The sequence below is a fragment of the Loxodonta africana genome, chromosome 1, assembly GCF_030014295.1.
Source record: "Loxodonta africana isolate mLoxAfr1 chromosome 1, mLoxAfr1.hap2, whole genome shotgun sequence".
In the NCBI taxonomy this organism is placed as follows: Eukaryota; Metazoa; Chordata; class Mammalia; order Proboscidea; family Elephantidae; genus Loxodonta; species Loxodonta africana.
In genome coordinates this window covers 73,703,322-73,775,410 of record NC_087342.1, presented here as the reverse complement: position 1 = coordinate 73,775,410, position 72,089 = coordinate 73,703,322, and the positions used below count along the sequence as shown (strand labels likewise).

At 41.2% G+C, this 72,089-nt stretch overlaps 5 non-coding genes across 5 annotated transcripts; 1 reads left to right on the top strand and 4 right to left on the bottom strand.

The window, feature by feature from the left end:
• Nucleotides 1–33,064: 33,064 nt before the first annotated feature.
• On the bottom strand, nt 33,065–33,137 carry TRNAM-CAU (transfer RNA methionine (anticodon CAU)). Its single transcript has one exon. It is a non-coding gene; the product is annotated as a tRNA-Met (tRNA).
• Nucleotides 33,138–36,380: 3,243 nt separating this feature from the next.
• TRNAM-CAU (transfer RNA methionine (anticodon CAU)) lies at nt 36,381–36,452 on the bottom strand. Its single transcript has one exon. It is a non-coding gene; the product is annotated as a tRNA-Met (tRNA).
• A 16,521-nt stretch (nt 36,453–52,973) lies between these two features.
• On the top strand, nt 52,974–53,046 carry TRNAA-UGC (transfer RNA alanine (anticodon UGC)). Its single transcript has one exon. It is a non-coding gene; the product is annotated as a tRNA-Ala (tRNA).
• A 7,561-nt stretch (nt 53,047–60,607) lies between these two features.
• TRNAM-CAU (transfer RNA methionine (anticodon CAU)) lies at nt 60,608–60,691 on the bottom strand. The gene has a single exon. It is a non-coding gene; the product is annotated as a tRNA-Met (tRNA).
• A 3,091-nt stretch (nt 60,692–63,782) lies between these two features.
• TRNAM-CAU (transfer RNA methionine (anticodon CAU)) lies at nt 63,783–63,854 on the bottom strand. The gene has a single exon. It is a non-coding gene; the product is annotated as a tRNA-Met (tRNA).
• Nucleotides 63,855–72,089: the final 8,235 nt, after the last annotated feature.

The following is a 72,089-nucleotide window of genomic DNA, read 5'->3' as shown; positions in this document are numbered from 1 at the left end:
CCAGAGATGCTTCATGGATGAAGCTCATGCCAAGGACCCCCTGGCATGACCTTCACTGGTTTCTGTGTTTTTGGGTCTTCAATTCACTAATGAAGACTAACGTTCTCTACTCCATCAAAACCATCAGCAACATAACCACATCTAGATTTAGACATTATGCTAACTATTGCTCAATTCCACCATCCACAGAGGTGATGAGGTAGATTTGTCTCGTTCTCATGATATTGCAAGATGTATTCTTTATGGGCTTCATGACCTGGGCCAGCAGTCACATGGCACTTCTCCTTCATGAACACCACAAACATGTTCTGTGTCTTAAAAACTCTACATGTAGCCACAAAACCGCTCCTGAGACCAAAGCCATTCAAAGTATTCTTCTGCTGATGTTTTGTTTTCTTTCCTTTCCTTTTATTGGACAGATTGTATTTTGTCCTTCTATGTAGCTTCTTTATCAGGAAGATATTCTATAGCAATAAATATTGAAATATTACTAACACTTGGATATGCCATTGTCAGTCCTTTCATATTAATTATCAGGAACAGCTGCCTAACTAAATGCTGGCAATATGCTTGATACTTGCATGAAATACCTATGGGCATAGATCTCTTCAGGAACTAATACTATAGCCTTTCAGGATTGTGTAGGTATACATTTAACAGTTGCCCAACCAAGTAAAGGCTTATTTATTCATTAAAAAAAAAGTCTCTAGCTGTACGCTTGCACAGACACCAACATTTATAAAATGACTGAGATTCCTTCTAGCTTCCATCTTTGTGGTATATATATTGTCTTCGTCTTATACAATGACTGATCCACTGTTAATCTACAGTCAGCAATCCTGCCAAAAGTGAGAAAGAAGCAACAAGGAAAAAGGAGTAACATCTGTATCAGGGTAAGAAAACTTTTCCAGCATCTCTATCAGATTTAATCATATTCTATCTCATTGGCAAATTCTATATGACATGAACACTCTTCTACAAAGGAACTTGGGAAATGCAGGGTTTTTTTCTTTTTACTCATGGCAATCACCTACAATATCAGGGTTCTTTTAGTAAGGTAAAAACAGGAGAATACATATTTGGTAGATAACTTACCACAAAGTAAATATTAAAATATTTCTCCTGAATTCAAAATCGTATATGAGAAGTCAATTCAGAGTGAAGAAACATTTGTGAAAATACTTACTTAAAGCAGAAAAGGAGGAAAATATAATTTATTTTATATTTTACCTCCCCATCACTACTCTTCAAAACTGCATATTTGAATTATATCTCTGGTATCTCAAACCTTATCAAAATAAAAATCATGATTTTCATCTAGGGAAAAATTACTTCAGGTTAGTAAGGCTATGTTGCGCCATCTCCTCTCATGTATTGCCAACTTATATTTTCTGTGATAACCTTGATAATATCTATCAAAATTAAAAAATCACATTCCCTTGGATCCAGCAATTTAATTTCTGTAGAAATTTAGCCTACATATATTTTTGTATATATATGTTTATAACCCACTGCTGTCAAGTTGATTCTGACTCATAGAGACCCTATAAGACAGAGTAGAACTGCTCCATAGTTTCCAAGGAGCTCCTGGCGGTTTGGAACTGCCGACCTCTTTGTTAGCAGTCATAGCACTTAACCATCATGCCGTCAGGGTTTCCTATATGTGTATACGTGTATATGTGTATAAGTGTATGTTAAATATGTATACAATATAATCAATTGCACTATATCTGATTGTATTTATTTCCTAGGGATTCAGTAATAAATTATCACAAACTGGGTTGTATAAAACAACAGAAATTTATTCTCTCACAGTTTCAGAGTCTCCAAGAATAAAATCAAGGTTTTGGTAGGACCAAGTTCTCTCTAAAGACTCTAGAGGAAGTTCTTTGCACAAAGCAGATATTTTCTGGTAGCTTCTGGTAGTTCCAGAGATTCCTGGGCTTGTGGCAATATAACTCCAATATCTGCCTCCATCTTCAAATAGCCGTTTTCCGTCCATATCTGTATGTATCACTGTTCCTTGTCTTTTTATAAGGACACCAATCAAATTGGATTAGGACCCATCCTACTCCAGTATGACTCCATGTTAACTAATTATGTCTGCAAAGACTCTGTTTTCAAATATGGCAATATTCAGTTAGGACTTGAACGTATCTTTTGGGGGGACACAAATCAACCCCTAGCACTGGGATTAGCAAAATATGGGAATGATCTAGATGCTTATTATTAGAAAGGAGCTGATTAAATAAATATGGTATTTTCTCTGTAATGGAATGTTCTTCTACTCTTCACCATCTTTAAGAAGAATGAAGCATTCTGTATATTGATATGTAAAGATCTCTTTGATTACATTTGTTATAAGCTTATGTACAATTAAACATCATGGGATTTGGTTTATTGGTATAGAAGTTTAGCATCATGGTTTTATGGGAATCCCAGTTAATTGGCCCACTATTGTGCTTAGTGCTTCTGTTCTGCCTTCTACCTTGTTGTGTAGTTCCTGGGGCCTTAAAAGCTTGTAAATGGCCATCCAGGTATAAAAATTGCTCTCCATTTATCTGGAGCAACAGAAGAAGAAGGTGAGTCAGAAATAGGAGGAGGAAATGGAATGTGTGGCTAATTGAACCAGGAGCAACTGACTCTTTTGCTAGGACAAAAGGACTGGATGGTACCAATTACTGAATTGGTGTATGCTCTGCTATGTATATTCTCAACAACAACAAAAAGTAATTAAATAAATAAAATGTAATGTGAAGAATAGTCCATACAATATGTGGCTCTTTTTACAGAATTACTTATCTTGTAAGAATGGTGGCATGTGTTGGAGGCCAAAGATGGTGGGAACTGAAAAAAAGTGGCCAAGGGGCTACTGAAAGACTTTTACCATAAAGTATTACCATGCAAACAAATGCAAAAGTCCAGGCAGCATATTAAACCTAGATCAACACCCACAGAAAAGCTTAAAGAACTACAGAGATTACAACTTGGCAACCAGGCCAAAATAATGCCAAAATACCAAGGACTCTAAAGAACAATGGCAAATATAGCCAAATAAACAGGTCATGGGTACACTAAAGACACAACACAACTGTAATAAAAAATAACCTCCAGAAATTCACCCAGGACATCAAAATCCCAGACATGTCTGGAAGAGTGGGCATCATCAAAAATGATCTACATCATTCAGAAGCTGTAAGTATGCTAAGTTGGTGAACAAAAGCCATATCCCCACTGACTGCTTATGGTTTTTTTTGGGTTTATTCACCTGAGTGAGGCCCTGGTGGTGAACCAGTTAAGAACTCAGCTGCTAACCAAAAGGTTGGCATTTTGAATCCACCAGGTACTCTTTAGAAATCATATGGGCAGTTCTAACCTATACGGCTGCTATGAGTCCAAATCTATTCCATGGCTATATGTTTGATTTTGGCTTTGTACTCATTTGACTGAGGCAGATCTATGTAAATAGATTATTAGAAAATGTCTGGGATGTATAACTAAGAAAGGAATATGCATAATGGTATGTATTATGATACTATGTATTTTTAAAGGAAAAAGTGTGTATTAAAATCTTTATATGCTAGGAGGCGGGGCCAAAATGGCAGAATAGAGAGACGCTTCTGGCAAGCCCTCTTACAACAAAGATGCAAAAAAACAAGTGAAAGGAGTACATTTATGACAAGCTAGGAGCCCTGAACATGAAAGGCAAAGTTAGAAAACAAACAGAGTGGCAGGGGGAAGAAGAGACAGTTCAGAAGCAGAGAGGAGTTACCACACCTGAAGTGCTGGGAGCCTTCAGGCACCACTCCTGGGAGCGGCTGTGGGGGGCTGGTACTAGCCTTTGGCCTCAGTTTCCTCAGGGAGAAGCAGCCAGCCACACAGCCTACTCACACCACCGGAACCAGAGAGGAGCGCACTCTCAGCAAAAGCTAAGTACTTGCGTATATTTTACCACACCACACCACCCCCCCTCCGCCCCCAAGCCGGCTTCAGTGGCTGTTGATTTCCCTGGGCTTGAGATAGGTCCTCCTGAGTGCCTAGAGCCATTCTCCTGGCCTTAGAGAAGGCATAAATTCACAACTGGGGGAAAAGAAAATTGGCCAGCTCCACTAACCTGGGGAACTCAGGACAGAAGCAGCTCCTGTCCAGGCATAAAGGTTCCATGGACTTTGAGTACTTTCCCCCTGCATGGACCTGTGTGAGCCTATTTCAGGAGACGAGGCCCTTTTTGGCACACTACAACTGTTTCAGCTACATGGTAGAGAGGTGGGTGTTTGATGTTTGACACCACTTTTCCTAGTAAACAGGGTCCTGACCTACCCCACTTCAGGAGGCTAAGGACTGGTGGCTCCACTCAGGTCGCCAAGCCACCTGTGACATGGACCCAAGTATAATTGGTACCTCCCAGTCCTTGCAACCAAAAGGATTGGGTACCCACAGTCCATCTGCAGAACCTACCCACCTGTACATTCTAGGGAAGAGGGACTTGCTTCCCTCAGAGACCCTAGGGGGACAATTCTCAGCCCCCTGCCTTGTTCAGTGCATGACCCCTGCTGCAGGCAGATACTGGTACCTACACCAATTACCCCTGCACCTCTAAGACTGTAGGACAGAGCCTGTACCACATGCTTAATGATCAGTTACCTGGATACCTGAGCTGAATTCATACAAGAAAAGTGAATGGGCCTCTAGACTGATATACCTGATAACAGCTCTAGCCATCTGGGGACAGGATGTCAGAGCTCCAAAGGTGAAAATAATCAAGCTGGCTCACTCAAGCAACCCATTTGGGCATATCAAAATTTTAAAAAAGCAAGAAGCTAGGATACAGTAAGCAAACATAAAATAAACTAATACAACATCTTATAGATGGCTTGGAGACAACAGTCAATATCAAATCACATAAAGAAACAGACCATGATTGCTTCGACAAGCTCTCAAAACAAAGAATCAAGAGACCTTCTAGATAAAAGTGCCTTCCTGGAATTACCAGAGGCAGAATATAAAAGATTAATACACAGAACCCTTCAAGACATCAGGAAGGAAATCAGGCAATATGCAGAAATAGCCAAGGAAAAACACACAGATAAAGCAGTTGAAGAAATTAAAAAGGTTATTCAGAAATATAATGAAAAATTTAATAAGCTGGAAGAATCCATAGATAGACAGCAATCAGAAATTCAGAAGATTAACAATAAAATTACAGAACTAGACAACTGAATAGAAAGCCAGAGGAGCAGAATCGAGCAACTGGAAGGCAGAATTGGTGAAGCTGAAAATAAAGCACTTGGGACCAATACATTTGAAGAAAAATCAGACAAAAGAATTAAAAAAAATGAAGAAACCTTAAGGTTCATGTGGGACTCTACCAAGAGAAATAAATTACGAGTGATTGGAGTACCAGAACAGGGAGGGATAACAGAAAATACAGAGAGAATTGTTAAAGATTTGTTGGCAGAAAACTTCCCTGATATCATGAAAGATGAGAAGATATCTATCCAAGATACTCTTCGAACTCCACATAAGGTAGATTTTAAAAGAAAGTTATCAAGGCATATTATAATCAAACTCGCCAAAACCAAAGATAAAAAGAGAATTCTTAGCTAAGGTGAAACAAAAAGTTACCTACAAAGGACAGTGGATAAGAATAAGCTCGGAATACTCAGCAGAAACCATGAAGGCAAGAAGGTGATGGGATGACTTATATAAAGCATTGAAGGAAAAAAAAATTGCCAACCAAGAATCATATATCCAGCAAAGCTGTCTCTTAAATATGAAGGTGAAATTAGGACATTTCCAGATAAACACAAGTTCAGGGAATTTGTAAAAACCAAACCAAAACTACAAGAAATACTAAAGAGACTTCTTTGGTTAGAAAATCAATAATATCAGGTATCAACCCAAGACTAGAACACTCAACAGAGCAATCAGATGTCAACCCAGACAGGGAAATCACAAAAATGAATAAAGATAAAAAAATACTCAGAACAGAGAAACAGGAATGTTATTATGTAAAAGAAGACAATATTAAAACAATAAACAGGGACTAAGAAATGTAGTCATAGATCTTTCATATGGAGAGGAAGACAAGACGATAGAAAGAAATAAATGTTAGGTTTAAATTTAGAAAAATAAGGGTAAATATTAAGGTAATCACAAAGGAGACAAACTATCTTACACATCAAAATAAAATACAAGAAAAAGATACAGGTTAGCAGAAACAAAATAAACAACAAATAAGAGGAAAAGACAATACATAGAGATAACTACTCAGCACAAAAAATTAAGTGGGAAAAAGAAACTGTCAACAACACACAAAGAAAGACATCAAAATGATAGCGCTACATTCATACCTATCCATAATTACTCTGAATGTAAATGGACTAAATGCACCAACAAAGAGACAGAGAGTGGTAGAATGGATTAAAAAACATGATCCATCTATGTGCTGCCTAAAGAGACACACCTTAGACTTAGAGACACAAACAAACTAAAACTCAAAGGATGGGAAAAAATATATCAAGCAAACAACAATCAAAAAAGAGGAGGAATGGCAATAGTAATTTTTGACAAAATAGACTTTAAAGTTAAATCCACCACAAAGGATAAGGAAGGACACTATATAATGATGAAAGGGACAACATACAATGAAGATATAACTATATTAAAAATTTATGCACCCAATGACAGGGCTGCAAGATACATAAAACAAACTCTAACATCACTGAAAATTGAGATAGATAGCTCCACAATTATAGCAGCAGACTTCAACACACCACTTTCGGTGAAGGACAGGACATCCAGAAAGAAGCTCAGTAAAGACATGGAAGACCTCAATGCCACAATCAACCAACTTGACCTTATAGACATATACAGAACACTCCACCCCACAGCAGTCAAGTATACCTTCTTTTCCAGTGCACATGGAACATTCTCTAGAATAGACCACATATTAGGTCATAAAGCAAGCCTTAGCAGAATACAAAACACTGAAATATTACAAAGCATCTTCTCTGACCAGAAGGCCATAAAAGTAGAAATTAATAAGAGAAACAGCAGGGAAAAGAAATCAAATGCTTGGAAACTGAACAATACCCTCCTCAAAAAAGAATGGATTACATAAGACATAAAGAATGGAATAACGGAATTCCTAGACTCTCATGAGAATGAAAACACTTCCGATCAGAACCTTTGGGACACAGTGAAAGCAGTGCTCAGAGCTCAATTTGTATCAATAAGCGCACACATACAAAAAGAAGAAAGGGCCAAAATCAAAAAAAATTATCCCTACTACTTGTACGAATAGAAAGAGAGCAACAAAAGAAACCCTCAGGCACCAGAAGAAAACAAATAATGAAAATTAGAGCAGAATTAAATGAAATAGAAAAAAAATTGAAAGAGTTAACAAGACCAAAAGCTGGTTCTTTGAAAAAAATCAACAAAATTGATAAACCATTGGTGAAAATAACAAAAGAAAAACAGGAGAGGAAGCAAATAACCCAAATAAGAAATAAGATGGGTGTTATTACAACAGACCCAACTGAAATTAAAAGAATCATACCAGATTACTATGAAAAATTGTACTCAAACAAATTTGAAAACCTAGAAGAAATGCATGAATTTCTAGAAACACATTACCTACCTAAACTAACACACACACAAAAAAACAGAGGTAGAAAAACTAAATAGACCCATAACAAGAGATTGAAAAGGTAACCAAAAAACTCCTAACAACAACAACAACACAAGCCCTTGCCCGGACGGCTTCACTGCAGAGTTCTACCAAACTTTCAGACAAGAGTTAACACTACTACTACTAAAGGGATTTCAGAGCATAGAAAAGGACGGAATACTACCAAATTAATTCTATGAAGCCACCATATCCTTGATATTGAAACCAGCTAAAAAAAAAGACACCACAAAAAAAAGAAAAGAAAAGAAAATTACAGACCTATATCCTTCATGAACTTAGATGCAAAAATCCTCAACAAAATTCCAGCCAATAGGATTCAACAACATATCAAAAAAATAATTCACCATGACCAAGTGGGATTCATACCAGGTGTGCAGGGATGGTTCAACATTAGAAAAACAATTAATGTAATCCATCATTTAAATAAAACAAAAGACAAGAACCACATGATTTTTATCAATTGATACAGAAAAGACATTTGACAAAGTTCAACACCCATTCATGATAAAAACTGTCAGCAAAATAGGAATAGAAGGAAAATTCCTCAGCATAATAAATGGTATTTATACAAAGCCAATAGCCAGCATCATCCTAAACGGAGTGAGTCTAAAAGCATTCCCCCTTGAGATCGGGAACCAGACAAGGATGCTCTTTGTCACCACTCTTAGTCAACATTGTCCTGGAGGTCCTAGCCAGAGCAAGTAGGCTAGATAAAGAAATAAAGCGCATCCAGGTTGGTAAGGAAGAAATAAAAGTATCTCTATTTGCAGATGGCATGGTCTTATACACAGAAAACCCTAAGGAATCCTCAAGAAAACTACTGAAACTAATAGAAGAGTTCAGCAAAGTATCAGGATACAAGGTAAATATATGAAAATCAGTTGGATTTCTCTATACCAACAAAAAGAGCAGTGAAAAGGAAATCACCAAATCAACACCGTTTATAGTAGCCCCCAAGAAGATAAAATACATAGGAATAAATCTTACCAGAGATGTAAACGATTTATACAAGAAAACACTACTGTGAGAAACCAAGAGAGACCTACATAAGTGGAAAAACATACCTTGTTCATGGATAGAAGACTTAGCATTGTAAAAATGTCTATTCTACCAAAAGTGATCTATAGATACAATGCAATTCCATTCCAAATTCCAATGACTTTTTTAATGAGATGGAGAAAGAAATCACCAACTTCATATGGAAAGGAAAGAGGTCCCGGATAAGTAAAGCATTACTGAAAAAGAAGAACAAAGAGGGAGGCCTCATTCTACCTGATTTTAGAACCAATTATACTGCCACAGTAGTCAAAACAGCCTGGTACTGGTACAACAACAGATACATGGACCAATGGAACACAATTGAGAATCCTGACATAAATCCATCCACATATGAGCAGCTGATATTTAACAAAGGCCCAAAGTCAGTTAAATGGGGAAAAGACAATCTTTTTAACAAACAAGGCTGGCATAACTGGTTATCCATCTGCAAAAAAATGAAACAAGACCCGTAGCTCACACCGTGCACAAAAACGAACTCAGAATTGACCAAAGACCTAAATACGAAATCTAGAAAAATAAAAACCCACTGCCGTCGAGTATCATGGAATTAAAAATAGGGACAATGTTAGGAGCTCTAATACATGGCATAAACAAACAAAACATTACTAACAATGCAGAAGAGAAACCAGATAACTGGAAGCTCCTAAAATTCAAACACCTATGCTCATCCAAAGACTTCACCAAAAGAGTAAAAAAGATTTCTTACAGTTTGGGAAAAAGTTTTTAGCTATGACATTTCCTATCAGCGCTTGATCTCTAAAATCTACATGATACTGCAAAAACTCAACTACAAAAAGACAAATAACCCAATTAAAAAGTGGGCAAAAGATATGAACAGGCACTTCACTAAAGAAGACATTCAGGTAGCTAACAAGATACATGAGGAAATGCTCACCATCATTAGCTATTAAAGAAATGCAAATCAAAACTACAATGAAATTTCATCTCACTCCAACAAGGCTGGCATTAACCCAAAAAACACAAAATAATTAATTTTGGAGAGGTTGTGGAGAGACTGGAACGCTTATACACTGCTGGTGGGAATGCAAAATGGTGCAACCACTTTGGAAATCTATTTGGTGCTTCCTTAAAAGCTAGAAATAGAACTACCATACGATCTAGCAATCCCACTCCTTGGAACATATCCTAGAGAAATAAGAGCCATTACACTAACAGATACATGCACACCCATGTTCATTGCAGCAGTGTTTACAATAGCAAAAAGATGGAAGCAACCAAGGTGCCCATCAATGGATGAATGGATAAATAAATTATGGTCTATTCACACAGTGGAATATTACACATCAACAAAGAACAGTGATGAATCTGTAAAACATTTCATAACATGGAGGAATCTGGAAGGCATTATGCTGAGTGAAATTAGTCAGTTGCAAAAGGAAAAATATTGTGTAAGTCCACTATTACAAGAAATCGAGAAATAGTTTAAACGGAGAAGAAAATATTCTCTGATAGTTATGAGAATGGGGAGGGAGGAAGGGAGGGAGACAGGTATTCACTAGTTAGATAGTAGATAAGAACTATTTTAGGTGAAGGGAAAGACAACAGGCAGTCCAGGGAAGGTCATCACAACTGGACTAAACCAGAAGCAAAGAAGTTTCCTGAATAAACTGAATGCTTCGAAGGCCAGCATAGGTGTGGCAGGGGTTTGGGGACCATGGTTTCAGGGGACATCTAAGTCAATTGACATAATAAAATCTATTAAGAAAACATTCTGCATTCCACTTGGGAGAGTGGCATCTGGGGTCTTAAACACTAGCAAGCGGCCATCTAAGATGCATCAATGGGTCTCAACCCACCTGGAGCAAAGGAGAATGAAGAACACCAAGGACACAAGGTAATTATGAGCCCAAGAGACAGAAAGGGCCACATAAACCAGAGACTACATCAGCCTGAGACCAGAAGAGCTAGACGGTGCCCAGCTACAACAGATGACTACCCTGACAGGGAACACAACAGAGAACTCTGGAGTGAGTAGGGGAGCAGTGGGATGGAGACCCCAAATTCTCCCCAAAAGACCAGACTTAATGGTCTGACTGAGACTAAAAGCACCCCAGTGGTCATGGTCCCCAGACCTTCGGTTAGCTGAAGACTGGAGGAACTATTCCCAAAGCCAACTCTTCAGACAAGGATTGGACTGGACAATGGGATAGAAAATGATACTGGTGAAGAATGAGCTTCTTGGATCAAGTAGACACATGAGACTATGTTGGCATCTCCTGTCTCGAGGGGACTTGAGAGGGCAGAGAGGGTCAGAAGCTGACCGAATGGACACGAAACGAGAGGGTGGAGTGGAGGAGTGTGTTGTCTCATTATGGGGAGAGCAATTAGGAGTATATAGCAAGGTGTATATAAATTTTTGTATGAGAGACTGACTTGATTAAATAAAAAAATACATACAAAAATAATTGTAAAATGCAATTGGAACTTTTTTTTTTTACCCTTTGAAATATGACCATTATTCCTCCCCCCACCCCTAACTTCCATTAGAATCCTCTGTTTCCTGGATTTTATGCAACACCAAGTAGTTTGGGAGCACTAGTGGTACAGTGGTTAAGACCTTGACTGCTAATCAAAAAGTCAGCACTTGCAATCCACCACCGGCTTCTAGGAAACCCTATGGGGCAGTCCTATTCTGCCCTATAAGTTTCTATGAGTCAGAATATACTCATGGCAATGGGTTTGATTTTTGTTTAGTTTTGTTTCTTAAATTCTTGAACTGGTCATTCTCCACTTTTTCTGTACCTTTTTCTTAAGAACAAGTGTTCTCTGAGATTCTATCCTTAACCCCCTTCTCATCTTAAGCTAACTTTGGAGTATCTGTAGCCATACAGATATTGTATGTAAATATTTCTGTACATATGACCCCTTCCCTGCAAGGATGTTCTGAACTATTACCTTATCCCAGAGCTATCTGTTATGCAACACACACAATTTTAAATGTTCTAGTAGACACACTAAAAAAGGAAAACAGCAACAAATGAAATTAATTTTACTATATTTTATTAAATTATCATTTCAACAAGTGATCAATATGAAATTATTAAAGAAGTATTTTTAAATTTTTTTCTCGTACTAAGTTTTGAAATACAGTATGTATTTTACATTTACAGCATCAAATACTCTGTAGCAACATGTCACTAGTTGTTAGCCACATTAAGCAGTGCCTCCCTACAGAGTTTATTTCTCCTGCCTTCAAGGACAACCACTGTCTGTATCCTGGAGGGCCACATCCACTGAGTTCTGCCCTTCATCCCTGACTCCCTCACTGATATCTCCACTTACACACCCGATGAGTATTTCAGGACTAATAGGACATGAAGAAAACTGAATAGTTTCTCTCTTCAAACTGCTTTAAAGAAGTTCCAGTCTTAGAGAAAAGCACCATCATCCATGAAATTGCCGAAGACAGAGACCAAGCACTTTCATATCCTTTATCAGCATGGGCATTTTGTGTTTCACTAAATCCTCTCCATTGAACTTCCCTGCCTGAATTAGAAACACTAGCTTCTTTTTATTTTCCTTTTCAGACAAAATTTCCTCTTCTCTCAGACTGTGAAGTAAAGGCAAAAAATAACAATTAAAAAAAAAATTTAGCCTTCTGCTCCCAGATATTCGTGCAATTCCTAGTCTCAACTAACCCATTTTTCGAAAGTGGGGTATTTAGATTCTCCTGAAATTTACACTAACTTCTGATTGCAACTCCAAACCCACTATCTGTAAAAAGAGACTGTGAATGTATATTTTTCTTAATGTCTCTGTAGGCTCGGCTTTATTTTCTTTTTAAAACAGTAAGTCTACTGATAATTTCTACAAAAAAAAAAAAAAAAAAAACCTCACCTTAAATCTTCACCTTAGCATCTTCAGATTGAGAGACAACCCCTCTGGCTCCTCCACTGATCTCCCTGCCAGACAAAGTTGTTAAATTTAGCCCCAACAGTAAGGCCCAATTCCTCCTGTGTTCTGTGCTGCTTGAAAAAAATGATTTTTCTCCATGTACAGAAGGAGCAGTTCCTTGAGACTTCCCACATAATTCAACATGAGATCATCTTTTGTAAGTGCCTCACACCCACGGCCTTGGGGGTAACACTATGTAGTGACCACTCACCAGCTGAAGGCCCAAGAAGGCACTCAGTGCCCAGGGCCTAGGTGCATATAGTATGCCCCCAAATGAGGATTTGTCAAATGAATGAAGGAGTTCATCTCCACTGTCCTGCTCCATTAAAGATGTTCAGCATCTCTGCCTGAATTATTATGGTAATAATTTTATTCTACACGTGTCCTATGCACTCAGCTCTCAACTCTTCCCCCTGTCTCAATCATCTGGAAATCCAATTTAGTTATAGTCCAACCTAAAATAACTTAAGAATAAACTTTTGCTTATGGAGACTACCATACAATTTATCATGACCTCCACAGTCCTTCATGAGAACAGCTAGCTTCTCTTTCAGCTTCATTCCTGGGAATTATCCCATGCACCCTCTGGATAAACGAAGCCATTCCTAATTAACCTTCATTACTTATTGTTTCATTTTTCTTAAGACCTTGCAGGCTCCTGACAAACCCTTCAGTACGGCACCTGAATGTCTCCTCATCCTTAAAATGTAATTGTGGGCATTGTCTTGAGTGAAGGTGGAAAAAGAAGGGGGAAGGAGAGTGAGGGACAAAAGACTGGTGAAACTCATACCTCCTTTCATCTTGTCTGGATTGACAGTCAGTGTCCAGAAAAAGGAACAGAAGAAGGTTTTCTTTATACCTCTTCTGAATAGAGCAAGGCCTCCCATTAAACCTTAGAATCAGTGCCCAAGTGGGGTGGGCTGGGGAGGGATGGGAGAACAGAAATTTCTAGAGTGACATGCAACACAGAGTAATAAACACTATACAATTATGTAATGCCACTGTAAGTAGTTGATTATTTCTCCTTCTTATGTATTCATTATGACAAATGCCTTTTTATTAAACCAGTAAGAGCTCAAAACACCTACCTCCTGACTTCCAAGCTGAGAATGAACTTCACAATAATTCCATGAGTGGATTTATCTTGTTTCCAGCTGTGGCAAATTATCTTGTCCATTGCAGAGGGCCTCGCAGCTTGCCACCTCTCCTCACCATAATAATTATTTCTTCTCAAATTTACTCCATGAAGGCACACAACACAGAGGAAAGTGTTTCCCCTCCATGTCACCCATCTGTACAGGCAGTAGGCACGAAGACCATCATTCTAACCATAAAAAAAAAAAATAACCACTGGGAATAAACTGGGAGGATCTAGACTATGAACCTTTTAAGAAACCTTTACTGTAGGGGAAAAATGATAATTTAATATACGCTCCCATACAAGATTTTATAAACTTGTTGGAGAGAGAGAGAGCGGGGAGGGCATTGATTTAGCTGGTGAGGTCAGGGGATGGCCCTCTGAGAAAGTGATGCTTGAGTTGTATTCTGAGAGATGAGAGAGTCAACTATGCCAAGTACGGAGCAAAAGTAGAAGAATTTGGAGGCTGACATCTGGTGCCATAGCCTCTGCTGGCAGGCAGACAAGGAGTCAGTGGAAGAGCCCAGCTTCACAGCATACCCTAATAGAAGAATGTTGTTTTTGTCAGTCTTTGAAACTGTACATCACAGTCCTAACAGGTTTTGAGTTCCTAAGAGTCTATCTCATTTCCATAAGACCCTTGTTGTTAGAGCCTCATCACGTAGAACACCTTGTTTTCAGCTGGCTGGTTAGCTCAGTTGGTTAGAGCATGGTGCTAACGACATCTAGGTTGTGGTTTGATTCCTATAGGGGCCACATTCTTTTTGGAGCCAAGGTTGCGGCCTATTCCCATCTGGCTAGTTTCTCTTTGAAGCCTTGATGTCACAGTGGTTGAGGGCTGGGCTGTTAAAAAAGTTGGCCTTTCCAATCCACCAAGCACTCCTTAGAAACTGTATTAGGCAGTTCTTCTCTGTTTTATGGGGTTGCTATGAGTCAGAATCAATCTGATGGCAGTGGATTTTGGATTTGTTTTTGTTTTGGTAGTGGCACAACATTTCAGTACTGAGCTGTTAAAAGAGAGTTTGACAGTTTTAACTAGCAAAAAAATACATGGCGATCTGCTCGCATAAACACTACAGCATAGGAGACCATACGGGGCAGCTCTACTCTGTCATATAGAGTTGCTAGGAGTCCGAATCAACTCCCTGACAAACAACAACAACAACGTGGAGGATTTTGCTCTGGACTCTCATTACTGTAAGAAGACACAGACTGCAATGGCGAGATCTGAGTGGAGTTTTACAGCCACAGTTAACTGCCTACTGTTCCCACTCTGCCTGCTAGAATTTTCTATACCAATTTCATTTTGTGCCAAATCTTACTTTCACTGACTCTGGCTTTCTAAAATCTTTTTTCAAGTGCTGTCCTGTGCATTCTTTGGTGCATCTGGACTCTTTAGCTGCCAGGATTTGGTCTTTCTTATTTGCCAGACTAATCGCCACGTAAATCTCAGTCACAATTAGCAGAGATCCCTTCTCATCACCATAGAAATCGGCTTTTCTCGGTACAGAGAATAGGGGTGATGTCCAGGCGCCAACCTTCTGAGATGTACCATTCATCCTGCATGCAAAATGCCCAGCACAGTCTGGTGACTTTCTCCCTCTCTGAGGACCCCAGCTCGAGATTCCTTCCTCACTTGCTTCTCCATGGTTTCCACCACCCTTTTACAGTCCTTGACTTGGAGCGTTGGTTAAGTCATTCTTAGTCCCATTCTGTACGTGCCCATAAAGAAAAAGAAAAAAACAAAAAGACCTAATGCCAATTGTTACCAAGATTTGAACCTACTGTCACAGATGAGAAGCTCTGTGGCTGTCAACAGGAAAGCAGAGATCTCTACTACAAGTAAGGGAAAGGAAGGTGAGAAGCCCTGTGTGTCAGCCACCTAGAGCTGCTATAACAGAAGTACCGCAAGGGGATGGCTTTAACAAACAGAGATTTTTTTTCTCACAGCTTTTGAGGCTAGAAGTCTGAATTCAGAGCTCCAGCTCTGGGGTAAGTTGTTCTCTCTCTGTTGTTCTAAAGAAAGAACCTCATCTCTCCTGAGCTTCTGCTACTGGGCAATCTTCACGTAGCTTGACACCTCTCCTCCCCTGTTTCTGCTTTTTTCACTTGTTTGTTTAATCTCTTTTATATCTCAGAAGAGATTGATTTAAGACTCTCTTTACACAACCCAATAGGACAGAGTAGAACCTGTCCCATAGGGTTTTCCAAGAAGCAGCTGGTGGATTCGAACTGCCCACCTTTTGGTTAGTAGCCACAGCTCTCTGTAGCTCTTAACCACTGGGCCACCAGGTCTATAATTCTGTCTTATTAACTAACAAAGTCAACGCATTCCCAAGTAGGATTATGAGCACAAGCATAGAGGTTCTAGGATTATAATACATATTTTGTGGAGACACACTTCAATTTATAATAGCTGGCCTACATGCTCCCACTCTCTCAGGCAAAATGCACGCACTACCATTACACTGAAGTACTTCCTGCCGGTCCATTTTTAAATTCAAAGTCCTACATGCCACAGCCCTTCTTAACGTTCCAGGCCATCCAGTCCTGCCAGGAACATTCCAAGCCTCAAATACTTTTTCACCACCATGTGCTCAAAGGAGTTAAATCATTTTCTTCAGGTCACATGACTGTAAGGAGCAAAACTAGAAATGGAAATCTCATTTTTTTTTTTTTTAATTTAAAAAGCTTGGATCCAGCAATTGCACTCCTAGGTATATACATACATAAGCTGAAAAAATATGTCCACACAAAAACATGTCCATGAATGTTTTACAGAACAGTTAGTTATTCATAATTTCCCAAAATTGGAAGTAACTAAGATGCCCTTCAATAAGTGAGTGGATAAAGAACTGTGGTACATCCATACAATGGAATATTATTCAGAGATACAAAGAAATGAGCTATTAAGTCATGAAAAGTCATGAGCCAGACTTAAATGCATATTACAAAATGAATTAAGGCAGTGTGAAAAAAAGTACTTAATGTAGGCATCCAACTACATAACATTATGAAAAAGACAAAACTACAGAGACATTTTTAAAAAATCTTGTGGTTGCCAGGGGTTCAGGGGAAGGGAGGGAGTGATGAAAAGGTGTATCCCAGGGAATTTTTAGGGCAATTAACCTATTCTGTATAATACTGTAATAGAAGACATAGGACATTATGTCTTTATCAAAACCCATAGAACTTCACAACACAGAGTGAACCCTAATGTAAACTATGGACCTTAGTTGATAATAATGTCTCAATATTGGTTCATCAGTTGTAACAAATGTACCACACTAGTGCAAAATGTAAATAATAGGAGAAACTGGGGGTGGACACTGAGTATATGGAAAGCCTCTGTAAGGTTCTAGTTATTTTTCTGTAAACTTAAAACTCCTCTCAAAATAAGATCTATTAAATTTAAAAAATAAACAAATGTGTTTTCCTTTAACCTAGTACACAGTCTTGGCATCCATTTTTCTGTACATCAGCTCATTCATGTATGTTTTCATTTAACAATTATAAATGTGTAGGTTTAGTCTTTAATTCATCAACATGAATTCAGAGTCTGTTCTGTGTCCACCATCCCTGTGCAACACCGTTCAGTACTCTTAACTCCTTCTTCTCCTTCAAATCTCTTCACCCAGTATCTTGACAAATACTGTAGAGCCTCCTCGTACAACCTCTCTAGAGTCTTGCTATTGCTTCTCATTTGTCTATCCTTTCATTCATTTTACAATGTGTGGAGGATGCATTCTGGGACAGGCAGTGCAGTGGGTGCTGAAGATGCAGAAGGACTCATGCTTCTATGGGACAACAAAGGATAGACCTCATGTCATGGATTGAATTATACCCCCCCCCCCCGCAAAATGTGTGTATAGGCTTGGTTGGGCCATGACTTCCAGTACTGTGTAGTTGTCCTCCATTGTGAGATTGTAATTTTATCTTAAAGAGGATTAGGGTGGGATTATAACACCCTTCACCAGGTCACATTTCTGATCCAATGTAAAGGGAGTTTCCCTGGGGTGTGGCCTGCACCGCATTTTATCTCTCAAGAGATGAAAACAAAAGGGAAGCAAGCAGAGAGTTGGGGACCTCATACCACCAAGAAAGCAGTGCTGAGAGCAGAGCACATCCTTTGGACCTGAGGTTCCTGTGCCGAGATGCTCCCAGACCAAGAAAAGACTGATGACAAAGACTTTCATCCAGAGCTTACAGAGAGAGAAAAAGCCTTCCCCTGAAAGTTGAGGCCCTGAATTTGGACTTGTCGTCTACTTGACTGTGAGAGAATAAATTTTGCTTTGTAAAAGCATCCACTTGTGTTATTTCTATAATAGTAGCACTAGACGACTAAAAGAACTCAATCCTTAGATACTTTGATAACTTCTTTCCTTTTCTCCCAATTTCAGTTTCACTATTTCAAACCTCATTAACATTTAGACCTAAAACCCTTTTCCTAAAAGTTACCTTGAATTCTTCAAAGATTGTTAGGCCTCGGTAGTATTCTCACAACATAACTCCAAGTGTCCAGGCTTTTCAATCACTGCCTCCCTCTATGAGTATTTTACACACACACACACACACACACACACACACACACACACACACGAACAGGTATTCTCCTCACAAAGGAATGTTTTCTCAGGCCTGTGTTCCCTCCTCATCTGCATTCCTCAAGGTCCACTCTTGATACCTTCAGTCTAGTATGATCTTCCCTCATGACCCCCATGGCTCCTTTCTGTAATACTGTGGTGATTTTTGCTGTTCTCTCATATGATGGGGATATATGATTTCTACAGGACACACCTTAATGGGAATTGAACCCAAATCTCTCAGAAATTAGAAAAAGAAAACTCACAAATTCACGATTTTCCTGATTATAGTCGTTACTACCCTTGCCTAAGGAGTATAAGGTTTTTGGTTAGAAAACGAGTAGTAATACTTGGTGCTGTTTGCCTTCCAGAATCTGGGAGAGGCCGCCAGGCTTACCTCCTCATGGGTGGCCACAGCTGTCAGGAGCAATGAAAATCATCTCTTTCAAAGGGTCAGATGGTCATCCTAGGAGAGCTTTGTCATGCAGCTAGACCCTTCTCTGTCGGTACTCTCTAGTTGGGACGTCCTCTCTTCTCTTCTTGAAAATCAGAAACAGAAAATGTTGGCGGCACCTGAACTTTGCAACCGCGACCTTTTCTTGGTTTACCTTTGCTTCTCCCTCTCGGCACAGCTAAGTGAGCAGTAGAGGCAGTCTTGCCCCAGGTCATCTCTGAGATGAGTCCTGGTTCCGCATTAGTTCTACAAAAAAAAAGCAAACCCGTCACTGGATAGTCGATTCTGACTCTTGGAGACCCTATAGTACAAGGTAGAACTGTCCCACAGGATTTCCAAGGATGTACATCTTTGCGTAAGCAGGCTGCCACATCTTTCTCCTGCGATCCGCTGGTGGGTTCAAACCTTTCGGTGCAGTGGTTAAGCCAAGCGCTTAACCACTGCACCACGAGGGATCCATAATGACCTGGAAAATCCTGGTATTCCGGACTGCTCAAGATAGTGGACACTGGGGTGTGGACCGGCATTTTCATTCCGGAATAAATATAACGCACTCAAAGCGCGTGGGGTATTAGCTCAAGTGGTAGAGCGCTTGTTTAGCATGTGAGAGGTAGTGGGATCTATGCCCACATTTTTCAGATTTGGTACTTTGGACTTTGACCTGTGAAAAAAGTGAAAATACTTAGCTCTTTGAAGTTACCTGTCCAAGTGCATGTTTCTTCGGTTTTATTACCAAGGGACGCTGAAAATATATAGCCCTGGAGTTTTTATAACTTGTTTTCTGTTTCTTCAGAGGGGCTGTGATTCCAAAAGTGTGTTGCATGTCCAATTCCTATTTTTCCCCCTTTTCTTACAGCAGCTTGGCCCTAAATGCAGTCACAGACCTGAGCCCAGGAAATAAAGCCTCAGCCTCTTGGCTAGGGGACTGAAAAAGGGAGCCCCAAGCACCAAGAAATTACCTCTGAGGTTGTAGGGGAGGAGGAGTTCAGGAAGGCTAATCCATAAAGTTGTCTGAACTCCAGGATGCACCTCAGAGCTGTGAACGTGTGCCTCTGATCCTAAATAACGCTCCATGGACTTTGAGACTGAACAAAGTGATAAACCACTGCCCAGTTCCATACTGGACACTCTCCAACCTCTCTTTAATGGTAAGTGCACATTATGATGCATAGTTGTGTTACCAAAATTCAGCTGGACTAAATGAAATAATTACTAGTCTCTTAGTTGAATCAATGACACATAATCCTGGAAAAAAAAGGAAGATATTAGCATAAGTTCAGTTGGGGATGTTAAAAAGGGAATGTAGGTAGCCACATGGGTACAAGCTGAGGTATAAAGGAGGAAGCTTGCACTGGAGATAAGGTTGGAAAGTATTTATTCTTTCACTTATCACTCAGTCACTCAGCTAATACTAACTGAGTGACTCCTATGTTTCATTTCAACAAAGGAGACCATGGAAGGTGAAAGAGCGATTGAACTCTCTGAGGGTGTAAGATCCAGACCATTGGAACATCAGACAAAATTGTCCCCAGTCCACAGCCCACAGGGTCCTATTGTCTGGTGTGGACCTTATACCCCCTTGTTTTGAAATCCTCGGAGGTACCATAGGCTTAGATGGAGTGACTTTAGAAGCAATGATTATAATTTTAGAAACCTAGAAATTGGCCAAATGGTGTCTCTCAGAGACTGACATTGGATATCTCCCTTCCACAATGAGCCTTTCTCAGGGCTGTACTCTCCCCGTGAAGCTGGCAGCCTATTGCTCTCATAATAGAGGGTCCTCAGTTCAAGATTCAGTAAGTGCATCTTTTCCTCTTTTCACAGTTGGCAGAAAAAGCACAACACAGTAAAAACAAAACACTAAAAAAAAAAAAAGTTGTCATTAAGCCAATTCTGACTCATAGTGATCCTCATAGCAACAGAGTAGAAATGGCCCCTGGGGTTTCCAAGGAGCAGCAGGTGGACTCTGACTGCCATTAGCAGCCTGAGGTCTTAAGCACTGTGCCACTAGAGCTCCCTACCTTTGTAGAGCTGCATCCTAATTCACAGTAGGTGGGAGAAACAGACAAGAACCAATAAGAAAAATACATGAAAAGCTGGGTGAAGATGCCTGCTGTGGGGGAATAATAAGAAATTAAAGGGAATAGAAGTTGAAGGTGGTATGCTCAGCTTGCAAAGGAAGAGACAGGAAATTTGTCACCTCGAAGATGCCATTTAGTCTTTCCTTCCTCCAGCCATCTTGATGGGATCCTTGTGCCCAGGTTTTCTAACACTGTCATTAGAATGGTTTTTGCCTATCAACGGATCTGGCGGTTATGAGAATTTTTTTCACTTAAGGTTTGTTGGCTTAGTCGGATAAGTGGAGGTATATGAGGTCTGGGATGGAAATCCTTCACATATATCTTCATATGGAAAATGAGGACTGTAAAATCTCCTGGGTAGCTTAATAATACCTGGAGAAGGACCAGAGCAACAGGACCTGCTTCTGCTTTAGGTGCCATTTCCCTGCAGAACACTAGTCCCTGGTGCAGACCTTGTATCGTAGGTGCTCATTAGGGGCTAGACAAATGCATTTACACATAACTCTGGTTACAGGCCACCAGAGTTCTTGTTACAGATTGAATTATGCTCACCTCTCCCTCCCAATATGTGTTGGAGCCCTGACCCCCATACCTCTGGATGTAAATCCATTGGGGAATAGTGTTTTCTTGGTCATGTTAATGAGGCCACATCAGTGTAGGATGTGTCCTAAATCTAATTACTTCTCAGTGTTGTAAAGAGTTACATAGACAAGCCATTACAAATGAGGAAACAGAAACACATGTAATGATCACCAAGCAACCAAGCACTGAGAAACCCAGGAGGTATAGAAGCTGAGACAAGGATCTTCCCCTAGAGACGGCAGAGAAAGAGCCTTCCGCTAGAGCTGATGCTCTGAATTCTGACTTCTAGCCTCCTAAACTGTGAGACAATAACTTTGTGTTCTTTAAAGCTACTCACTGGTGACATTTCAGTTACAGCAGCACTAAATAGCTAAGACAGATCTCTTCTTGGAAAGAACTGTCTTCACTCTAAGGTCCCTGATCTTCCCTGGCGAGGAAAGAATCCTAAATGGTCTTCAAAAATTGAGTATTTTCACAGAAGGTCAGCTCAACTGGACTGGACCAAAAGCAAAGAAGTTTCCAGGATAAACTGAATGCTTCAAAGGTCAGCGGAGCAAGGGCGGGGGTTTGGGGACTATGGCTTAAGGGGACTTCTAAGTCAGTTGGCAAAATAATTCTATTATGAAAACATTCTGCATCCCACTTTGAAGTGTGGCGTCTGGGGTCTTAAATGCTAGCAAGTGGCCATCTAAGATGCGTCAATTGGTCTCAACCCACCTGGAGCAAAGGAAAATGAAGAACACCAAGGACACAAGGTAATTATGAGCCCAAGAGACAGAAAGGGCCACATGAACCAGAGACTTACATCATCCTGAGACCAGAAGAACTAGATGGTGCCCAGCCACAACCGATGACTGCCCTGACAGGGAGCACAACAGAGAACCCCTGAGGGAGCAGGAGAACAGTGGGATGCAGACCCCAAATTCTCATAAAAAGACCAGACTTAATGGTCTGACTGAGACTAGAAGAATCCCGGCGGTCATGGTCCCCAAACCTTCTGTTGGCCCAAGACAGGAACCATTCCCAAAGACAACTCATCAGACATGGAAGGGACTGGACAATGGGTTGGAGAGAGATGCTGATGAAGAGTGAGCTACTTGTGTCAGGTGGACACTTGAGACTGTGTTGGTATCTCCTCTCTGGAGGGGTGATGGGAGGGTAGAGAGGGTTAGAAACTGACAAAACCGTCACGAAAGGAGAGACTGGAAGTAGGGAGCGGGCTGACTCATTGGGGGGAGAGTAAGTGGGAGTATGGAGTAAGGTGTATATAAGCTTATATGTGACAGACTGACTTGATTTATAAACTTTCACTTAAAGCACAATAAAAATTATTTAAAAAAAAACTGAGTATTTTCTGGAAAAAGCAGAAAGCCCCAGTGTAAAAAGCCAAAGCAAACCCATTGCCTATAGTGACCCTATAGGACAGGGCAAAACTGTCCCATAGGGTTTTCAAGGAGCAGCTGCTGGATTTGAACTGCTGATGTCTTGGTTAGTAGCTGAACACTTAACCACTGGGGCCACCAGTGCTCCAAACACTGCTACTGGAAAAAAACAAAAACAAAAACAAAGCCGTGGCCATCGAGTCAATTCATAGTGATCCCATTAAAAAAAAAAAAAAAAACAAACATTTTTATCTAGTCAATTTCGACTCATAGCAACCCTACACAACAGAGTATAGAAGGGCATAATTTGACCAAATAGAAAGGACTCAGGAAAAAGATAAAGGCTCAGAAGCCCAAGATTAAAGCAGGAAACCTGCTACCAGAATGAGATTTCTGTGGTGGAGGGAAGCAAACAGTCAATGTGAGTTTTATATCCACAATTTGAAAGGCATATTCACCAGAGTTCCTGTCTACTGACTTCAGAAACAAAAGGAAGAAAAGAAACTTGTCCTGCCATTCAAGAGAGAGAAAACCCTTTCCTGTGATTTTTGCCTGAAAATCCTAACACATAATTAGGATCAAAAGGAATTCTGACCCTAGGAGTATTAGTGTTCTCTTTGTCAACCTTTCCTTCAAACCTAACTCTGAGGAAAAGCCCTGATTTCCATAGCTTCCAGTGATGTCTTAAAATTCTCCTCCCCCTCCCTCAACTTAGCCTTGTCCCATGATCCTAAGGTTTTCCTAACTTGACCCTATCTTTCTCTGGAAAATAGGTCAGCATATCAAGCTCTACGTGGCCATCTTGCCCACATTGGGAGAGATGATTAGGTAGATATGTGGGCCTGTGAGGCTGCCCACTTCCTCCTCCAAAAATAAAGTGACAACAACAACCTCCCTTTTTAAATCACAGTAACACAAGTTTTAAGAAAGCCAAGTAGTTCTGACTGAAGCTGTTACCCAGCTAGAGATTGTGTCTTCCTTTACGGCAAATCAAGAAAGTAAACTTCAGCCAGCTCAAACCTTTCCACAGCGAGTTTTCCCTCAGCAACTTTCGTCAGGAATCCTTTCCTCCATACTCTCTGAGAGAACCAGTAATGTTCACCCAGTTTTGTCTGAGGCCGTGTCTGAGATGCTCTGCCCTCACTTGGGTCCTGATTCCTCTTTAGTGGTCTTGAATTTCACTGAGGTCCAGGGTAGAGCCATACAATCGTCAGGGCACATCATGTCCAATATGACCACAGGTCAAAAAGAAAGCAAGAGCATGGCCAAATAAGTGAAATGGTAGAGTGTTTGCTTTGCACTCAGAGGTAATGGAATGGACGCCTGTTTTCTCTAGTTTTGTTCCTTCTTGGTAGGTACCCACCATCTCAGAGGTTCTCTTCTGAACTCAAATCCAGGAAATATTGAATTTCTTTCAAAAGTGGTTCTGGTTCTTTTCTTTTTTCACACACAAGACAGCTCAGGGTCAATCTTTCACCAACATTACCTGTCATTGTGATGTAGACAAAGAAGAACCCCTGAAAAGAGCTGTCTGTGGAGAAGGTAAGTATCATGTGTGCTAGGCATTTTCATCTTAGGATAAGGAGTGCTCTTTGGGTATTGGAGGGGCTGAACTCTCACTCCTGACCTCTCATCCCTGTTCTTGGACAGAGAGAACCTAATTTTTCAGGTGAAAGGAAGACCTGTCCTTTACTTGGAAATGAGATTATAGGGATCTTTGAAATATTTGAACAGATGAAGTAAGAAACAAGGAAAGCTGGGGAATCAAGGAAAGCTGATGAGAGACACCTAGAGAGTATGTACAAGACACTTTGTGTGGCAGCACACTCTGTCTTTCCACCTCAGGTTTCCAGTGTCCATCCAACCAACTCCTGTCCCTTTCTGCCTTCTCATCCTGCCTCTGAACAGGAGCTACCCATTTAGTCTTGTGCATCTGTTTGAACTAAGAAGCACACTCTTTACAAGTATTATTTTATGTTTCAGCATCTAGTCTTTGTCTAAAGTGTTGACTTTAGGAATGGTTAGTTTTAAAAGGGTTTTGAAAGGTAGTTTTCTCTTGCAAAAATCTATGAATTGGGGCAGGGTTACAACATACTATTAACTGTTCTGTTATTATAGAAAAAAAAAGGAATTCCATCTGATTTGACATGGATTAGAGTAATCTGATTTAAAATGTAACTAAGGTTCTCATGGCATTTTTAAAAGTAACCTAAAGCTTCTGAAGCCCCTCCAATGAACAATTCGTTGCTGAAGTTGGGATGTCACACAGAGACAAAAGTGAGATGAATTTATTAGCTGTATTTGTTATTTATTTATTTATTTTATTAGTATTGTAAATATTAACAGCTGTCATTTATTAAGAATATATTATGTGGTAGACATCTTAGAAACATAACCTACATGATTGTCATATGTCTCTTTAGCCACAGAAAAGTAGAAAACCAAGATTACTGAAAGTCAGGAGGTTATTACAGCCAGCTCAGGGATGAAAACTCAGTAACAACAAAGTCCATGATATTTTTCTTTAATTATCCATCATCTGTAAACTTAACACTATACCAAGTTTTCTTGCTAATTAAAAAAAAAAAGAAAGCTCTCAACTGAAACTGTTGTATTGAACTTGTAAGGCTAGTCAGTATAACTATAAAATTGTCCCAAACTGTCTTAGAAATTAAGGACAGCATTGCACAGGTGATAGCTGAGTTTAATTAATTCATAATGAAGAGTCGTCTTGATTTACAAGATAAGAGGGTGGAGGAAGCAACATAGAAAGTGAGATATTATGGTAAGGCTCAGCATGACAGAGTTTGGTTAGTGCAAGTAATTCCATACGGCTGGAACAGAAAGTGCTAATGGATGTTGTAGAGCCAAATAAATTAAAAGACTTATGCATTTAATTGCTAAATCTGTCCTGTAGAAAATTAAATTTAAAAGGTTCATGATGGGAATTGTTAAAGAAGGTGCAAGCCATTGGCTAACCATATGTATGTCAAACTACTTTTCTTGTGTGTTTAACTAGAACAACAGTAATCTACCCGCTTATTCTTTTCTATGCCCTCATTTATTCTTCTTCATCCCTTTGCCGAAGAAGCTGCCTTCTATCCACTCTCTTATTTTCCACTTCCAAAATATTCATGTCAAAGCTCAATCTCTTATCTCTAGGTCTAGCAAAAATACCCTTTATCCTACAGAGTTTCTCTGACTCCCTTAAAAAAAAAAAAAAACTCTTGTCTGAGTCACATCCATTTCTCCTATGCATTATTAATGTGTTAAATTAGGCATTATTTAATTTAAGGTGGATTGATTGACTGCCTACCAAGTGCCAGGTAATGTAATAAACAACTGAAATATAACACTCCTGATGGCGCAGTGGTGAAGCATTCAGCTGCCAATCAAAAGGTCAGCAGTTTGAATCCACCAGTGCTCCTTGGAAACCCTACGGGGTAGTTCTACTCTGTTCTATCAAAACCAAAAACCAAACCCACTGCCCTTGAGTTGATTCCGACTCATAGTGACGCTGTTCTATAGGGTCTGATGAATGCTTCATGGAAGGAGGGAATGGAATGTGTGTCACCTTTACATAAATTTCTAAGGAGCTAAGTCTCAAGGCTATTTGTGACCCTGCTCTTAGTCCAAAGAAGTTATTTATAATGTCTCCATACACTAAACAGGACTGTCAATGTTAATTAATGAGATAAGTCTACTTTTTCATCTGTTTTGTAGAGAAAATATGTGTAGCACCAGATTTCGTTTAGTCTACTTTGTGCTGAGCTTCCAAAGCTAGAGAAGGCATACAAAAAAATCAACATAATATTCATGATTCCTCAAGCCTCATTTGGAGAAGAACACAACCTGCACTTCAATTGTAATAAAGCCAGGGGAGCTGGAAAAATTCTCCTTTTCTCAAAAGTTTCCAATTCTTGAGTATAAAATATCTTGAAATACATGTTTTTGTCAATTTTTTGAAAGTCTTCGATATAATTCTATAGAATCAGCATCATAATTTGAAGCTCTTTGATTCCTGTCTAACTAATTTAAGAAGAACATTGAAATCTTCTCATAGTCTGGAGCTCATAGTCTAGATAGAGCTCCAAGGCATCCAAATTTAGCACACTGAAGAGGAAACAGCACCTTTTCCTGTCTATCTGAATAGGACATTGACTTTATGTCCCATCTTTCACCTACAGCCTTACAAACCTACCCTCATGCTTTAATTGTCTATCTATTTTTTAGAAATTCCTAGAGTAAATGTGTACCAGAGCCAGCTCATACTGGCTTATGAGAGCTGATTGCTAAATATTCAGGAATTTTGCAAGCCTGTTGTTAAACCATCGGTAGTTTGAAATCAGTCATGGTAGGAGCATTTATACCACAGAATCGGCAAATGCTACAAATCAGGCTGTGTTGTTGTGGTGGTCCAGTAACAGGCACGCACCTGGGAATAACCATTATCGACCAGACACTGTATTAGTGCTATGTATACTGATGTGAATAAGAGAGTATTTCTGCTCTCTAGAAACTTACAACCTAATAAAGAAGATAAACAGGCAACTACAATCATGCGACAGCCCAGAAACTGACTTTGAGCACACAGACACCTGAAGAAACCCTATCCCAATCGCTGAGTCAGACAGGGGTGAAGGAAAGCTCGTGAGAGAGGATATGATGGGTTTGTGTTTCAGGCATACAGAAATAGAGCCAAGGCATGGAGAAGATTCAGTATCTATTTTTTGTTTGTTTTGAAGAGCTGGAAAGAGTTATGTGTGAATTCTAGCAGAATGCCAGAAAAATGTATGTATGAAGGTAATCATTGCAGCAACACCAAGAGACTAAAAACCCCCTGAAGGTCCGTCTATAGAACAGTTTAATATATTACGGCACAGCCATATGATGGAATCTTTGATTAACTTAAAAAGGAAAGGGAGGCACAAGATTAAACAAAAGAGAGAGAGATTAAAGGTCTGTTGTTAAAAGTAAGTTTTCCAAAGATTGTAGAGCAAGAAGCGAAACCTCAAAAAGAAACCTATTGCTGTTAGGTCAATTCTGAATCATAGCAACCCTATAGGACAGAGTAGAGGTTTCCACGGTTTCCAAGGAGCCACTGAAGGAATTGAACTGCCTTCACCACTGCATTACCAGGGCTTCAGCAAAGAGGCAACTTTAAAGAAAGAAAGAAATCCAAACCCCTTGGCTTTGAGTCTATTCTCATTCATAGTCGACCTATAGGACAGAGTCGAACTGCTCTTTAGGGTTTCCAAGGAGTTGCTGGTGGATTTGAACTGCTGACCTCTTGGCTAGCAGTCGAGCTCTTAAGCACTGTACTCCCAGGCACCCAGAAAGGAGCCAGTAATCCAAAAATACACTTAGGTACATAGATCATTTCTTGGACATTCTTTAAATAGTCTTTGGAAAGACACACAAGCATTTGAAGACATTGCTTGCACCTGGGACAGAGAATTGAATGCCAAGGAACACAGCTGGGAGGGCAATTTTTCACTATTCCCCTTTGGAAAACTTCTTAAATATTGAACTATGTGATTGCATTACCTATTCAAAATATGCAAAATTTTAAAATACAATATTACTTTCAAATGACTGAGCCAAGGGTGGTAGGTGCAGCCTCCAGATATCAGGGAGAAAGCCCAGTGTTGCTGGCCTGGAGGAGCTGAAGGTTTTTTCATGATGGGATGGCTCAGGGAGAATGTGGAGTGCAAGGCACTCACAGTGTTCTTGGAGAGGGAATGGGAGGAATGGTAAGCAGTAGACTAAAAACTCTCCAAACACCTCATGGTCCCCACCTGTTTCAGATAGACCTTGCAGTGTCAACAATTAAAGCTGAACATTGATTTCTTTCCTACAATTATTTTTTAACAACTGAAAAACAAAACAAATTCCTTTTCATGTCAAAAGGATAGAATACTTAATTGGAATTTTAAACTAAAAGCTCTTATCTTGAGTTACAAATAAATGTACAAGTTACCAGTAAACATGGTTTTCTGCTTATACATAACTAGTCACACTGGGGAGAGCCCTGGTGGTGCAGTGTTTAAAGCACTCAGCTGCTAACCAACCTTCCAGCTCCTCCATGGTAGAAAGATGTGGCAGCCTGAGTCCATGAAGAGTTACAGCCTTGGAGACCCTATGAGGCAGCTTTGCACTGTCCTTTTACTTGTTGTAAGTCAGAACCCACTCCACAGCAGTGGTTTTGGTTCTTGTTTTGGTTCAGTCACACTGGGAGATGACAAGTGGAAGTGGAGCCTAGAAACATACACTCAAAAACATCTCCTAGATGTCACTTCATCAACAGTCAGTTGATAATAATAACTCTTTTTAGACACAAGAGCCACAGATCGTTCTGGGATGCCCGTGCTAATTAACCCAGCAGTTATCATTGTGGCCTACCCTAGACAGGACTCCCTCTCTTCTCTTCCACGAAATCTGGGAAGTATGAATTGTGATGGAGACAAGGAATTTCCCACAGCGATCTTCTCCAGGTCTTCCTTATCCCCTCCTTCCTCCTCTCAAATCAATGATTGCCCCCTCATTCTTGCCCAAGGCAGTCTCTGAGAGGCTAAGCAGGTATACTGTATTTGGATCCTGGCTTGTATCTTGATGGCAAGAGAGTGAGACATATGTCGATCTGATTTGCAAATGAGCCAAAATCTTGAAAGCAGAGGTAGATGAGGAGAATTGGCTCAAATGATAGAGCACTTGATTAGCATGCACGACGTAGTGGGATCCATGCCCTCATTCTGCAGTTTTTCCTCTGGCTGAGAAACATGACAAGGACCAAGGAAATCAGGGAAAGCATGGCGAGTGGGGGGGACAGGACTACAGGAAGGCTAGAATAAGTTCCAGAAAGTAGAGTAAGACACAGCAATTTCCTCTGTACTGAACTCTCCTGAACATTTCCATTGATTTTTGTGGGGCTGTGGGCTACGGGAAAAAGACCTGGCAATCTACTCCTCTAAAGATTACAGATTAGGAAACCCAATTGGGCAGTTCTATTCTGTCACATGGGGTCACTATGAGTCAAAATTGACTCCACAGCACACAACAGCCTGGGAAACAAAAGAGCTATGGTAGTCCCCATGGAAAGGCTAGACAAAGGAGAGAATTTGTGAGGCTGGGGTGTCCCAGTTTCAGCGGTACGGGAAAGAGGCATGAAGAGCCAGAGAGTCCACGAAAGGAAGAGTCTCACACCCAGTGATATCTTTACTGAAAATTCATGTGGGGAGTGGGGGCAAGGGAGTAATCGGAAATAGGTGATCAACAGGGAAGTGTAAGGGTCTTTCTCAGGACCCACCATCAGTGACCCACCATCACTGACATTACAGGTCGCTGTAATGACAGTACAGGTTTATATCCTCAGACTGGCCTCAAAAATTGAAAAAGGAAAACAGATATAATTTTCTAGCCGAAGCTGAACTGATTTTTTTCCTCTACTTTTAGAAGCAGAAATATGCAAAATATGAAAAAAAAAAAAAAACTCCCAACTGAGAATAGTGAAGAGCAGTTTTGTCCCCATCAGTTCTCAGATCCTGGTGGGGTTCAAGATAGTGAAGACAAGGGAGAGAGGCTTCTGGTTCTCCTATTGCAGAGCAGTGGTAGTCCTGGCATTTCACCCCTAGCTCACAACTTTCCTCTCCTTCAACTTGAGCTATGTACCTGATACTCAAGTCCCTGGGTCCTGAGCCATCAAGAAGCCTCTTGATTGTGCACTGGACATGAAGGAGTCCTGGATAAGGAAGGTTCTTCAACAAAGCTAGCAATCTGAAGGCCAGTGATGTGGTGTAGAGGACTAGGTTGAGAAAATGCTTACAGTTGGCTCAGCTGCACAGGCACATAGTGCCATAGAGATAGTCACTGGGCATCTTTGCTGATTCTTTTATAGGCTGGTTGGCTCATCGTAGAGGCCCTTACTCCAACTGACAGCCTTCATTGGGAGTTTGTCCAGTCTTGCTCCAGAGTTGGCACCATGGCTTCCCTGTCAATCACTCAGGATTCAACACAAAAGTCACTTTTTCAGAGAGCCTTTTTCTGACCATTCTGACTAAATCAATACCATCTGCAGCTTCATTCAAATGTATCTGTACTGAAGAGCATCAGTGAATTACTGCTGTATTGTCTATCTACTCCCTAGAATGTATGCTTCCTGAGGCTTGTCTTTTCTTGTTCTCTCAATGAATCCCCAGTGTCTAGAGTAACATCAGGGTATCTGCAGAAAAAAAAGATACCCTGACGTAATGAGACAGATATGAATTCAAGAATGATTAGTTTGATAAGTAAAAGTTAAATTACATTATGTTATTTTCTCAGTTTAATCTTAGGGCAAAGGGAAGAAAATGAGGGAACTAAAGGATTCTAAACCACTTTTAAAGGTTACAGGCAGGTTAGATAACTCATCAATTCCAGCACAAATCCATTTTCCTCATACTACATGGCAAATTGAGAAGTGTGTTTTGTCCTCCCAACAGTAAAATGAAGACTAAGGATATGGATTACAATTAAAATAATCGTGCAGTGTGCCATCTCTCACACTTAGCACTATTCCATTTAAACATATTAGAAAACATAATTTGAATAGGATCTTAATAAACCAATCAAGCTATAATCAGTATTTTGAATCTCAATAATACATAATTGCTTTATTAAATATGATGTTAGTCTTTACAACTAATAAGTGCCATGGAATTTATATTCAATACTACAAAAGTATATTTTTAAAAATTAATAATGCAAAATGAACAGTGGTAAATTCTATTCCTTTTTACAAAATTATATACATACATGTATAAAATATTACACATTAATTTATAAAATATAAACAAGATAAAAATAGATAATTTTATTAAGAAGAAACTTAAAACTTAACTGTGTGTCAATAAAATATTAATTCTTAATATGTACATTAGAAGAATAATTAAAGCAAGTTATCAGACTACATTGAAAATGATGTGCTGATAAATTTATAGCATTATTCCTAATTCTTGTTAGATTTTAGGTTCTATTCTTAAATACTTATGAAGTACTAATGATTAAATAAGCTGTGTATTCAAGTGAAGTAAGAAAAAAGAAATATTGAAGGAGGCAGAAAGGATAAATGGTAAAGGTAAGCGTGGTAATTCATTAGTTAGAAAATAATATGGGCTTGGTCTATTGGGAAAAACATATCAATCAACAGTCAAATAAAAAAAGATGGACTGAGCCCAAATTTCTTTTCTCTTTTGCTCTTTCAAGCAAAATAAATTAGTGGATGCTGAGGTACCTCATTTTAAAACAGTGGTAGGACAATTTATTGAAATGCTCATTAGTATTTTATCTAGCTGTTCCCCTGGGTGCAGGGAAGTAGGCACCAAGCCAAGTCTACTTCAAGGATGTCAGAGTTCTGGAAGGGAAGTGAAGGGGAAGACCTTCTTCCTCTTTGTGCATCTCCCCCTGCTAGGGGTTCCCTTCCTTTCACTCTTCCCTGGCTTTCCTTCATGGATTAAGTCGGAGTGTGGGTCAAGACATTACCAGTCCTGTCATATGTGGAACTATACGGGAAGAAAAACACAAAAAGATCAAGTTTACTACATGTCAAAGACGTCCAATGTTACTCATTAAATTAGAAACAGGAAGATTTTTTTAAAAAAGGACCATGTTTTCTTCATGTGCATCCAAGGATAAAACTCCGAGGTAATCAACGGTAAGTCGCTGTTACAGACCGAGGGAGAACAGAGGAGCAAAGCTGGAGAATTTTAAGCCAGCCAGGTACAATTTCGGCTAACTCCGGCGCTGTTGGATATGTCGGAAAGGTGGTTATTTGGGAATAAACGTTTTACGGTTTTGCGGAACACTGTCGGTCTCTGCTCCAGACCCACCGCCTTGGTGGAGCCAGAGCGGGACTGAGGGTGGAACCTCTCCTGAACTTCTCCGGAAAACCCTTCTGCAAAACACAGAGCTCCGGTCAAAGCGGGACCTGGAGACCATTACCCTGGGAAAGTTTTGGCAATGACACTTTCGGGTTTTTTTGGTATTTTAGAAAAGAAGGGACTCCATCCCAACTGTAAGTAATTACAACTATCTCAGAATGTTCTGAATATTTTATCTCCGAAGGGAGTTTTGTGATTATCTTCTACACAAGTACCAGGAAAGAAGTACAAGGAACACAAACTTGCGGAGCAAGAAAATACAGTGCCCTCTCTGAGGCTCGAACTCAGGACCTTCAGATTATGAGACTGATGCGCTACCCACTGCGCTAAGAAGGCACCGAGGGTAATAGCGGGTCACAAATTTAATAATCACTGAGGGAGGAGTGTGAAAGGTGTTCTATGTTCCGTTGTACCCTCAACACGAAACTAGTTTCCATTCACAGCTTCTCAGTTATTTCCCTGATTATGCCTTATTCTATCTCAGGTATCTTTCAATTTGATGCAGAAATACAGTACTCCTGCATTAGAAGTTAGAGCTAAGGGCACAGCCATAGCTTTTGAGGCACTCAAGTGCCCGGAGGAACAAAGGTATTTGTGGGTGGAGACTATGGGGGTGCCATGTTTTTTAAATGACAGAGGCAGCAGGGTAGATCCCATGTTCCTGTTGTGGTGTTGGGTTCACATACTTATGATGTCATTAAATGTTCCTGCCAGTGGGGAGACTGAAAGAGATCAGAACATTCTACTCTTGAAGAGAAGGCAAGGATGAGCCTCTGAGTGAAAAGGAGCCAAAGAAAACAGAGTGTAATCAAAAGGTGAAAGCTGAAAGGGAATACTCCTGGAAAGTGGGGGGAAAAGGGGTAAAAAAAAGAGAAAAGGTAAGCTGCTAACATTGACAGTAGGAGACCAAGGGAGAAAAAAGGCTGTGACTCCAGGGTAGAGATGATAAGGAGGAATGCTGAGGCTTCAGAGCATATGACAATTTTTACTTCACTTGACATCACCAAGGAATGTATTCAGTATGTGTTAAGTTTTTTCGTTTAAGCTTTCTTTGCTTTTAAATACGTAGAAACTAAAGATTATTAGTGGTTACCAAGGATGGGAGAGAAGGGGAAGTAGGGAGTTTTTGCTTAGGAGACACTCAGTTCATGTTAATGGTGATGGGATATTTCAGAAAAGGATAGTGAAAATAGTTACACAACTTGAAGAACATAATCAACATCACTGAATTATACATGTAGAAATTGTTGAATCCATGTATGTTCTGTTGTGTAATTTTCACCTTGATCAAATAAAGAAAAGAAACAATCAAGAAAGGCCAGGGATCACTGCAGCCCTTTAAGCCAGTCCTGCCTGGAATTCTAGGACAGGGTGGATCAAGTGTGATGCTCACATTTCCCAAAAGAGGAAGTGACACCCAGTGGGACAGGATGGTGGGTGCAGGTTCAGATGCCGGGATCCCCCCCTCCCCCAGGCCAGGTCTTACCTGGTGGGCACTTGGGAGCCAGAGTGGACCAGCCAGAGAGAGCAGATCCATGCTCTGACATCCATATCCTTGCCCCTGCAGTTATACTCAGCCTGGACCTTCATGGGTGGTGGGCAGACCTGAGCTCCTCCTGGGCCACGAGAATCAGGCCCTGGACCTCCTGACCTGCACTTGGGAGCCAGAGTGGACTAGCCAGAGACAGCAGATCCATGCTCTGACATCCATATCCTTGCCCCTGCAGTTATACTCAGCCTGGACCTTCATGGGTGGTGGGCAGACTTGAGCCCCTCCTGGGCCATGAGAATTAGGCCCTGAACCTCCTGACCTGCATCTGGGAGGCAGGAGCAGAACCCTTTCAGGCCGCTTTCTGAGGAGTGGGGACAGAGGAAGGTTTGTAAAAAGGCTCAGGGCCTCCGGGATGGGGTAGGGGAACACCAGCAAGTCCAGGACCTCAGGAAAGATGGTCTGCCCAGGCCCACAAGGACCCTTCACTGGAGAGAAATCGAGGCTATCCCAGGAAAAAAATGATAACAATTTGGAGGAAAAAGCAATCAACATAAAAGACCCAGGTAGAAAAAGGCCTTGTTTCGAGAAAATGCTTGACAGTAATGAGGTTGCCAGAGATGTCCATCAAACATATGGTGCAACTAGTACGCCAGGAGAGTGGTAGACAAGCCAAATGAAAACCATGTAAGGGAAAAAATAGAAGGGATTGGAATATGGTTTATTCAAGGGACAATACTGATAGTAATGTAATCTCATATAATTGATATATTCCTTTCCACATCCCGAACCCCTCACCCTTTACTCTCTTTTTCACAAGTTCAAGCTTGTTTTCTCTTCAAGGTTCAGCTCAAATGCAAGGTTAGTGGTTCCAACTTACCCAGCACTGTTACAAAAGAGAAGCCTTGGAGATCTGTTTCTGTAAAGATTACAGCTAAGAAAACCCTTATGGAGCAGTTCTACCCTGTAACGCATGTGGTTTCCATGAGTCGGAATAGACACAACAGCAACGTTTTTTTTTTTCTTTTTCTTTTTGGGAGGGCTGGAAGTATAGCCGGGGGAGGGTGGGTTCCCAAGATTCAGCTCAAATGTGAGGTCATAGAGAAATTTCTCTGACTTCCCCTTCAGGGTGACTTGCTCTGCTTCTGTGGTCTAGCGCGTTTTCTTATCTCTGAGTTAACATTTCTCTGTTATTGTGATCCATCAGTTTATATTTATCTCATTTACCAGATGTTAATTCCCTGAGGGTATCTCAATGACATTTCAATCTGTAGGGTATCACATTGTGCTTGGTAAACGGATACTTAATAAATGTTTTTGAGTTATTAAAGTTAATCTTTAGAAGGCTGGAAAGGAGTTGAACATTGTTATCAATGATAATTATCTTCTACTGACAACCTAATTATCTGCCAGTTGCTTTACCTGCCTTATCTCATTTAATCCTCACGACCCTGCAAAGGAAGTATGATCATCAGGTCTCAGTGGAGTGACTGAATGATGGTTTGTCCAAATTCACATAGCTAAGAAAAGGTAGGGTTAAGATTTTAACCTGGTTCTGTCCCAAAGCCTGCACATTCTCTTGATGTCAAGTTACTTCTACATGAACAATGATGGGAACATACAGTTAAAGCTAAGACATAAAATTATGGTTATATTGTGGATGAACAAATTGTGATTGTAAGGAATCTGCAAAAATAAGCCTGGAAACCAATGAGAATTATATCTTTTATAGACAAATTTGAGGGCACGAATGACTAATTTTGAGAATTAGGAGTTTAAGTGTGCTGGCCTGTCCTACAGAGCAGACTGAGGCAAATATTTCAGGTTGAGCTTCAGATATCCACACCACCATGCATTTCTGCTTCAGAAGTTACAATGTTTTTTTCATGCAGTCATAATATTCTGAGAAGTATGGTACCTTATTATTAATAATCGATTGCCATCAAGTCCACTCCAACTTATAGTGACCCTATAGGACAGAGTAGAACTATCCCCTAGAGTTCCCAAGGAACGGCTGGTGGATTGGAACTGCCAACCTTTTGTTTAGCAGCCAAGCTCTTAAGCCACTTGGCACCAGGGCTCCACTAAAATAGCAGAGGATGGTTTCGATCCATCGACCTCTGGGTTATGGGCCCAGCACGCTCCCGCTGCGCCACTCTGCTCCTTGGCTGTATTACTAATAGCCAAACTTATCCAGTCCTGATTCATGTCAATATGTCAGCACATAGAATTAATGTCATTTTTCTCGTCATCAGTACTGAATAAAAGCTCTAGATCAAATTATTTCTATGATGCTTAGATCTGGAAATCTACTTATGGCCTCCTGTGGGTCAATTAATGGAAGTCTCAAAATTCTTAAAAAAAAAAATCGAAAACAAACGTTTTATTTCCAACATGGAGATGGAGTAGACCATGGCAGCCGCTACTGCTTGCCTGCACCACAGTCAGCCACTAACACCACCCGCCAGCCCCCGTTGCCAACAGAAAACTGATTTTCTTCACGGAGGCACCTCTATTCTGCCCTGTGCTTTAGAGATGGTAGATCCCATTCTCAGCTCCGGAGTCTGAGTTGTGATTGATCTGCTTAATCATAGCGGTTCCCTTCTTCATGGCAGTAAAATTTAGGCAAGACTATGTAATACAAATGTAGCTAATGAGACTGGGAAGCATATAGAAGAGACTGTCCTCAATTTATCAAACACAGCAATTTTTTGTTTTCTGTCTAGACTTTGTCTGAAATTGTGCAAGTTTGAAGTACTGCAGGGGGACTAGCTGGAGTATGAGACTCATATGTGGAGGATGGCAGGGTGAAAAGAGGCAAACAACCTGGATCTTGATGGCTTCATGAAGCCGCTGAATTAACCAGCCAGGTAGCTTCCCTACCCTCTGGATCCATTCTTATGTGTGACTATAAATCCACTTTGTTTAAACCAGTTGAGTGTTGTTTTAATAGTTTCCTGTTACTGGGGAGAGGTCTTTGGGCTAGACTTTTCACACATATATTTTATACACATTTTGTTCTAAATTGTTCTGATTATTGACATTGTGAAAAAACGCAAATCTAACCATGTACATGATATGTAAAATGTGAGTCTGTTGTGCCCTTGGCTCACTAAGCTTTTTCTTTCATACTAGCAGACCAAGTGTTCTCTTTACTTGGGAGGGCTACCTGTCACCCACTAAATCTAGTCCAACCCTACTGTCTCACTCTCACTACTTCTAGGCTTATGGGACACCTGCCAATCCCAACTCCTTCCAGCCCCTGGAAATTTACACAGTCACACCTCAGAGCTATATTCAAGAATTAGGGTACTTCTACTGTATATATAGAAAACCCAGATGGCATAGCGGTTAAGAGGTACTTCATGCTACAGGTGCTAACCAAAAAGTTAGCAGTTAGAATCTACCCGGTGCTCCTTGGAAACACTATGGGGCAGTTCTACTCTGTCCTATGGGGTCAATATGAGTTGGAAACAACCTGATGGCAATGGGTTTGGTTTTTGGTTTTGACTGAATGTAGAAGGAGCCCTGGTGGTGGTTCAAACACACCAGCCACTCCATGGCTGAAATATGTGGCAGTCTGCTTTCCTACAGATTTACTGCATTGGAAACCCTATGAAGGAGTTCTACCCTATCCTATAGGGTCACCACGGGGCAGTTCTGACATTTCCTCCAGGGTCCCTATAAGCTGGAATCAACTTGACAGCAATGTGTTTGGTTTTCTGATTTACTGTATATAGAATTTCACTATTTTTCTGTTTAACCATGTGAGCTGGAATAGCATGGGATCTAAGATCTGTGATAATCCATCTAGACCAAAAATTAGACCTTTTTCCTGATGCCTCAGTCATTTTTCTTACTCAATTCACCACTCACGCACGTAGACGTACTACATAAAATTAGTTATGGTAGACATTGAGGGTGCTGCCCTCAAGGAACATACAATCTATTGGGGAAGACAACCGAGTGAGTAGTTGTTTACAGTACAGGGTGATAAATGCTACAATTGAGGTGTGTGCCCAGGGCCCTGGAGAAAGAACTGATTGCTCCTTCAGTTTGTGAGCCTTTCAGTTTTTTCATTTCCTCACAGTGGTCCCTGACAGTTTTCTCTTGCTTTGGATTTTTTTTTTTTTTCTTCCCCCACTCTAGGAGAGCTAAGCCTGAAATCTTCCTACATTATCTGTTGTTTCCAGGGCCCTCACCATGAGGCTAAGGACTTCAGGTCAGAAGAAAAGTGATTTAATGAGGTTCAAAGGTAAGCTAGGAATTTTTAGCTTCTCTCACAGTTAAGCACTGGAGTGCTAATCAAAGCAAAGGTGGGAGGTTCGGATGAACTCACCAGAAGCTCCTGGAGAAAAGACCTGGAGATTTGCTCCCCTGGAGATCACAGTGGTGGAAACCCTATGGGGCAGTTCTACTCTGTCCTACAGGGTCACTGTGAGTTGGAATCACTCTAAGGCACAGGACAACTTCAGCTAGGAAGCTTGGGAGCAGACAGTGGGTGGGAGGCCAAGTGGTGTAAAAGTGCAAAATTTATATCATAAGAAATAGGTGGTATAAAAGTGCAAAATTCTTGAAAGTTAATTAGCAATGCTGCCAAAGTTACTGAATTTCAAAGCCATGGGGGAATGAACAAGGCATCTTACTAAGATCAGAAGGTTACTGGTTCTCCTCCTAGCTGATTTGAGATTTTACCTTCCTGTTTAACTGGGAGAGTGTATGCTCTGCAATGTTATATATGAGACACATTTAGTTAAAAAAAATTAATAAACCATTTTTCTAATGATGAGGCCCTCCTAGTTGCTGGGACTTTCTCTTATTATCACTCCTGAGAAGGGTCAAGAGAGGCAAGGGAGGCTGGTAAGAAATTACGAGGAATGAAATAAGAATCTGGTTCTATCACCGTAACCTGGAGAGACAGGTTAGAGAAAAGTGAGGGAGGCTAGATAAGATTTACAGGAATAAAATTTGAATCTGGTACTATCCACAAAATAGTACCTTCTTTACCAGCCCCTTTTGCATGAAAAAGTCTCCCTTTTTGAGAACTCTTGGCTCTTTTTTTTTAACGCTCTTTCCTGAGAGTTAACACAGAATTCTCCGCAGATCCTGTTTGATTTCCTTCAAAGTTTAGCTGTAAAAGTTCACCCCAAAACCAGCTACAGCTACATAACGAAAAAGAAAGAAGCAAAAATCCGGAGGGCACAGAGCACTACCCATTTCCTTGCAGTCCATTCAGGCTAAGTGAATTTACAGGACAGAGTGGAACTGCCCCACAGGGTTTCCAAGGCTGTAAACTTTAGGAAGCAGATTGCCACATCTTTCTCCCTCATTGTGCCAGGGGATTGGAACCACCACCAACCGGTGTAAAAATGACCTTGAGCAAAGAGGAGCAGCTGGTGAGCGACGAGTCCTTCAAGGAGGGACCTGGACAATCTTGATGGCGTTTTTACCAAGTAACTGGTGGTGGTGGTGGTGGTGGTGGTGGGTGGGTGGAGGGGATCAACGAGGAGGAGGCAGCAGCACGAAGTTTAAGAAGAGTTTCCGCGCTTGTATCCACAGAAGCTCAATCCCCACCTGCGCTGATGACCACTCCATGCCCAGGCCTACAAGGCGGAGGTGAATTGCAGACTGTAGCTTCCGAGAGCGCCCCTCCTCCCGAGGGAAAGAACCTGTGCGGCCCAGGGGCGCGCACACAACAGAGGAGCAGGGCTAGAGTCTTGGCTCCGGGAAGAAACCGGTTCTTCCATCCTAGTGAAAGGAGCACGCCGCTGAGAGGAGGCGGGAGACTGAGGACAGAATCTGGGTGACTTCGGAAAAGAGAGAAACGTGGCCCCTGGTAGCGGGAGTTGGCCCTTGGACCTGCCCCTCTTCCCAGCCCGGAGGTGTTTTAAGGAATTCAGTAGGCCGTGTGGTGGTCCTGTAGGATTATGAAGCTCAAATTTTTCCTTTGAAGTTTTGGATGAAGTGGCACACGCCTTGGCGGGCAAGACAGACATACAGTTCTCACTCTTCATCAACCCCTTCCTGTTTACCCCACCGCCCACAATCACTGTTAATGGCCCCTGGGTGTCCTGTAGGAGCCCTGGTGGTACAGTGGTTAAGGGCTCAGGATGCTAACCAAAAGGTCAGTAGTTTTAATCCACCAGCTGCTCTTGGAAACCTTATAGGGCAGTTCTTCTCTGTCTTACAGTGTCACTATGAGTCAGAAACTACTGGATGGCAATGGGTTTGGTTTTTTGGCTTGATGTGTCCTGTGGGAGCCCTGGTGGTGCAGTGGTTGATGTTCTGGGCTGCTAATCAAACGATAGACTATCACCTCAGCTAAAAATGCAGCCTAATGCCTGGCCTGTTTCTATTCCTATTTCCTGCTTTATTTGATTCCGTCGCACCTTGGCTGCCCTCACAGGTGCTGACTAAAGACAAAATTTCCTCTTAGACTGTCAAGTAAAAACAAACAACAACAACAACAAAAAAAAATTAGCCTTCTTCTCCCAGATATTCATGCAATTCCTAGTTTCAACTCATCCATTTTTTCGAAAGTGGAGTATTTTGATTCTCCTGAAATTTACACCAACTTCTGGTTGTAACTCCAAACCCACTATCTGTAAAAAGACACTGTGAAAGTGTATGTTTTCTTAATGTCTCTGTTGGCTCGGCTTTATTTTCTTTTTGAAACAGTAAGGCTATTGTCAATTTCTACAAAAGAAAAAAAAAAAAAAACTCAGCTTGAATCTTGACCTTAAGATCTTCAGATTGAGAGACAACCCCTCTGGCTGCTCCACTGTTCTCCCTGCCAGACAAGGTTGTTAAATTCAGCCCCACAAGTAAGACCCAGTTCCTCCTCAGTGTGTTGTGCTGCTTGATGGAATAATATTTCTCCCTGTAGAGAAGCAGCAGTTCCTTGAGACTTCCGAGATAATTCAATGTGAGATCCCATCTTTTGGAAGTGCCTGGCACTCATGGCCATGGAGTTAACACTATAGGGTCTCTATGAGTCGGAATTGAAACGACGGCACTGGGTGTGGGTAAGTGACCACCCAGCAGCTGAAAACACAGGGAGGCACTCAGTGCCCAGAGCCTAGGTACACACAGTATGCCCCCAAATGAGGATTTGTTAAATGAATGAAGGAGTTCAACTCCACTGTCCTGCTGCATTAAAGATGTTCAGCATCTCTGCCTGAACTATTACAATGATAACGTTACTCTTCTTCTGGCCTTTGCACTCAGCTCTCAACTTTTTCCCCTGTTTCAATCATCTGGAAAATCCAATTTAGTTATAGTCCAACCTAAAATAATTTAAGGATAAACTTCTGCTTACAGAGACCACCAAACAATTTATCATGACCTCCACAGTCCTTCTTGAGAACAGCTGGCTTCTCTTTCAGCTTCATTCCTGGAAATTATCCCACACACCTTCTGGACAAATGAAGCCATTCCTAATTCACCTTCATTACTTATTGTTTCATTTTTCTTAAGACCTTGTACACTCCTGACACACTCTTCAGTAAGGCAGCTGAATATCTCCTTATCCTTAAAAATGTGATTGTGGGCATTATCTTGAGTAGAGGTGGAAAGAGAAGGCGGAAGGAAAGTGAGAGACAAAGGATTGATGAAACTCACATCTTCTTTCCTCTTCTTGTCTGGATTGACAGTCAGTGTCCAGAAAAAGGAAAGCAGAAGATTTTCTCTATATCTCTTCTCAATAGAACTAGGTCCAGCTTCCCATTAAACCTTAAATTCAGTATCCAATTGGGGCAGGCTGGGGAGAGGTGGGAAAACAAAAATTTGTACAGTGACGTGCAACACAGAGTAATAAACACTATACAATCATGTAATGCCACTGTATTTGATTACTTCTCTTTCTTATGTATTTGATACGACAATTGCCTTTCAATTACACCAGTAAGAACTCAGAAGCACCTATTTCCTGACCTCCAAGCTGAGAATGAACTCCACAATAATTTCATGAGTGGATTTATCTTGTTTCCAGCTGTGGCGAGTTATCTTGTCCATTCCAGAACACCAGAGGGCCTCGCAACTTGCCACCTTTCCATAGCATAATAGTTTATTTCTCCTGGAGTTTACTCTATGAAGGAACAACACAGAGGAAAATCTTTCCAATCCATGTCACCAATTTCTGTACAGGCAGTAGGCACGAAGACCATCATTCTAACCATAACCACTGGGAATAAACTGGGAGGATCTGGACTATGAACATTTTAAGAAACTTTTACTGTAGGGGACAAACAATAATCAATATACATTCCCATATAAGATTTTTATGAACTTGATGGAAGAGAGAGAGGGAGCACATTCATTTAGCTGGTGAGGTCAGGGGATGGCCCTCTGAGAAAAGTGACTTTTGAGTTGTAGTATGAGAGACTCAACTATGCCAAGTCTGGAGCAAAAGTAGAAAAGTTTGGAGGCTGACATCTGATGCCAGAGCCTCTGTTGGCAGGCAGATGAGCAGTCAATGGAAGAGCCCAGCTCCACAGCACACCCAAATAGAAGAATTTTCCTTTTGTCAATATTTGAAACTGTACATCACAGCCCTTACAGGTTTTGAGTTCCTGAGGGTCCATCCTATTTCCAAAGGACCCTTGTTGGTAGATCCTCATCATGTAGAATACCCTGTTTTTAGCTGGCTGGTTGGCTCAGTTGGTTGAGTATGGTGCTAATTACACCAAGGTTGTGGGTTTGATTCCTATATGGGGCTGGGCTCTGAAAATGGTCCACAGTTCCAATCTACCAACCACTCCTTACAAACTCTGTTGGGCAGTTCTACTCTGTTTTATGGGGTCGCTAAAAGTCAGAATCAATTTGATGGCAGTGGGCTTTGGATTTGGTTTTGTTTTGATAGTGACATAACATTTTAGTACTGAGCTGTTAAAAGAAAGTTTGATGGTTTTAACTCACCACAAAAACGACGTGGCAATCTGCTCCAGAAACCCCATAAGCATTACAGCATAGGAAACCCTTTGGGGGCAGCTCTACTCTCTCATATAAGGTTGCTAGGAGTCAGAATCAACTTCCTGGAAAGCAACAACAACATGGAGGATTTTGCTGTAGACTCTCATTACTGTAAGAAGACACAGACTGCAATGGGCGCTTACAGCCACAGTTAACTGCCTACTGTTCCCAATCTGCCTGCCAGAGTTATCTATACTAATTTCATTTTGTGTCCGAACCTTACTTTCCCTGACTCTTTGGTTTTCTAAAATCCTTTTTCAAGTGCTGCCCTGTGCATTCTCTCCTGCATATGGCCCATTTAGCTCTCAGGATTTGGTCTTCCTTATTTGCCAGGCTAAATCTCTGCATAAATCTCAGTCTCAATTAGCAGGGATTCCTTCTCATCACCACTGAAATTCTCTTTTCTTGGTCCAGAGAATAGGGGTGATGTTCAAGCTCCCCCCTTCTGAGATGTACCATTCGTCCTTCACGCAAAAGGCGCCAGCACAGTCTGGAGACTTTCTCCCTCTCTAAGGAAGGATCCCAGTCTGCTCAGGTTTCCATCCTCACTTGCTTCTTCCTGGTTTCCACCACCCTTTTACAGTCCTTGACTTGGAGTTTTGGTCAAGCCATTGTCAGCCCCATTCTGTATGTGCCCGTAAAGAATAAGAAAAAACAAAAAGACCTAATGCCAACTGTTACCAAGATTTGAACCTACTGTCACAGGTGAGAAGCTCTGTGGTTGTCATCTAGAGAGCAGAGATCTCTACTACATGTAAGGGAAAGGAAGGTGGAAAGTGGAGAGAAACCCTGAGTGTCAGTTACCTACTGCTGCTATAAGAGAAGTACCACAAGTGGATGGCTTTAACAAACAGAAATTTATTTTCTCATTGTTCATGAGCCTAGAAGTCTGAACTCAGTGCGCCGGCTCTGGGGTAAGTTCTTCTCTCTCTGTTGCTCTAAAGGAAGATCCTCGTCTCTTTTGAGCTTCTGCTACTGGGCAATCTTCACGTGGCTTGACACTTCTCTTCCCTTGTCTCTGCTTTTTTCACTTGCTTGTTTAATCTCTTTTATATCTCAAAAGAGATTGATTTTTAGGCACACCTTACACAACCCAATAGGAAAGAGTAGAACTGTCCCATTCAGTTTTCCAAGGAGTGGCTGGTAGATTTGAACTGCCCACCTTACCTTTTGGTTAGCAGGCATAGCTCCCTGTAGCTCTTAACCACTGCACAACCAGGGCTCCAATTCTCTCTTATAACTAATAAAGACAACCCATTCCCAAGTAGGATTATGAGCACAAATATAGAGGTTCTAGGATTATAACACATATTTTGGGGGAACACACCTCAATTTATAATAGCTGGCTTACAAGCTCCCACCTCTCTTAGGCAAAGTGCATGCATTACCATTACTTGTAAATACTTCCTGCTGGACCATTTTTAAATTCAAAGCCTTAAGTGCCGCAGTCCTACTTCACTTTCCAGGCCATCCAGTCCTGCCAGGAACTTCCAAGCCTCAAATACTTTTTCATCACCATGTGCTCAGAGGAGTTACATCATTTTCTTCAGGTCACATAACTGTAAGGAGCAAAACCAGAAATGGAAATCTCATTTTTTTTTTTTAAATTTAAGAAGCTTGGATCCAGCAATTGTACTCCTAGGTGTATATATACATGAGTTGAAAAATTACATCCACATAAAAACATGCCCATGAATGTTTACGGAAGAGTTATTCATAGTTTCCCAAAATTGGGAGTAACTAAGATGCCCTTCAATAGGTGAGTGGATAAAGAACTGTGGTGCATCCATACAATGGAATATTATTCAGTGATACAAAGAAATGAGCTATTGAGTCATGAAAAGACATGAAGGAGACTTGAATGCCTATTACAAAATGAATTAAGACAGTCTAAAAAAGCACTTATTGTAGGCTTACAACTATATAATATTACGGAAAAGACAAAACTCCAGAGACATTTATAAAAAATTTAAAAACCTGTGGTTGCCAGGGATGCAGGGGAACGGAGGGAGTGATGAAAAGGTGGAGCCCTGAGGATTTTTAGGGCAATAAAACTATTCTGTATAATACTGTAATAGAAGACACATGACATTATGCCTTTATCAAAACCCATAGAACTTCACAACACAGAGTGAACCCTAATGTAAAGTATGGACTTTAGTTGATAATAGCGTATCAGTATCGGTTCATCAATTATAACAAATGTACCACACTAATACAAAATGTAAATAAGTGGAGAAACTGGGGGTGGAGAGGAAGTATACAGAAAACCTCTGTAAGTTTCCAGTTATTTTTCTGTAAACTTGGAACTCCTCTGAAAATAAGAGCTATTAAATTTTTAAAAATAAATGTGTGTTTTCTATTAACCTAGAACACAGTCTCAGCATCTATTTTTCTCCACATCAGCTCATTCACGCATGCTTTCATTTAACAAATAACTATAAACGTGTGGGTTTAGCCTTCAATTCATCAGATATGAATTCAGAGTCTGTTCTGTGTCCACCACCCCCATACAACACTGTTTAGTACTCTTAACTCATTCTTCTCCTTCAAGTGTCTTTACCAATGTCCTGACACTGTAGAGTCTTCCCGTATAACCTTTCTAGAATCTTGCTCTTGCTTCTCATTTGTTTATCCTTTCATTCATTTTACAATGTGTGGAGGATGCATTCTGGAACAGGCAGTGCAGTGGGTGCTGGAGATGCAGAAAGACTCATGCTGCTAACCTCAGGAGCTGATGGGACAACAGAGGATAAACCTCATGTCGTGGATTCAATTTAAAAAACCCTTATGTCCCCCAAAAACGTGTGTATCAATTTAGCAGGGCCATGATTTCCGGTATTGTGTGGGAATACTCCATTGTTAGATTGTAATTTTATGTTAAAGAGGATTAGGGTGGGATTGTAACACTCTTGGAAACCCTGGTAGCATAGTGGTTAAGAACTACGGCTGCTAACCAAAAGGTCGGCAGTTCAAATCCACCAGGTGATCCTTGGAAACGTATGGGGCACTTCTACTCTGTCCTATAGGGTTGCTATGAGTTGGAATTGACTCCACGGCAACGGATTTTTTTGGATTTTGCAACACCCTTACCTGGTACACATGCCTGATGCAATGTAAAGGGAGTTTCCCTGGGGTGTGGCCTGCACCACCTTTTATCTCTCAAGAGATAAAAAGAAAACGGAAGCAAGCAGAGAGTTGGGGACCTCATACCACCAAGAAAGCGGTGCTGGGAGCAGAGCGCATCCTTTGGAACTGAGGTTCCTGTGCTGAGATGCTCCTAGACCAAGGGAAGACTGATGACAAAGACCTTCCTCCTGGACAGAGAGAGAAAGGCTGGGAGTTGATGCCCTGAATTTGGACTTGTAGTCTACTCGACTGTGAGAGCATAAGTTCTCTTTGTTAAAGCCATCCACTTGTGGTATTTCTGTAATAGCACCACAGACACATCGGTCCTTAAATACTTTGATAACTTCTTTCCTTTTCTCCAATTTTAGTTTCACTATTTCTAACCTCTTTAATATTTACGCCTAAAAGGCTTTTCCTGAAATGTTACCCTGAATTCTTCAAAGATTGTTAGGCCTCCGTAATATTCTTACAACATAACTCCGAGTATCCAGGCTTTTCAATTACTGCCTTCTTCCATGAGTTTTTACACACACACACACACACGTAGTCTCCTCACAAAGGAGTGTTCTCTCAGGCCTGTGTTCCCTTCTCAGCTCCCTTCCTCAAGGTCCACTCTTGATTCCTTCAGTTTAGTATGATCTTCCCTCACGCTCCCCGTGGCTCCTTTCTGTAATACTGTGGTGATTTTTGCTGTTCTCTCATGATGGGGATATATGATTTCTACATGACACACCTAAACAGGAATTCAAGCCAAATCTCTCAGAAACTAGAAAAAGAAAACTCACAAATCGAGAGTTTCCGGATTGTAGTGATTACCAGGGTCGCCTAACAAGTGTAAGGTTTTTGGTTCATAAACGAGCAGTAATATTTGGTGCTGTTTCCCTTCCAAAATCGGGGAAAGCCTGTCCCTCTACCTCCTCCTGGGTGGCCACAGCGACGGACGGGGAGTAGAAGACCATCACGCCTTTCAAAGAGTCAAATGGTCATCCTAGGAGAGCTGTGCCAAGCGGCCAGACATTTCTGGGTCGATCCTCTCTAGTTAGGACGTCCTTTCTTCTCTTCTCGAAATTCAGAAACGTAAAACGTTGGCGGAGCCTGAGCTTTGCCACCGCGTCCTTTTCCAGGTTTACCTTTTCTTCTCCTTAAAGGCACAGCGGACCGAGCAGTCAAGGCGCTCTATCTTGCCCAAGGCCATCTCTGAAATGGTCCGCCTTGGCTGAGTCCTGGTTCCGCTTTAATTCTACAAAAAGCCCAACCAGTCGCTTGATAGTGGATTCCGACTCTTGGAGGCAGCAGAGTGCAGAAGAGAACTGTCCCACAGGATTTGTAGAAGCAAGCTGTCACATCTTTCTCCTGGGAACAGCTGGTGGGTTCAGACCTTTCGGTTAGCAACCCAGAGTTTAGCCACTGTGCCACGAGGGATCCAAATGGTTCCGCTATAATGGCCTGGAAAATCCTGGTATTCGGGACTGCTGGAGATAGTGGATACTGGAGTGTGGAACGGCATTTTGATTGCTGAATAAATATAAGGTAAAGCACTCAAAGCCATGAAAAAGAAAAAAAAAAAGTCTCTTGTCTGAATCACATCCATTTCTCCTATGCATTCTTAATGGGTTAAATTAGGCATTCTTTAATTTAAGATGTATTAATTGAATGCTTACCAAGTGCCAGGCAAAATTTAGGTTCTTAGGATGATCTAATGAACAACTGAAAAATAATACTCCTGGTGGTGCAGTGTTGAAGTGTTTGGCTGCCAATCAAAAGGTCAGCAGTTTGAATCCACCAGTGCTCCTTGGAAACCCTGTGGGGTAGTTCTACTCTGTCCAAAAGGGTCTGATAAATGCTTCATGTAAGCAGGGAATGGAATGTATGTCACCTTTACATAAATTTCTAAGTAGCTAAGTCTCAAGGCTATCTGTGACTCTGCTCTTAGCTCAACAAAGTTATTTATAATGTCCCCATACACTAAACAGGACTCTCAATGTTAATTAATGAGATAAGTCTATTTTTCATCCATTTTGAAGAGAAAATATGTATAGCACCAGATTTGGTTTAGTCTACTTTGTGCTAAGCTTTCAAAACTAGAGAAGGCATGCAAAAAATCAACATAATATTCATGATTCCTCATACATCATTTGAATAAGAACACAGCCCGTACCTCTATTAAAGCCAGGGGAGATTTAAAAATTCTCCTTTTCTCAAATGTTTCCAATTCCTGAGTATGAAATGTCTTGAAATAAATGGATTTGTCAATTTTTTGGAAGATGTGGATATAAATATGTAGAACCAGCATAACTTTTTAAAAAATAATTTTTATTGTCCTTTAAGTGAAAGTTTACATATTAAGTCAGTCTCTCATACAAAAACTTATATACACCTTGCTACTTACTCCCAATTACTCTCCCCTTAATGATATAGCCCACTCCCTACCTCCTCTCTTTGCTTATCAATTTTGCCAGCTTCTAACTCCCTCTACCCTCTCATCTCCCCTCCAGGCAGGAGATGTCAACATAGTCTCAAGTGTCCACCTGATCCAAGAAGCTCACTCCTCACCAGCATCCCTCTCCAACCCATTGTCCAGTCCAAGCCATGTCTGAAGAGTTGGCTTCAGGAATGGTTCCTGTCCTGGGCCAGGAGAAGGTCTGGGGGCCATGACCACTAGGGTCCTTCAAGTCTCAGTCAGATCACTAAGTCTGGTCTTTTTTATGAGAATTTGGGGTCTGCATCCCACTGCTCTCCTGCTCCCTTAGGGGTTCTCTGTTGTGTTCCCTGTCAGGGCAGTCATTGGTTGTAGCTGGGCACCATCCAGTTCCTCTGGTCTCAGGATGATGTAGTCTCTGGTTCATGTGGCCCTTTCTGTCTCTTGGGCTTGTAACTACCTTGTGTCCTTGATGTTCTTCATTCTCCCTTGATCCAGGTGGGTTAAGACTCATTGATGCATCTTAGATGGCTGCTTGTTAGCATTTAACACCCAGACACCACTCTTCAAAGTGGGACAGCATCACAATTTAAGCTCTATGATTCCTGTCTAACTAATTTGAGAGGAACACTGAAGTCTTCTCTTAGTCTGGAGCTCATAGTCTAGAGATCCAAGGCTTCCAAATTTGGCAGGAAATTTGTCTGTCTAAATTTGTCTGTCTAAATAGGACTTTGAATTTATCTCCCACCTTTCACCTACATCCTCACAAACCTACCTTCATGCTTTATTTATTTTTTTAGAAATTCCTGGAATAAATGTGTGCCGGAGCCACCTCACACTACCTTATGAGAGCTGATTGTTAAATATTCAGGAATTTTTCAAAACTGTTGTTCAACCATTGGTAGTTTGAAGTCAGCCATGAAAGGAGCATTTATACCACAGAATTGGGGAATGTTACAAATCCGTTTGTGTTGTTGGGGTAGTGGTGGTCCAGTAACCAGCACACCACTGAGAATAACCATTATGGACCAGACACTGTGTTAGTGCTATGTATACTGATATGAACAAGAGATTATTTCTGCTCTCTAGAAACTTACAACCTAATAAAGAAGATAAACAGTCAAACTACAGTTATGTGACAGCCTAGGAACTTACTTTAAGCACACAGACACCTGAAGGAACCCTATCTCAATTGCTGAGTACAGACAGGGTGAAGGAAAGCTTGTGAGAGAAGATATGATGGGTCTGTGTTTCAGCCATACAGAAGTAGAGCCAAGGCATGGAGTGGATTCAGTATCTATGTTCCATTTGTTTTGAAGAGCTGGAAAGAGTTATGTGTGAATTCTAGCAGAAGAAATGAGACTGGATATAGATTCAATGTTGAGATAATAAAAGCAAGAGTGTTAATTTTATGCTGATAATAGTAGGAAGCCATTCAAGTTTTTTAAGGAATGAGTCCCATAGCTAGACCTGCAACTGGAAGAACATTCAGTGGGGTGTACTATGAAGAAAATAATGGAGGAATAAATCTTGTAGTTAGCAAGAAGAGCTAAGAGATTGTTACAGTACTGATGACAATATAGCTAAGTGATTTGAACTTAAATGGGGCAGACAAATGAGAAAATTAGAGGGGACAATAGTATATTCACTAAGATAGATCATCTGGTTTCTTAATAAATGTAAAATGATGGATGTAATAGAGAATAGGATCTCTAATCATAACAAAGTGAAATGTATAATTTTTTCCCATACAATGCAACAGCAATCAGCAAAAAAAAAAAAAAAAAAGAACTTACTGATACATACAAAACCACGGATGAATTTCTAAAACATGCAGAGTAAAGAAAAAAAAAAAGAAACAGAGACTGAATACTACATACTATATGATTACAATTGTAGGAAATTCTAGAACAGAAAAAGCTCATCTGTATTGACAGAAATCATTTCCATGATTTCATGGTGAAGGCGTGTGGGGGAGGACGCTCAGAGAATGAGATGAGGCACCCTGATATGATGGAAATGTTCTCTGTCTTAATTATGGTCATGATTACATGCATGTATACATTTCTCATAACTCATTGAACTATCGACTTAAAATGTATACATTTTATTATGTATAAATTACATTTCAATAACATTGACTTTAAAATATAAGCATTTTAATACCAAACACTGTAAAACTTATTAATATGAGTAAGTTCCCCAATCTGATTACTTCTAAAAAAAAGAATGCTAAATTTAATGATCAGAAATTTGATAGATAAAATTATGATCCAGACTCAAGGAAGAAACGTGTAACAGCTCTCAACCCTCCTAAGGAAGAAATCTATTAGTAGCACAGACACTAGATAAAACATTAGTTATTTGAAGAACAATAAATGGAAAGATACTTGGGGCTTATTCCCAGATTTATGGGATGGGCTGGGGAAGAAGGTGTTACTAAAAGGTGATGTAGGTAGCAGAGCATTAGGGATAACTGGGCTAATTAGGAACATGCTTCCTTCTCCTCATCTAATGTTGTTGCAGTTGAGTGCAGTCTAGTTGATTCCCACTCATAGCGACCTTATAGGACAAAGTGGGGAGAGTGAAATTGAAGCAGAGCTAGAGCTTTCTTAAACAGGTCTTTCCCAGTCTTCCTTTTCCCCATGTTCCAGGTTCTGAGTACAGGTTTGTCACTGAGCTCCTCCTTTACGGCTCTCTCTGGGAGGCTCTACTCTGGGTCCTGCCCTGCTCTGCCCTGGTAATGGTGACATTTCTGTAGAATTCAAACTACCTGAAAACTAAGTTAGGACATGGAGAGGTGTTTGCATTTCCAAAATAAAAATGCACTCAATGAGGAGAAAGCAAGGGGGAATTAGCTCAAGTGGTAGAGCACCCGCTTAGCATGGGAGAGGTAAGGGGATCAAAGTCTGCGTTCTCTACAATTTTATATGCTCCCGTTCCCTCCCCTAATTCCGTGGTTACCCAATAGTATTCGGATTTACCTGGCTTTAGCGAGGGCAGTGCCACTGTGTTCTGTGCTTCTGTGCTAGGTTTGAAAAAGAAATTAAACATTGTATACAAAACAAAAAAAGGAACACAGTGGTCAAAAAGAACTTTTCCAAATACACATTTTTAGACTTCAACCCAAAGTTAAAAAATATTTTGGTGGAAAATAAAATTTTTGCTTTTGTTGACTAAGTAAAAGGAACACCCTGGGAATTGTGTCAGGAGGCACAAGCAGAAGAGGCTGGGTGTGCCCACTTTTTGCCCTTATTCACATTGACAATGCACGGGCAGGGAGCAGAAGAACATTTCTATCAGCTTCTCTGACAGTTGACCAGGTATCACCGAGAAAGACAGGGCAGGGAGATTTGGAAAAATCTTGTGTGAAGGTGAGGGCTGGCATATTAATTCGGGTGGTCAGATGTGCTTTTATAAAGAAGGTAACAATTGATGCACCTAGTCATCTCCCTGAAGGGCTCGTTCTGACGAAAATGTGCTCAAAATAAATTGGGAACGAGATCTTCCTCTAACTTCCACGGTGAACCACGTTTAAAAATATTTCTGAAATTGCAATGTTTTGCCACCTTCAAAGAAACGGCGTGAGGTTCTGTATTAACCACATCTCACCTGGCATTCAGCTCAGGTGGCCAGAGCACAGCTCACCTTGCTGATGGGGACATTCGGTCTCTGCATACTCTGGGTTCTGGAGATTCCGAAGATCCCGGGTCCCTCAGTGTTTGCCCCTCTATCCATCCTTCTTTCCGCCCCCCAAACCTCTTTCCAGCAGCACTTGATTCCTGTCAGCATTACCCCGTGTATAGAACATAGGAGAATATTTTTATTGATTAAACATGCTTTCCTATTTCTAGATGGGATAGCTGTGTCAATGGGCCAGGCAGTTTTGGGGGTGCGCGGGAGGTCCACAACTGGAATGTGCTGCCTTTACCTTCAGGAGATAAAGACAGTGATGGGAGGGAGGAGCAAGGTTTTACCCGAGGAACTGTTCAAGTAATCTCTTTTACTCACACTCCTGACTCATAGAGTTTTTATCCCAGGCGTCCACTGCGAAGTTCTGTCTTCAATCCAGTCCTGTCTGGGGCTTGGTGGCCTGAGGTCCCTGCAGCCCCAAGTAACCAGAAAAACGGGTGAGGTGGGGTATATTTGCGTACACCCAGGCGTAGGGGAATTAGCTCAGATGGTAGAGCGCTCGCTTTGCATGCGAGAGGTGGCGGGATCGATGCCCGTATTCTCCAGTTTTGACCCGCTTCTCCCTATTGGTTTATATACTTTGTTCGCAATTAGTCTGGCTTCTTGCATTGACAGCCTAGGAGTTTCTCACCTAGGAAACTTGGACTCCTTGTTGCCTCATTTTTACTACTCCCCGCGGAGGCCACTATCCCAAGTTCTAGCCTCCTGTACTTCCCACTTTTGCCCCTGGCTTGGCTCTTCTAGTCACTCAAACCTCCACTCAAATTTCACTAAAACTGCTCTCATCAAAGCCACTGGGTGACCTCTTAAAATTTATAAAATGCTGTGAGAAGTTTTTCTTTTTTTTACTTACTTTTGAGATATGACCATTATTCCTCGCCCCATCCCAACCCCATGAGAATCATCTCTTCCCGGGATTTATGTAACAACAAGTAGTTTTGGAAGCCCTGGTTGCACAGTGGTTAGGAGCTTGGCTGCCAACCAGAAAGTCTGCCGTTCCTATCTATGAGCAGCTCCTTGGAAACCTTATGGCGAAACTCTAATCTGTCCTATAGGCTTGCTATGAGTCGGAATCGACTCTTGGCAACGTGGGCTTTTGTTTTGTTTTGTTTTAATTAGTTCTTGAACTGGTTAATCTCCTTCGTCTCCACTTTTTCTCTACCTTTGTCTTAAGAACTAGTGTTCTCTGAGATTCTATCCTTGGCCACCTTCTCTTCTTAAGCTAACTTTGGGGTATCTGTAGCCATTCAGGCCTGTATGTAAATATTTCTGTTTAACTGTGACCCCTTCCCTGCAAGGATGTTCTCAGAGCTATACAGTATGCATCACACACAATTTTAAATGTTCTAGTAGACACATTAAAAAAGGTAAACAGAAAAAAAAGAAATTTAATATCATATTTTATTTAATCATCATATGAAATTATTAAAGAAGTATTTTCAATTTTTTTTTCTGATACCAAGTTTTGAAATACAATATGTATTTTACACTTGCAGACTCTCATTATAGGCTAGCCACATTTCAAATACTCTATAGATATATGTGGAAACCCTGGTGGCTTAGTGGTTAAGTGCTAAGGCTGCTAACCAAAAGGCCAGCAGTTTAAATCCCCCAGCCACTCCTTGGATACTCTATGGTGCAGTTCTACCCTGTTGTATACGGTCACTATGAGTCGGAATTGACTCCATGGCAATGTGTTTGGTTTTTTGGTTTTATAGCCAGATGTCACTAGTTGTTAACCATATTAAGCAGTGAATCCCTATAGAGTTTATTATTCCTGCCTTCAACTACAACTCCTATCGGTATTCTGGAGGGCCACGTCCGTTGAGGTCCACTCTTCATCAGTGACTCCCTTGCTTATATCTCCACTTACACATCCCATGAGTATTTCAGGACTAGTACGACATGAAGAGAATCCAATAGTTTTTCTCTCCAAACTGCTTTAGTTAAAGAAGTTCCAGTTTAGAGAAAAGCACCATCATCCATGAAATTGCCCAAGACAGAGACCCAAGGACTTTCATATCCCTTATCAGCATGGGCGTTCAGTGTTTCACTAAATCCTCTTCATTGAACTTCTCTGTCTGAACTAGAAACACTAGCTTCTTTTTATTTTCCTCTTCAGTAACCCCAGCTGATTTTGCATCTGGGCCTTTGCATAGCTATTCCTTCTGCTTGGAAGTCTCAGCAGTCCTCAGGTATCTGACTTTTGCATTAATTGGGCTCACTTTAAATTCATCTTCTCAGAAAGACTTTCCCTGAATCACATCAAGTGTTTTACTTCCATCATTTCTTGAAATCATCTGGTTTATTATCTTATTTTTATTTTTTATCGCCGCATATAGAAATGTAACACTCTCTTGCTTGTGACTGAATCCCCAAGACTAATATATAATATAGTGCCCCAAAGCCTAACACTTCCAGTGGACCCTTAATAAATGTGTACTGAAGGGATGGAGGGATGAATACATCTAACTCCACTGCCAGTACTCTGTGTATCTATTCAGCATCTTTGCCAGGTCCATTAGGATAATGCCAGAACTCTCCTCCTGACATATGAGCTTACACTTCAAAGTTACAGATGTGCATATTCTTTGACCCAGCGATTCTACTTCCTACAGTACTCTTGGACATATGCCAGAAAAAAGTATGTATGAAGATAATCATTGCAGCAATGGTGGTTACACCAAGGGACTGAAAACTCCCTAGAGACCCATCTATAGGAGGACTGTTTAATATGTTATGGCAGATCCATATGATGGAAACTTTAACTTAAAAGGGGAAGGGAGGCACAAGATTAAAAAAAGAGAGAGAGATCAAAGGTCTATTGTTAAAAGTAAGTTTTCCAAAGAGTGTATAGCAAGGAGCCAAACCTCAAAAACAAAATTATTACTGTTTGGTCAATTCCAACTCGTAGAAACCTTATACGGCAGAATAGAGGTTTCCAGGGTTTCCAAGGAGCCACTGATGGAATGGAACTGCATTCACCACTGCATTACTAGGGCTCCACCAAGGATGGAAAAAAAAAAAAATCCGTTGCCACTGAGTCTATTCTGACTCATAGTCACCCTATAAGACAGCGATGAACTGTCCCTTAGGGTTTCGAGGAGTTGCTGGTGGATTTGAACTGCTGACCTCTTCACTAGCAGTCGAGGTCTTAAGCACTGTACCACCAGGCACCGAGAAAGGAGCCATTTACCCAAATATACACTTAGGTACATAGATCATTTCTTGTCCATTCTTTAAATAGTCTTTGGAAAGACAAGTAAGCATTTGATAACATTGGTTGTATCTCGGACAGAGGATTGAATGCCAGGGAACACAAGCTGGGAGGGCAATTTTTCACTATTACCCTTTGGAAAAGTTCTAACATTCAATTATGGGATTCTACTACCTATTCAAAATATGCAAAATTTTAAAATTAAATATCTGTCTCAGTCATCTCCGAACTTTTCTATTTTTCCAAAGAAAAAAGACAAATGTGAATTCATTATATTTTTTATCCCCAATTTTTGACCAAGCTCTCTGGACTCTCTACAGGGGTCTTCATCTACAAAGAAAATTTGGATGTCCAGGGCCAGAAACTAAATATGCAAAGGACTACAGAAACTGTGATAAAAGAGGCTTTCAAAGTTAAAGTGGTTCCTAATCTTGGTAACACTTCTCACCCATCTGCACAAGTTTGAGAGTGGGGATTAGGATTAGATTGGAGAAGCAATGTGGAGGGGAAAGGGGAATCCCAGGCAGGCAGCCTGCATTAGTTCACATGGGATTTAAGGGCCTGGAGGCAAGGGAGTGAAATTTCAAGTACTCCACCAAATGCCTACAGCCTCTGGAGTAAAGGGACTCAAGCCACAGAAACAGGAACCCAGGATTCACTTCCCAGCTACCCATAGCTCAACCCCTCTGCGAGGGAAAATCAAATAGTGCCTGCTGGGGCACAAGGATTTAAGGGAGATAGAGGCTGAACTGTAACCAGAGGGAGCTCTAGTCTCATCAATAAGCCTGTGATTCCACAAAGACCAGATGTTAAAATATCCCCTTGGCATTCACAGTAAACATAATGTCCTCATATCTTCTCACAATGCCAACTCTTGGACAGAGGAGGTCTTCCAGACCTATCAGGCCCTGGATCAAGTTTCTATCTCAAAGTTTTGCTTGAACACTCTGTCAATCAAGACATCTAAATAACTTATTTATTCATTCAATAAAAAAAAATTCAATAAAAATGGGGTTTAATTGACGAGGCCTCTATGTATACTATGAGCACACTGTGCAAATGAGATTCCTGTGTGGATGAAGGTCAGAAAGAAAATCTATCACAATACTCTGAAATGACTGAGCCGAGGGAGGTATGTGCAGACTCCAGACTAAAAAGGGGAAAACCCAGTGCTGCTGGCCTGGAGAAGCTGAAGGTTTTTTCATGATGGGATGGCTCAGGGAAAATGTGGAGAGCGAGGGATTTACTTTGTTGTTGGAAGGGGAATGGGAGGAAGAGGAACCAGTAGACTAAACAACTCTCCGAACACCATGTAGTCCCCACCTGTTTCCAAATAGGTCTTGTAGTATCAACAATTAAAGCTGAACATTGATTTCTTTCTTATAATTATTTTTCAGCAACTGGAAAACAAAATTCCCTTTCATGTCAAACAGATGGAACATTTAATTGGAATTTTAAACAAAAGTGCTTATCTTGATTTACATATAAATGTACAAGTTACCAGTAAACATGGCTTTCTCCTTATACATAGCTAGTCACACTGGAGGAGCCCTGGTGGTGCAGTGCTTGAAGAGCTCAGCTGCTAACCAACCTAACAGCTGCTCCATGGTAGAAAGCTGTGACCGTCTGTGTCCATAAAGATTTACAGCCTTGGAAACCCTATGAGGCACCTTAGCTCCGTCCTTTTACTTGCTGTTAAGTCCGAATCCACTCCACAGCAGTGGTTTTGGTTTTTCTTTTGGTTCAGTCATGCTGGAAAATGGCAAGTGAAAGTGGAGCCTGGAAACACAGACTCCAAACCATCTCCTAGATGTCACTTCATCAACAGTCAGTTGATAATAATAACTCTTTTTAAACACAAGAGTCACAAATCATTCTGGGATACTTGTGCTAATTAACCTGGCAGTTAACATAGTGGCCTCTCCTAGGTAGGACTTCCTCTCTTCTCTTCCATGAAATCTGGAAGTATGCATTGTGATGGAGCCAAGAAATTTCCCACAGCTACCTTCTCCAGATCTTCCTTATCCCCTCCCTCCTCCTCTCAAATCAGTGTTTTCTCCCTCATTCTTGCCCAAGGCAGTCTCTGAGATGTTAAGCAGGTATTGTTTTTGGATTCTGGCTTACAACTTGATGGCAAGAGGGCATGACATTTGTTGACCTGAATTGGAAATGAGCCAAAATCTTGAAAGCAGAAGTAGATGAGAAGAATTAGCTCAAATGATAGAGAACTTGCTTAGCATGCAAGAGGTAGTGGGATCCATGCCCAGATTCTCCAGGTTTTCCTCTGGCTGAAAACAGGACAAGGACCAAGGAAATCAGGGAAAGAGTGGTAAGGGAGAGGACCCCAGGAAGGCTGCAGTAAGTTCAAGGAAGTAGAGCAAGGCAAGGTAATTTCCTTTGCACTGAACTGTCCTGAACATTTTCATCAATTTTCCTGAAAAAAATTTTTTTTCTTTTTCACTAGGCTATAGGAGAAAGACCTGGCAATCTGCCCATTTAAAGATTACAGATTGTGAAACCCAATGGGGCAGTTCTATTCTGTCAGATGGGGTTGCTATGAGTTAAAATTGACTCCACAGCACACAACAGTCTGGGAAACAAGAGAGCTATGATTGTCCCCAAAGAAAGGCTAGACTTCAATGAGAACTTATACACTCTTGCTCCAGAGTTGGCACTGCGGATTCCCTGTCGATTACTCAGGTTTCAACACAAATGTCACTTTTTCAGAGAGCGTTCTTCTGACCACTCTGACTAAATCGATACCATCTGTGACTTCATCTTCTACTCCAAATGTATCTGTATTGAAGAGTATCACTATATTACTGCTGTCTTGTCTACCTCCTCCCTAGAATGTATGCTTCCTGAGCCTTGTCCTTTCTTGTTCTCTCAGTGTATCCTCAGTGCCTAGAGTTACATCAGAGTATCTGGGGAAAGAAGGATTCTGAAAGAAAGATACCCTGATGTAATGAGACAGATACGAATTCAAGAATGACTAGTTTGATAAGGAAAAGCTAAATTATATTATGTTATTTTCTCAATTTAATCTTAGGGCTAAGGGAGGAAAAAGAGGGAACTAAAGGATTCTAATACACTTTTAAAGATTACAGGCAGGTTGGATAACTCATCAATTCCAGCACAAATCCATTTTCCTCACGCTACATGGCAAATTGACAAGTGTGTTTTGTTCTCCCAACAGTAAATGAAGACTAAGGATATGGATTACAATTAAAATAATTTCACAGTGTTCCATCTCTCACACTTCGCACCAGTCCATTTAAACATATTAGAAAACATAATTTGAATATGACATTAATAAACCAATCAAGTTATATTCAGTATCTTGAATCTCAATAATATATTAATTGTTTTTAAATATAATGACAGTCTTTACAACTAATAATTAACATTGAACTTTTATTCAATACTACAAAACTAGATATTAAAAATTAATAATGAAAAATAAAAGGTGGTAAAGTCTATTCCTTTTTACAAAAGTATATACATACATGTATATATTACGTAGTAATTTGTAAAATACAAACAAGATGAAAATAGAAAATTTTATTAAGAAGAAACTTAAAAACTAAATTGTATCTCAATAAAATATTAATTCTTAATGCATACATTAGAAAAATCATTAAAGTAAGTTATCAGACTACTTAAAAAAATGATGTAGTGACAAATTTTATAACATTATTCCTAATACCTGTTAGATTTTAGATTCTACTCTTAAATACTTTTGAAGTACAAATGATTTAATAAGCTGTGTATTCAACAAATGAAGAAAAAAGAAATACTGAAGGAAGCAGAAAGGATAAACAATAAAGGTAAGTATGGTAATTCATTAATTAGAAAATAACAATATGGGCTTGGTCTACTGCGAAAAATTTCAGTCATCAGGCAAATAAAAAAAGGTGAACTAAGCCCAAATGTATTTGCTCCTTTGCTCTTTCAAGAAAAATGAATTAGTGGATGCTGAGGTACCTCATTTTAAAACTGTGGTAGGACAGTTTATTGAAATGCTAATTGTGTATTTTATCTAGCTGTTCCCCTGGGTGCAGAGAAGTAGGCACCAAGCCAAAGCTACTGAAAGAATGGGAAAGTTTTGGAAGGGAAGTGAAGGGGAAGACCTTCTTCCTCTTTGCGCTTTGCTCCCTGCCTGGGGTTCCCTTCCCTTCTCTCTTCACTGGTTTTCCTTCATGGATTAAGTACGAGTGTGGGTCAAGACATTGCCAGTCCTGTCACATGTGGAGCTATACTGGAGAAAAAACACAAAACGATCAAGTTTACTACATTTCAAAGATGACCAACGTTGCTCATAAAATTAAAAACAGGAAGATTAAAAAAAAAAAAAGTTTTCTTTATCTGCATTCAAGCCTGAAGCTTTGAGGTAGTCAATGAGAAGTCGCTGTTACAGACGGAGGGAGAACAGAGGAGCAAAGCCGGAGAATTTTAAGCCAGCCAGGTACAAATTCGGCTAATTCAGGCGCTGTAGGATATTTTGGATAACTGGTTATTTGGGGAATAAAAGTTTTGTGGTTTTGCAGAATTCTGCGGTCTCTGAGAGCTCCAGGGCCACCGCCTTGGTAGAGGCAGACCGGGACTGACGGTGGAGCATCTCCTGAACTTCCCAGGAAACACAGTCTGTGTAGCGGGGAACTCAGGTCAAAGGGGGACACAGAGATCATTACCCCGGGAATGTTTTAGCCCTGACACTTCCGCTTTTTTGATATTTTAGGCAAGAAGGGACTCCAGCCAAACTGTAAGTAAGTACAGCTATCTCCAAATGCTCGGAATATTTTATCTCCGAAGGGAATTGTGACTATCATCTGCAGAAGTACCAGGAAAGAAATACACGGAACACAAACTTGTAGAGCAAGAAAATAGAGTGCCCTCTCTGAGGCTCGAACTCGACTCGAACTCAGGACCTTCAGATTATGAGACTGACGCGCTGCCCGCTGCGCTAAGAAGGCATTGGGGCCTGTGAAAGTTAAGTATCTTAGAGTCATTGAGGTTTGTGAAAGATATTGTATGTCCCATCATACCCTCAACACAAAACTAGTTTCCTTTCACGTCTTCTCAGTTATTTCCCTGATTATACCTTATTCTTTCTCAGGTGTCTTTCAGTTTGATGCAGGAATACAGTACTCCTGCATTAGAAGTTAGAGCTAAAGGCACAGGCATAACTTTTGAGGCACAAATATGCCCAGGAAAACAGGAATTGGTGGGTGGAGACTATGGGGTAGCAAGTTTTTTAAATGACAGAGGCAGCAGGATAGATTCCATGTTCCTTTTGTGCTGTTTAGTTCACATGCTTATGTTATCATTTAGATGTTCCTGCCAGTGGGGAGACTGGAAGAGATCAGAACATTCTACTCTTGAAGAGAAGGCAAGGATGAGCCTCTGAGTGAAAAGGAGCCAAAGAAAACAGAGTGTAATCAAAAGGTGAAAGTTGAAAGGGAATACTCCTGGAAAGTGGGGGGAAAAGGGGTAAAAAAAAGAGAAAAGGTAAGCTGCTAACATTGACAGTAGGAGACCAAGGGAGAAAAAAGGCTGTGACTCCAGGGTAGAGATGATAAGGAGGAATGCTGAGGCTTCAGAGCATATGACAATTTTTACTTCGCTTGACATCACCAAGGAATGTATTTAGTATGTGTTAAGTTTTTTCGTTTAAGCTTTCTTTGCTCTTAAATACGTAGAAACCAAAGATTATTAGTGGTTACCAAGGATGGGAGAGAAGGTGAAGTAGGGAGTTTTTGCTTAGGGGGCACTCAGTTCATGTTAATGGTGATGGGATATTTCAGAAAAGGATAGTGAAAATAGTTACACAACTTGAAGAACATAATCAACATCACTGAATTATACATTTAGAAATGACTGAGTCTGTGTATGTTCTCTGGTATAAATTTTCACCACAATCAAAAAAAAAAGAGAAACAATCAACAGACAGCCAGGGGTCCCTGCAGCCCCTTAAGCCAGTCCTGCCTGGAATTCTAGGAGGGTGGATCAAGTGTGATGCCCACATTTCCCCAAAGAGGAAGTGACACCTAGTGGGATGGGCTGGTGAGTGCAGGTTCAGATGCTGGAATCAACCCCGCAGCCCAGCTCTTACCTGGTGGACAGAAGGGAGTAGGAGTAGGGACATCGAGAACAGTTCCGAGTTCTGATAACCATATCCGTGTCCCGGCGGCTACTCTCAGCCTGGACCTTAAGGGGTGGAGCGCAGACCCAAACCCCTCCTGGGCCAGGAGAATCAGGCCCTGGACCACCTGACCTGCAACTGGGGGGCAGAAGCTGAACCCTCTCAGGCCCCTTTCTGAGGGGGTGGAGACAGAGGAAGGTTTGTAAAAAGTTCCAGGGCCTCCTGGATGGGGTAGGGGAACACCAGCAGGTGCGGGGTCTCAGGGAACATGGTCTGCCCAGCCTCACAAGGACCCAACGCTGGAGGGAAATCAAGGCTATCCCAGGAAAAAATGATAATAATTTGGAGGAAAAAGCAATCAACATAAAAGACCCAGGTAGAAAAAGGCCTTGTTTCTGGAAAATGTGATCACTGCTTGTCAGTAATGAGGATGCCAGAGATGTCCATCACACATAATGTACAACTAAGACGGCAGGAGAGTGGTAGACAAGCCAAATGAAAACCATGTAAGGCTTTCTCTAGTTATGTTAGGGAAAAAAATAGGAGAAATTGGAATATGGTTTATTCAAGGGACAACATTGATAGTAATGTAATCTCATATAATTGATATATGCCTTTCCACATCCTGAACCCCTGGCCATTTATTCTCTTTTTTACAAGGTCAACTTTGTTTTCTCTTCAAGATTCAGCTCAAATGAAAGGTTGGTGTTTCGGAATCACTGGCGATCTGTTTCCATAAATATTACACCTAAGAAAACCCTACGGAGCAGTTCTACCCTATAACACATGTGGTTTCCATGAGTCCGAATAGATACAACACCAACAGGGTTTTTTGGGGGAGGGGTTGGGGGAGGGGGTTGGGGGGCAGCAGGGGGAGGGTGGGCTCTCAAGATTCAGGTCAACCGTGATGTCATACAGAACTTCTTCTGACTTCCCCTCCAGAGTGACTTGCTCTGTTTCTGTGGTCTAGTGCATTTTATTTCTGGGTTAACATTTCTCTGTTATTGTGACCTGTCGGTTTATATTTATCTCATTTACCAGACATTAGTTCCTTACCGGTATCTCAGTGAGATTTGAGTCCACAGGGTATCATATTGTGCTTGGTAAAGGGATACTTAATAAATGTTTTTGAGTTATTAAAGTTAACCTTTAGCAGGTTGGGAAGGAGCTGAACACTGTTATCAACGAAGACTACCGTTTACTGACAGCCTAATTATCTGCCAGTTGCTTTACCTGCATTATCTCATTTAATCCTCACGACCCTGCAAAGGAAGTATGATCATCAGGTCTCAGTGGAGTGACTGAATAGCAGTTTGTCCAAATTCACGTAGCTAACAAAGGCAGGGTTAAGATTTTAACCTGGTTCTGTCCCAAAGCCTGCACTTTCTCTTCCTGTCAAGTTACTTCTGCATGAACAATGATAGGAACGTACAGTTAAAGCTGAGACATAAAATTATGGTTATATTGCACATGAACAAATTGTGGTTATTAAAGAATCTGCAAAAATAAGCCTAGAAACCAATGAGAGATCTTTTATAGACAAATTTGAGTGCAGAAGTGACTAATTTTCAGAATTAGGAATTTAAGATTACTGGCCTGTCTTACAGAGCAGATTGAGGCAGATATTTCAGGTTGAGCTTCAGATATCCACACCACCATGCACAGGTTAGTCTCCAGCACTTCTGCTTCAGAAGTTACAATGTCGTTTTACCATGCAGTCATAATATTTTGAGAAGTATGGTAACTTATTATTAATAACCGATTTTTTTTTTTATCAAGTCCATTCCAACTCATAGTGACCCTGTAGACCAGAGTACAACTGCCCCCTAGAGTTTCCAAGGAGCAGCTGGTGGATTAGAACACCCAACCTTTTGTTTAGCAGCCAAGCTCTTAAGCCACTTGGCACCAGGGCTCCACTAAAATAGCAGAGGATGGTTTCGATCCATCGACCTCTGGGTTATGGGCCCAGCACGCTCCCGCTGCGCCACTCTGCTCCTTGACTGTATTACTAATAGCCAAACTTACACAGTCTTGGTTCATTTCAATATGTCAGCACATAGAATTAATGCCATTTTTCTCATCATCAGTACTGAATAAAAGCTCTAGGTCAAATTATTTCTATGATGCTTAGATCTCGAAATCTACTCGTAGCCTCCTATGGGTTATTTAATGAAGTCTCAAAATTCTTTAAAAAAAATTAAAATGAAAAACATTTTATTTCCAATGTGGAGATGGAATATGCCATAGCAGCCAGTACTGCTTGCCTACACCACAGTCAGCCACTAACACCACCCGTCAGGCCCCGTTGCTGACAGAAAATTGATTTTCTTCACAGAGCCACCTCTATTCTGCCCTGTGGTTAAAAGGTGGTGGATCCCATTCTCAGTTCTAGAGCCTAAATTGTGATCTATCTAGTTAATCATAGTGGTTCCCTTCTTCATGGCAGTAAAGTTTAGGCAAGAGTATGTGATAAAAACTTAGCTAATGAGACTAGGAAGCATATAGAAGAGATTGTCCTTAATTTATGAAACACATAGGTTTCTTTGTTTTCCTTCTAGACTTTGTCTGAAATTGTGAATGTTTGAAGTACTGGGCAGGGGAGACCACTTGGAGTTCAGAGACTCATATGTTGAGGATGGCAGGGTGAAAAGAGTCAAAGAACCTGGGTCCTGATGGGATCATGGAGCTGCTGAACTAACCAGCCGTGTAGCCTCCTTATCCTCTGTATTTATTGTTATGTGTGATAATAAATCCACTTTGTTTAACCCAGTTGAGTGTTGTTTTAATTGTTGTAGAGCTGTTGTTAAAAGTTTCCTATTACTGGGGAGAGGTCTTTGGGCTAGATTTTTCAGATAAGTACATTTTATGTTCATTTTGTTCTAAATCGTTCTGATTACTGACATTGTGAAAAAAAATCCCATCCATCCATGTAAATAATATGAAAAATGTGAGTCTGTTGTGCCCTTGGCTCACTAAGCTTTTTCTTTCATACTAGCAGGCCAGGTATTCTCTTTACTTGGCAGGGGTACCTGTCAGCCACTAACTCTAGCCTAACCCTGTAGTCCCACTGTTACTACCTCTAGGCTTACTGGATACCTTCCAGTATCCAACTCAATCCAGCCCCTGGAAGTTTATACAGCCACACCTCAAAGCTATATTCATGAAGTTAGCATATTTCTACCGTATACAGAGGAAACCTTGATGGCGTAGTGATTAAGAGTTACTTTGTGCTACAGCTACTAACCAAAAAGTTGGCACTTAGAATCCACCAGGTGTTCCTTGGAACTGCTATGGGGCAGTTCAATTATGTCTTATGGAGTCAATATGAGTTGGAATCAACTTGATGACAATGGGTTTGATTTTTGGTTTTGACTGTTCATGGAAGGAGCCTTGGTGGTGAAAAACGCAAAGGTTGGTGGTTCAAACACACTAGCAAGTCCATTGCAGAAGGATGTGGCAGTCTGCTTTCCTACAGATTTACAGCATTGGAAACCCTATGAGGGAGTTCTACCTTGTCCTATGGGGTCACCATGGGGCAGCTCTGCCCTTTCCTGCAGGTTCCTTATGAGTTGGAATCAACTCAACAGTAATGGGTATGGTTTTCAGGTTTATTGTATATAGAAGTTCACCGCTTTTCCCTTTAAACCTGTAAACTGGAATAGCATGGGATCTCAGGCCTGTGATAATCCATCTAGACCAAAAATTAGACCCTTTTCCTGATGCCTGAGGCATTTTTCTTACTCAATTCTCCACTCACACACATAGAAGTATTATGTAAAATTAGTTATGGTAGACACTGAAGGTGCTGCCTTCAAGGAATGTAAAATCTAGTGGGGAAGACAACGGAGTAAGCAGTTTACAGCACAGGGTGATAAATGCTACAATTGAGGTGTGTGCCCCCGGCCCTGAGAATACAAGAGGGAAAACAGTCAATCCTGGAGAAAGAATTGGTAGCTCATTCAGTTTGTGAGCCTTTCAGTTTTTCCATTTGTTCACATTGTTTTGTTTTGTTTCCCACTCTAGGATAGATGAACCTAAAATCTTCCTCCATTATCTGCTGTTTCCAGGGCTCTCACCATGAGGCTAAGGACCTGAGGTCAGAAGAAAATTGAATTAATGAGGCTCAAAGGTAGGCCATGAATTTTTACCTTCTGTCACAGTTAAGCACCTGAGTGCAAATCAAAGCAAAGGTCAGAGGTTTGGTTCGAACCCTCCAGCGGCTCCTGGAAAAAGACCTCAGAATTTGCTCCTGGAGATCACAGTGGAGGAAACCCCATATAAAGTGGCAGTTCTAATCTGTCCTGTAGAGTCGCTGTGAGTTAGAATCACTAGAAAGCTTGGGAGCAGACGGTGGGAGGCCAAGTGGATATCAGTAACAGCCAGAAGTAGTTGGTATAAAAGTGGAAAACTCAAAGTTAATTAACAATGCTGCCAAAGGTATTACCTTTCAAAGCCGCGGATGAACGGATAAGGCATCTTCCTAAAGATTAGAAGATTCCAGGTTCTACTCCTTGCCGCTTTGAGATTTTACTTTCTTGTTTTCCGGGGAAAGTGGGTGCTCTGCCCTGTTATTTACGAGACACGTTATTTTTTAAAAAATTCGGAAACCGGTTTTTAATGACTAAACCCAGTGCCGTCGATGGGACTTTCTGTTATTATCACTCCTGAGAGAGAAGGGTCAGGAGCTGCAAGGGAGGCTGGTAAGGATTTACAAGGAACGAAATAAGAATCTGGTTCTATCACCACAAACTTGGAGAGACAGGTTAGAGAGAAGCAAGGGAGGCTAAATAAGATTTACAGGAACAAAATTTGAATCTAGCACAAATCCACAAAATAGTACCTTCTTTACCAGCCCATTTTGCATGAAAGAGTCTCCCGTTTTGTGAACTCTTCGTTCTTTGTTTCACCTCTCTTTCCTGAGATTTAACACAGAATCTTCCGCGAATCCTGTTTCGTTTCCTTTAAAGTTCAGCTGTAAAAGTTCACCCCCAAAAGAGCTACAGCTACGTAACAAAAGAAAGAAGCAAAAACCAGGGGGGCAGAGAGTACCACCCGTTGCCATGGAGTCAATTCAGACTAAGCGAACCTATAGGACAGAGTGGAACTCTCCTATAGGGTTTCCAAGGCTGTGAACTTTAGGAAGTAGATTGCCACATCTTTCTCCCTCCGAGCGCCAGGGGATTGGAACCATCAATGTAAAAATGACCTTGAGCAAAGAGAAGCAGCTGGTGAGCGATGAGTCCTTCATTGGAGGACGAAGACAATCTTGATCGCGTTTCAACCAAGTGACTCCTGGTGGTGATGGTGGGTGAGTAGAGGGGATTAACCAGGAGGAGTCAGCAGCACAAAGTTTACAAAGAGTTTCCGCGCTTGCATCCACAGAACCTCAATTCTCCGCTGCCCTGACTTCCACAGCGTGTCGCCTCGCTCTGAACGGGGGTGACTTGCCAGAGGTCGCTGCCCGAAGCGCTCCTCCTCCCGAGGGAAAGAGCCTTGTGTTGCTCAGGTTCAGGGCCGCACACAGCAGAGTCGCAGGGCCAGAGTCCTGGCTCGGTGAATGCACGGGTTTTTCTATCCTGGTGAACCGAGCCGGTCGCCGAAAGACGCGGGAGGCGGCGGACAGAATCCGGGTGACTTCGGAAAAGAGGGAAAAGTGGCCCTGGGGAGCCGGAGTGGGTCCTTGGACCTGCCCCTCCTCCTCGAAGCCCAGCGGTGTTTTAAGGAATTCAACAGGCCCTGTGGTGGTCGTGTAGAATTATGAAACTCAAACTTTTTTGAAATTTTGGAAGAGGTGGTACACTCCTTGGAGGGAAAGACAGACATACAGTTCTCACTCTTCATCACCGCCTTTGTTTGCTCCACCGCTGACAATCACTGTTAATGGCCCCTGGGTGTCCTGTAGTGGGCCCGGTGGTGCAGTGGTTAAGGGCTCAGGATGCTAACCACAAGGTCAGCAGTACTAATCCACCAGCTGCTCTTGGAAACTTTATGGGGCAGTTCTTCTCTGTCCTATAGTGTCACTATGAGTCAGAATGGACTGAATGGCAACGGGTTGGTTTCTTGGATTGATGTGTCCTGTAGGAGCCCTGGTGGCGCAGTGGTTGAAGCTCTGGGCTGCTAATCAAAAGGTCCAGTTTATCACCTCAGCTAAAATGCAGCGTACTGCCTGGCCTGTCTCTATTCCTATTTCCTGCTTTATTTGATTCTGTGGCACCTGGGCACCCACAGTCCTTCATGAGAACAGCTGGTTTGCCTTTCAGCTTCACTCCTGGAAATTATCCCATGCACCCTCTGGACAAACGAAGCCATTGCTAATTCACCTTCATTACTTACTGTTTTGTTTTTCTTAAGACCTTGCACACCCCTGACACACCCTTCAGTAAGGCAGCTGAATGTCTCCTCATCCTTAAAATGTAATTGTGGACATTGTCTTGAGCGGAGGTGGAAACAGAAGGGGGAAGAAAACTGAGAGAAAAAGGATTGAGGACACTCATCCCTTCTTTCCTCTTCTTTTCTGGATTCACAGTAGGTACCCAGAAAAAGGAAAAGAAGAAGGTTTTCTTTATATCTCTTCTGAATGGAACAAGGCTAGCTTCCCATTAAACCTGAGAATCAGTGTCCAAGGAGGGAAGGGTGGGAGAACACAAATTTCTAGAGCGACATAACTCGAATTCAAAATGTGGATGCTACAGCAACACAGAGTAATAAGCACTATACAATCATGGAATGCCACCGTAAATAGTTGATTATGTCTCTTTCTTACATATTAATTACGACAATTGCCCTTTTGTCAAACCAGTAAGAGCTCAAAAGCACCTAATCCTGACTTCCCAGCTGAAAATGAACTCCAGAATAATTTCTTGAGTGGATTAATCTTGTTTCCAGTTGTGGCAAGTCATCTTGTCCATTCCAGAACAGCAGAAGGCCTTGCAGCTTGCCACCTTCCCTTAGGATACTAATGATTTCTTCCTGAATTTACTCCATAAAGGAACACAACAGAGGAAAGTGTTTCCCCTCCATGTCACCTATTTCTGAAGAGGCAGTAGCCGCAAAGAACATCATCATAACCCTAGCCACTGGGGATAAACTGGGAGGATCTAGACTATGAACATTTTAAGAAACTTTTACTGTGGGGGAGAAACAATAACTTATGTTCCCATACAGGATCTTATAAACTTGATGGAGAGTAAGAGAAGAGAGGGAGGGCATTGGCTTAGCTGGTGAGGTCAGGGAACAATCCTCTGAGGAAGTGACAGTTGAGTTGTAGTCTGAGAGATGAGAGAGTCACTGCGTCAAGCCTGAAGCAAAAGTAGAAGAGTTTGGAGGCTGACATCTGGTGCCAGAGCCTCCGTTGGCAGGCAGAGGAGGAGTTAAGGGAAGAACCCATCTCCACAGCACACCCAAATAGAAGAATTTTCTTTTTGTCAGTCTTTGAAACTCTACATCAGGATCCTACTGGGTTTGAGTTCCTGAGGGTCCATCCCATTTCCATAGGGCCCTTGCTGATAGAGCCTAATCATGTAGAACACCTTGGCTTCAGCTGGCTGGTTAGCTCAATTGATTAGAATGTAGTGCTAATAACGCCAAGGTCCCTGGTTTGATACCCATAGGGGCCAAGGTTGTGGCCTATCACCATCAGGCAGTTTCTTTTTGAAGCCTTGATTGCTCAGTGGTTGAGAGTTAGGCTGTTAAAAAGGAGGCAATTCCAATCCACCAGCCACTCCTTAGAAACTCTGTTGAGCAGTTCTACTCTGTCTTAAAGGGTCACTACGAGTCAGAATCAACTTGATGGCAGTGGGTTTTGGATTCGTTTTTGTTTTGGTAGTGGTGAATGGTTAAGTATTGGACTGTTAACAGAACGTTTGATGGTTTAACTCACCACAAAAAAGACGTGGCTATCTGCTCTCATAAACATTACAGCATAGGAAACCCTATGCGGCAGCTCTACTCTGTCATATAGGGTTGCTAGGAGTCAGAATCAACTCCCTGGAAAACAACAACCTGGAGGATTTTGCCCTGGACTCTCATTACTGTAGGAAGAGAATGACTGCAATGGTGAGATCTGAGCGGACGTTTACAGCCACAGTTAACACTCTGCCTGCCAGACTTTTCAGTATGAATTTCATTCTGTGTCAGAACCTTACTTCCTCTCACTCTTTGGTTTTCTGAAATCCTTTTTCAAGTGCTGCCCTGAGCATTCTCTCCTGCATTGGGTCACTTTATCTGCCAGGCTTTGGTCTTCCTTATTTGCCAGACTAAATCTCCACATAAATCTCAGTCTGAAATAGCAGGGATTCCTTCTCTCACCATTGAATTTATCTTTTCTCAGTGCTGAGAATAGCGGTGATGTTCAGGCTCCCACCTCCTGAGATGTACCACTCATCCTCCATGCAAAATGTCCAGCACATCCTGGTGACTTTTTCCCTTTGTAAGGATCCCAGTCTGTTCTGGGCTCCTTCCTCACTGCTTCTTCCTGGTTTTCTCCACCTTTTTACAGCCCTTGACTTGGAGTGTTGGTCAAGCCATTGTATTAGGGTGGGTTCTCTAGAGAAGCAAAACCAGTAATGTGTATAAATATATATATATATAAAAAGAGAGATTTATATTAAGGAAACAGCTTATGAGACTCTAGGGGTTGGAATGTCCCAAGTCCTTGGATCAGGACAGAGTCCTTTCCCAATTCACAGAACCGCGGAAGCTGGTGAAACCAAGATGAGCAAGTTGGAGAGCAGGGATCCTGCTAACAGGTTGTGAAGGTCCAGGAATCCTCAAGGTCAGCAGGCAAGACCACAAGATTTCTCCTGAGTCACTTAACTGCAAGGGCTGGCGAACCCAAGATAGGCAAGTCAGGGAGCAAGACTCTTGCTCTCAGGCCGTGAAGATCAGTGAATTCCAAGATGAACAGGTAAGTTGCTAGCTCAAGTTCCAAGACCAGACGGTCAAACGAGAGACAGCTGCTGGATCCAGAATAAGCCAATAACCTTTGCAAGGCTAGCAGGAAGGAAGGAGGTGGTGGAAGGGAAAGAAAGGATGGCTGTGGGGGCTGTAAGCAACCACAGGCTGCATCCCCGCAGGTACCACTCAGCAGATTCCATCATGGGGGTGATCACATATCAAATTTCAACAGGAAAGTAATCACAACATTATATAACTGCCAAAACACTGAGAGTCATGCCTCAGCCAAGTTGACACACAATCTTAACCACCACAGTCATTGTCAGCTCCATTCTGTATGTGTCCATGAAGAAGAAAAACAAAAAGACCTAATACCAATTGTTACCAAGATTTTAACCTGCTGTCACAAGTGAGAAGCTCTGTGGTCATTTGGGTCACAAGTGAGAAGCTCTGTTGTCATCTGGAGAGAAGAGATCTCTAATACAAGAAAAGGAAAGGAAAGTGGAAAGTGGAGAGAAGCCCTGTGTATTAGTTACCTACTGCCGCTCTAACAGAAGCACAAGTAGATGGTTTTAACAAACAGAAATTTATTTTCTCACAGTTTATGAGGTTAGAAGCCTATATTCAGAGCACTGGCTCTATTGTAGGGTGTTCTGTCTCTGTTGGTCTGAAGGAAGATCCTCCTCTCTTCTGAGGTTCTGCTACTGGGCAATCTTCACATGGCTTGATGCCTCTCTTCCCATCTCTGCTTTTTTCACTTGCTTGTTTAATTTCTTTTATATCTCAAAGGAGATTTCTTTTATATCTCAAAAGAGATCGATTTATAAACACACCTTATACAACCCAATAGGACAGAGTAGAAACGTCCCATAGTGTTTCCAAGGAGCTGCTGATGGATTCGAACTGCCCACCTTTTAGTTAGCAGCCTGTAGGTCTTAACCACTGTAGGTCTTAACCACTGCACCACCAGGGCTTCAATTCTGTCTTATTAACTAAAAAAGACGACCCATTCTCAAGTAGGATTATGAGCACAAGCATAGAGGTTCTAGGATTATAACACGTATTTTGGGAAGACACACTTCGATCTATAGTAGCTGGCCTACGTGTCCTACCTCTCTCAGGCAATGTGCATGCACTGCCATTCCACCTAGATATTTCCTGTTGTTCTGTTTTTAAATTCAAAGCCCTAAGTGCCACAGTCCTACTTCACTTTCCAGGCCATCCAGGCCTGCCAGGAACTTCCCAGCCTTAAGACTTTTTCACCACCATGTGCTCAGAGCAGCTAAATCATTTTCTTTAGGTCACATAATTGTAAGGAGCAAAACCAGAAATGG